Source organism: Dendrobates tinctorius, unplaced genomic scaffold (assembly GCF_039654945.1).
Source record: "Dendrobates tinctorius isolate UK_male_01 unplaced genomic scaffold, ASM3965494v1 ptg000273l, whole genome shotgun sequence".
In the NCBI taxonomy this organism is placed as follows: Eukaryota; Metazoa; Chordata; class Amphibia; order Anura; family Dendrobatidae; genus Dendrobates; species Dendrobates tinctorius.
This window is the reverse complement of record NW_027361940.1, coordinates 4,032,566-4,104,654: the sequence shown is the minus strand read 5'-3', so window position 1 is coordinate 4,104,654 and position 72,089 is coordinate 4,032,566. Positions and strand designations below refer to the sequence as shown.

At 46.3% G+C, this 72,089-nt stretch overlaps 1 protein-coding gene across 1 annotated transcript; it reads right to left on the bottom strand.

Annotated features, from left to right (window-relative positions):
• Positions 1–32,985: 32,985 nt before the first annotated feature.
• LOC141072489 (olfactory receptor 52Z1P-like) lies at positions 32,986–33,996 on the bottom strand. Its single transcript, XM_073559763.1, has one exon. It carries the CDS (start codon positions 33,994–33,996, stop codon positions 32,986–32,988), a length of 1,011 nt encoding a protein of 336 aa, XP_073415864.1.
• Between the last annotated feature and the right edge of the window lie 38,093 nt (positions 33,997–72,089).

Sequence of the window (72,089 nt, the reverse complement as noted above, 5' to 3'; positions counted from 1 at the left end):
CGTCACCCAGCTTTGCACATAGACTTGCCTCTGCACCTAGCATTCACATGGTATGTCCATCCACCCAGCTCTCCTGCTCTCCTGCTGTCTGTCTATGAAGGACACACAGTGCGTCACCCAGCTTTGCACATAGACTTGCCTCTGCACCTAGCATTCACATGGTATGTCCATCCACCCAGCTCTCCTGCTCTCCTGCTGTCTGTCTATGAAGGACACACAGTGCGTCACCCAGCTTTGCACATAGACTTGCCTCTGCACCTAGCATTCACATGGTATGTCCATCCACCCAGCTCTCCTGCTCTCCTGCTGTCTGTCTATGAAGGACACACAGTGCGTCACCCAGCTTTGCACATAGACTTGCCTCTGCACCTAGCATTCACATGGTATGCCTTTCAGCTAACCCCAGCTTACCCCAGTGTTATTTATGACCTTGTTTACTCTGGCTTGATCATATACATCTGGTCCACTCTTAATTGTCTGGCCAAGATGAGCAGAGACCACTCCTCTCTGCTTCACACCTGACTGCACTTAGTTGTACATATATTGCAGAGTACAAGTCTGCATAGACTTCAGTCTGCATTGTGATTGCTATAAGTGTGTGCTAGAAGTGTGAAGATTAATTTAAGAATTAAAACCAGAATTGAACCAGAAGGGAACTGAAGGTAACTGGACACAGTCACTGTAAACAATGTTTCTGTTTGTTTTCACTTTCACCCCAATAATCCTTCACTTTCTGCTAATTCCCCTAATCCCTACTCCTAGTAAGGAACTGTTCATCTCTTCTTCAATCCTCCCCATCCACCTCACCTCCGCCTCAAAACTGTTCCTTAACATACAATCCTCTGTCTCCAAACACAGACAGCCCCCTCATGCCCTCTCCTGCTCCCACCTGCTAACACTTTCTCTGCTCCTTCTCACTGCTGGTGATATCTCTCCAAATCCTGGTCCTCCTCACCACATTCCCACAGTCATTTCTACCTCCCATCCACGCTCTATCACAACCTTCCGTAACCTCTCCAACCTTATACCCATTCACCCAGCCCCCGCTTCCCCAGTCCCACTAACAGGAGCTCTGTGGAACGCTCGCTCTGTCTGCAACAAGCTTTCCTACATCCATGATCTTTTTGTCACTACCAAACTCTCCTTCCTCGCCATCACCGAAACCTGGCTCACCCCTTCTGACACAGCCTCTCCTGCTGCACTTTCGTATAGCGGCTTCCACCTTTCTCACACCCCCCGCCCCAGCAGCAAACATGGTGGAGGAGTTGGTTTTCTCCTGTCAGATACCTGCTCCTTCACCCCAATCCCACTGCCACCCTCTGTTACCCTCCCTTCCTTTGAGGTGCACTCTGTGCGCATCTACTCCCCCTCCAACCTCCAACTGGCTGTCATCTACCGCCCCCCAGGGCCAGCCACCACCTTCTTTGACCACTTCACCACCTGGTTACTTCATTTCCTTTCCGCGGACATCCCTACTATCATCATGGGCGACTTCAACATCCCCATTGACACTTCCCTCTCAGCTGCCACTAAACTTCTATCTCTCACTTCCTCCTTCGGCCTCACTCAATGGTCTTCTACAGCCACCCACAAAGATGGCCACACACTGGACCTCATCTTCACCTGCCTCTGCTCCCTATCTAACCTCTCTAACTCACCTCTTCCTCTCTCTGACCACAACCTGCTCACATTCTCTTCCCTCTTCACTCCATGTCTACAATCCCCACCCCACAAACTTTCACACCCTCGCAGGAATCTTAAACACCTTGACCTACACTCATTCTCCGAATCCCTCCTCCCTCTTACAGATATAAGTTCCTTACACAATGCGGATGACGCTGCCGCTCTATATAACACCACAATAGCTGTAGCTTTGGAATCCGCTGCCCCACTTACACATACCAAAACTCGCAAAATCAACAGACAGCCCTGGCACACCAGCCTGACCAAAGAGCTGAGGCGAGCTTCCAGGGCTGCTGAGCGCAGATGGAAAAGATCCCACTCCAACGAGCATTTCATCGCATTCAAACAGTCCCTCACTACTTTCAAGTCCACACTCGCCACAGCTAAACAAACCTACTTCTCATCTCTCATATCCTCCCTGTCTCACAACCCTAAACAGTTATTCAACACCTTCAATTCTCTCCTCCGCCCCCCAGCACCTCCTCCCTCCCCACTCATCTCAGCTGAAGACTTTGCCTCATTTTTCAAGCAGAAAATTGATAACATCAGGGACAGTTTTGGTCAACAACCCCCAGAGCCCTTCCTCCCGACTTCCCAGCCCTCCACCTTCAAAACCAACTTCTCCACCATTACAGAAGATCGACTCTCCACTCTACTCTCAAGATCACATCTCACCACCTGTGCACTCGACCCGATCCCATCCCACTTCATCCCAAACCTCACCACAGTCTTCATCCCAACCCTAACCCATCTCTTCAACCTATCACTAACAACTGGTGTTTTCCCCTCAAGCTTTAAACATGCCTCCATCACACCTATCCTCAAAAAGCCCTCTCTTGACCCATCCTCTGTATCTAGCTATCGCCCTATATCACTTCTCCCATACGCCTCCAAGCTACTGGAACAACACGTCTACCTTGAACTGTCCTCCCATCTCTCTTCTTGCTCCCTCTTCGACCGCTTACAATCTGGCTTCCGGTCACACCACTCCACTGAAACTGCCCTTACTAAGGTCACCAATGACCTCTTAACTGCCAAGAGCAAGCGACACTACTCTGTCCTCCTCCTCCTGGACCTGTCGGCTGCCTTTGACACAGTGGACCATTCCCTATTATTACAGACCCTCTCATCCCTCGGCATCACAGACTTGGCCCTCTCCTGGATCTCATCATACCTAACAGACCGGACATTCAGCGTCTCCCACTCACACACCACCTCCTCACCTCGCCCCCTATCTGTCGGAGTCCCACAAGGTTCAGTCCTAGGGCCCCTGCTGTTCTCTATTTACACCTTTGGCCTGGGACAGCTCATAGAATCTCATGGCTTTCAGTATCATCTTTATGCTGATGACACACAGATCTACATCTCTGGACCAGATATCACCTCCCTACTAACCAGAATCCCTCAATGTCTGTCCACTATTTCATCCTTCTTCTCCACTAGATATCTGAAACTCAACATGGACAAAACAGAATTCATCATCTTTCCCCCATCTCACGTGACCCCCCCTACGAACCTATCAATTACAGTAAATGACTGCCCACTCTCCCCAGTCCCACATGCTCGCTGCCTCGGAGTAATCCTTGATGCTGATCTCTCCTTCAAACCACATATCCAAACCCTTTCCACTTCCTGCCGACTTCAACTCAAAAATATTTCACGCATCCGTTCATTCCTTACCCAAGAATCTGCAAAAACCCTAGTCCATGCCCTCATCATCTCTCGCCTTGACTACTGCAACCTCATGCTCTGCGGCCTCCCCTCAAACACTCTCGCACCCCTCCAATCTATTCTAAACTCTGCTGCCCGACTAATCCACCTGTCCCCCCGCTATTCCCCAGCTTCTCCCCTCTGTCAATCCCTTCACTGCCTCCCAATTGCCCAGAGACTCCATTACAAAACCCTAACCATGACATACAAAGCCATCCACAACTTGTCTCCTCCATACATCTGTGACCTCGTCTCCCGGTACTTTCCTGCACGCAACCTCCGATCCTCACAAGATCTCCTTCTCTACTCCCCTTTTATCTCCTCTTCCCACAATCGCATACAAGATTTCTCTCGCGCATCACCCCTACTCTGGAACTCTCTACCACAACATATCAGACTCTCACCTACCATCGAAACCTTCAAAAAGAGCCTGAAGACCCACCTCTTCCGACAAGCCTATAACCTGCAGTAACCACCGATCGACCAAACCGCTGCACGACCAGCTCTACCCCCGCCTACTGTATTATCACCCATCCCTTGAAGATTGTGAGCCCTCGCGGGCAGGGTCCTCTCTCCTCCTGTACCAGTTATGACTTGTACTGTTTAAGATTATTGTACTTGTTTTTATGTATACCCCTCACATGTAAAGCGCCATGGAATAAATGGCGCTATAACAATAAATAATAATAATAATAATAATAACTGAAAAAAGGGATTGGAGTGATCCTTTCAGGAGACAGTAAAAAATCCAAATGTCCAAGGTGCCGACGTTTTCCTCCAAAGAGGAATTACAGAATACACGAGATAAAAATGGCAATGTTTTGGCCAGATATGACAATATCAAGCCGTAAATGATAAAAGGTGTGCCTTAAAGGACAGTAATGCGAGCGCTGTAAATGCTGGTGGCATTGTCCTAGTGCAGAAGGGGAGTTGTTTAGTGCTGTAAACGGTATCCGGTGCAGATCTAGCGACACCTCTTCTGACACTTCTGATTTATATGTATTTCTGGACTCATTCTTAGATGGTTTACACCAGACACATGATTACATAAGTCACAGCCGACTCCACTGTGTCTGCTCCCAACATGTACCGGCAGCGTTACCCATCCAGGGGCAGCTCCCCACTGACACGTCCCCCACCTTACTGCTCCGCAATACTCTGTAGCTCTGATTCAGACCCAGGCGTCCTTTTATCCTGCTTCGGGGACTCCCTGCTGACCTCCATTAATTAGCGCTAATGAGTAGTGCAGGGATAAATCCTTCCGATGAGTTATATGGCTTCTCAACCCCTGGGCTTTCTGGCTCTTTTGGGACATAAGGTTTAAGATTGTTAATTGCTGGAGAAAGAAGAATAGCCACCATTACTTCTCACCCAACTTTCCTGTTTTACTGAGTGGCAAGTGTGAATTTGCGAATTTGGTAAAATCCAAAAAATCACGATTATGTCATTAATGTTTGGGTTTAATTTTTACGTCGATCATTGTTCAGTAACTATGACCCGAGAACATGATGTGTCTCAAAAAAATACTGAACTTTGTAAAACTTTATATTAACCATTGCCCCTCTGGGAGATACCAGTCTGCATTCTGTGATTAACTGCTTCCCTGCTGGAAGATACCAGTTTCATATGCTGCTACTGCTCCTGTCTGTATCCACACATCTGGCTCTGCTTCATCAGTGCTACCTGCTCAGCTTGTTTGTCTGCCATTCAGCATACTCTGCTGTCCTCGTCCTCACTGATCCACATGTCATCCATCAAAACCCGCTCTGTTGCATCCAGGCTGAGATGCTCACCCAGACCTTTGGCTTAGAAGAACCCCCCTTACCAGGTGGGCCAGTAACGTCATCCATCCAGATAGTATTCTGGCACTATTCATAATTCACCTGAAGTTCCTCCAATAGGAGATATCGTTGCATCTCCTGGTCTCCACCTGCAGGTCCAGGCTTTTACTCTGGGTTAGGTGTACCCACTTCCATGGCCTGTGTGCTCCTTAGAGCATAACAACTTACTAAAGTCATAAGACTTCTCCTATGCTTCACTTGTATTCTGGAATACACTTACTCTTTTTTTCTTCCAAAACTCAGGATTTTCACTTTGTTGTTTCTTTGCTATACCTTGCACCTCTCTTCTGTTTCTCTTTAGTAAGTAGGCTGTATATTTGTGAAGAGTAATTGCTTTATTCTTTGGTATTTCATTAGTTTCTTTACTCACTCTGGATTCTTTCCTTTGTTTAGTGCACACTTCTCCTCTTGTTGGTAATTCACACTCTTCTTTGCCCTCCGTGTTCTTTAGGAGGAACATTGAGCAACTCATTGGCATTTTAGGCCAGAGCAGAGACTCTCTTAGACCAAACCACAGTCTATCTCTGCACCAGTATGTAATGCAGAGTCAGGATATCTAGTCAGTTCACGTACTGGTGGGGTTAGTTGCAGTTTTTACTGTATAACCTATTTTCTTGAGTGAGTTGCTACACAGGCATAGCTATGCTAGGAGCTGTTAGGAGCCTTCAGGGTGAGCCACTATCTATTAGGGGTGACATTGCGCACTCTTAGTGTGCCAACCTCCATGGTCAGGTAGGAACACACTAGGTCAGAGGAGGGCTTTTACCAGTCTGAACAGGGATCAGTCAGGTTTAGGTATTAGTCTCCCTGGGTAGTACGTTACTTGTGTGCACGTGCTTGTGCTCTCAGAACAATATTACAATAATGGGAGAGGTCATGTTGCCTTATGCTGAAGAAATGCTCTTGAAATGGGAACGTGGCCTAGAACACACCAGCAAGTGGGCGACATCTGTCTGCAGGGTCCGATGTTGGGTGACTCCATGCCGCATAGATGTAAAGCCGCTATCAGAAGTAAAGGGGATACAACAACATATCAGATCACAGATTTACAGAAAAGTCTGGACACAAATCTCAGTTTATCTTGTAAAGATTCACGTCTGTGAGTGACGATGCAGACATGGCCGTTATCTGAGCGGCCATTATTCCTGGCTCTTCATTTTCAGTTTCTAAATTAATATTTTGCTCCTGTTTTATTTAGTACTGAATGTACAGCTCCCAGCGCCTCTGTGTGTGGGGATAGATGTGATTATACTGTACTAGCTGAAGAGCCCAGCGTTGCCCGGGCATAGTAACGAACTGTGGCTAGTTATAACAAATTATAATGATTATCCTCCATCCCATAGTCCAGTGCCCATATACTCATCACAGATCCTCCATCTCATAGTCCAGTGCCCATATACCCATCATACATATCCTCCATCCCATAGTCCAGTGCCCATATACCCATCATACATATCCTCCATACCATAGTCCAGTGCCCATATACACATCACACATCTTCTCTCCAATAGTCCCGTGCCCATATACCCATCACACATCCTCTATCCCATAGTCCCGTGCCCATATACCCATCACACATCCTCCATCCCATAGTCCCGTGCCCATGTACCCATCATACATATCCTCCATCCCATAGTCCAGTGCCCATATACCCATCATACATATCCTCCATCCCATAGTCCCGTGCCCATATACCCATCACAGATCCTCCATCCCATAGTCCCATTCCCATATACTCATCATAGATCCTCCAACCCATAGTCCAGTGCCCATATACCCATCATACATATCCTCTATCCCATAGTCCCGTGCCCATATACCCATCACACATATCCTCCATCCCATAGTCCCGTGCCCATATACCCATCACACATCCTCCATCCCATAGTCCCATTCCCATATACTCATCATAGATCCTCCAACCCATAGTCCAGTGCCCATATACCCATCGTACATATCCTCCATCCCATAGTCCAGTGCCCATAAACCCATCACACATCCTCCATCCCATAGTCCAGTGCCCATATACCCATCACACATCCTCCAACCCATAGTCCTATGCCCATATGCCCATCATACACATCCTCCATCTCATAGTCCCGTGCCCATATACCCATCATACATATCCTCCATCCCATAGTCCCGTGCCCATATACCCATCATACATATCCTCCATCCCATAGTCCTATGCCCATATGCCCATCATACACATCCTCCATCCCATAGTCCCGTGCCCATATACCCATCATACATATCCTCCAACCCATAGTCCTATGCCCATATACCCATCATACATATTCTCCATCCCATATTCGCCATCCCATAGTCAGGTGCCCATATACCCATCACACATCCTCCATCCCATAGTCCCATGCCCATATACCTATCATACATATCCGCCATCCCATAGTCCTGTGCCCATATACCCATCACACATCCTTCATCTCATAGTCCAATGCCCATATACCCATCACACATCCTCTATCCCATAGTCCAGTGCCCATATACCCATCACACATTCTCCATCCCATAGTCAACCATTATGACATCATAATGAGCGGCGGGGCTTGCAACCTATGATGACATCAGAGTCGCCATGGCAACCATTATGACATCATTATGAGGGGCGGGGCTTGATAAGCACACACTTTTTCCCCATTATGTAGATAGGGGCAAAATTGTTTGGTGTTAATTTGGAACGCGCGGGGTTAAAATTTCGCCTTACAACATAGCCTAGGACGCTCTCGGGGTCCAGACGTGTGACTGTGCCAAATTTTGTAGCTGTAGCTGCGATGGTGCGGATGCCAATCCGGGACATACACACATACACACACACATTGAGCTTTATATATCAGATATGGGGAGAACTGCGACTATACTGTATATGGTGGGGGTAGTAAGTTGTGGAAGCAGCTCTAATCCCGGTGAGCCAGCAGAAGGGTGAGATTCTGTAATTTGCACCATCTTGGGTATTTGCTGGGACTGTTTTGTGCTATTGTGTGTTGTGGTTCAAAATCCCCTCTGCCTTCAAACATGCCGCCATCACACCCATCCTCAAAAAATCAAACCTTGACCCAACTGCTCTGCCCAGCTCTCGCCCCATATCACTGCTCCCGTTTGCTTCCAAACTCCTTGAAAAGCATGTCCATGCTCAACTTTCCTCCCACCTCTCATTTAACTCCCTCACTGACATCCTCCAATCTGGCTTCCGCCCCCACCACTCCACTGAAACTGCCCTGACCAAAATTACTAATGACTTAAGAGAGCTTTACACATAGCGATATCGCTAGCAATATTGCTAAAATGTCACAGATTTTGTGACGCAGCAGCGATATTGCTAGCGATATCGCTACAAGTGATACTTACCTCCGACCGGCTCCCCCCACTGGTTATCGCTGATCGCGCGAGGACGTCCTGGGCCGTTTCTCGTCGGCGCCTTCCTGCTGGGCTTCCTGCTGGTGCCGACGAGCGACGCGTGGAGGCGGGTGGAGGACGTCATCATCGCCGCGTCTGACAGGTAAGTAACGACCGCTGCTGCGTCGCTGCTGAGATCTGCCTGTTTGGCAGCTCACTAGCGACCATTTAGCGATGCACCAGCGATCCTGACCGGGTCGTATCTTGGTTGGGATCGCTGGTGCATCGCTAAATGTAACGGGGCCCTTACTCACAGCCCAAGCTAACAGACAGTTCTCCATCCTCCTCCTTCTCGACCTGTCCTCTTGCCTTTGACACAGTCGACCAATGCCTACTGCTACAGGTTCTTTCTTCTCTTGGCATCAAAGACCTTGCCCTGTCCTGGATCTCCTCATACCTTTCTGACCGCACATTCAGCGTTTCCCACTCCCACTACCTCCTCATCCCGCCCCCTCTCTGTTGGAGTCCCCCAAGGCTCTGTCCTGGGGCCCCTACTTTATTCCATCTATACTCTTGGCCTAGGACAACTCATAGAGTCCAATGGCTTCCAGTACCACCTGTATGCAGATGACACTCAGATCTACCTCTCTGGCCCAGAATCCCGGACTGTCTATCAGCCATATCCTCCTTTTTCACCTCTCGCTTCCTAAAACTCAACGTAGACAAAACTGAACTCATTATCTTTCCTCCATCTCACAGATCTTCCCTACCCGATCTATCTATTATGGTAAACGGCATCACGCCTCTCCTGCACCTGAAATCCGCTGCCCTGTCTTTCAAACCACACGTCCAAACTCTTTCCACCTCCTGTTGCCTCCAACTCAAAAATATTTCCAGAATCCGTCCCTTCCTCAGCCCTCAATCCACTAAAACTCTTGTACATGCCCTCATCTCCCGCCTTGACTACTGCAAAACTCTCCTCTGTGGCCTCCCTGATAACTCTCTTGCACCACTCCAGTCTATCCTCAACTCTGCTGCCCGACTAATCCACCTCTCTCCTCGCTACTTCCCTGTCTCTCCGCTCTGCAAATCCCCCCACTGGCTCCCAATTCACCAATGAATCCAGTTCAAACTAACACTAATTTCAAAAACTGACCGTCACATCCAAGCATAGTGTGTGAACAGGTGCTTAACCTAGAGTCACCAGCTCATATACATTCAAGCAAAAAAGGAAGCACACTGTAGCACCAAACCATGCAAATATGAAAAACGAATAATGAATTGCATTACTACACTAGAAACACGAAAAACTGAGAATGTTTAGCGCATAAAATGGCCAAGTCATGTGTACCTGGAAGCCACGCCAAGGCTCCGCCAGAAGGCAAATGAATACAAGAGTTGGTTAGGTAAAGCACCTGTTCACACTATGCTTCTGCTTGGATGTGACGGTCAATTTGTATTCATTTACCTTCTGACTGAGCACTCCACCTGTTAGCTGCAGGTGTTTTTAATCAAACCAGGGCCATTTCCCCTCCACAGAGATAAAGACTTCAGTCCTAACAGAGGATTTTTCATAGGTTCCCATTCAGATGGAGACTACAGTCTTAGTGAGGATTGGCATAGAATAGGGACTTGGAAAACGAGAAATGTCTTGGCGTGGCTTCCAGGTACACATGACTTGGCCATTTTATGCGCTAAACTTTCTCATTTTTTCGTGTTTCTAGTGTAGTAATACAATTCATTATTCGTTTTTCATGTTTGCATGGTTTGGCGCTACAGTGTGCTTCCTTTTTTGCTTCAAACTACTAACACTGACCTACAAAGCCATCCACAGCCTGTCCCCTGCCTATATCTCTGAACTAATCTCCCAATATCTTCTCTCACGTAATCTTCGATCCTCCCAGGACCTCCTACTCTCCACACTTATTCGTTCCTCACACAACCGCCTCCAAGATTTCTCCCGAATATCCCCTATCCTCTGGAATGCCATGCATCAACACGTCCGATTATTCACCACCCTCGGATCCTTCAGAAGAAACCTGAAAACCCATCTGTTCAGGAAAGCTTACAGCCTGCAATGACCATTCTGCCGCCTCACCATCGCCTGAGCTGCCGTGTCATCACCACCAGAGCTGCTGCACCCCCGACCTTCTGTCTCTTCCCCACTATCCCGCAGAATGTAAGTCCGCAAGGACAGGGTCCTCTCCCCTCTGTACCAGTGTCATTGTAAATTTGTCTACTGTTAACGATATCTATAACTTTGTATGTAACCCCCCTTCTCATGTACAGCACCATGATATTAATGGCGCTATATAAATAATAATAATAATAATAATAATAATAATAAATTATTGCCACACTGTCTTAACCCTCACCCTGTGTTGTCTTAGTAGTATTATGCCTACATGGAGAGAGAGCGGGTGTAGCGCCTCTGTCCCGGTCCCAGTACGCTCCTCAGCTCTCACCTGTTGCCTCGGGGCCACTGCCTCAGCACGGTGCCTGACGGGGTTGCTGGTCTCCTGGGGCTCCCATCATGTGTCCTGCGTGTCAGGGTCCTGACAGCGCCGGCGTACAGCCTCCGCTAAGCAGGGACTCACCCGCACCGTAGGGACCCCTGGGGACAAGAACAGCCAGAAAATAAAGATGCACAGGACCTGAATGTAGAAGTTTAGCAAGCCGGCATAGGACCTATGGTCATGTGAACGGTCATGTGACTGCAAGGGGGCGGGGCTTAGCGTCCTGCTTTCAAAGAAGGTAGAAAACTCAGAGTCAGGCAAAGCAGAGGTCAAGCACAATACAGGCAAGCGAGGTACAGGAGGGATAAACAGATGGAAGGTCAGAAAAAAGCCAAAGGTCATACACAAGATATCAGTACAGTACCAGGGAGGAGACAGAGCGGATAATCAGGGCCAAGCAGAGATCAAAAACCAAACGGACGTAGAAGGTACCAAGCAGAATCCAAAGCGATATCCAGAGAACAGGCCGAGTCATACACAGAGAATCAAGTAACCAGAACACAGCACAAACACACTTAGGGGTCACCACACAATGCCAAAGGCGAAAGTATAACTGACAGGGATGGGAGCGTCCTGAGGCTATAAGAAGCCTCCCCAGAACCAATGAGAGGCCACCATAATAGGTCCCAGGTGTGCAGGTGAGAGTCTGCACTGCGATCAGAACATTAACCCCAGAAGTGCCGGTCACCCAGCACTGGTATCATGACAGTACCCCCCTCTCAACGGGGGGCCTCTGCACCCCCAGGCTTGCCCGGGTACCTAGCATGGAAGGCCCGAACCAGACGATCCGCATGCATCAACCGGACCGGCACCCAGGACCTGTCCTCCGGCCCATACCCCTTCCAATGAACTAGGTACTGTACTGACCGCCGTATCAACCTAGAATCTACGATGTGACCAATCTCATATTCCACATGTCCCTCAACCGAAACTGGAGGAGCAGTGGACTCGGATTCTCCCCGGACTGCTTCAAACGGCTTCAGTAGAGATCTATGGAAGACGTTAGGGATCTTGAAAGAGGGTGGAAGGCACAGCCTGTACGCTACTGGGTTGATTTTTTCCACAATCTTGTACAAGCCAATGAATTTGGGGCCCAACTTGGCTGATGGAATCTTTAACTTAATGTTTCGCGTGGAGAGCCAAACTTTCTCTCCAACCTGAAACATGGGACCAGGTGTTTCCTGTCCGCAAAAAAACTTATACCTGCCTTGAGACCTAGATATACGCCGCTGGACTTCTGCCCATGTATCTTTTAACCGCTGAACAGAGTCCCCAGCCCCGGAACACCCCGAATCCAGATGAGAAAACTCACCAAAATGAGGACTGAACCCATAGTTGATCAAGAAAGGGAACATACCAGTGGATTGACTCACCCGACTATTGAAGGCAAATTCAGCCAACGGCAGTATATCACACCAGTCATTCTGTCTAGCAGAAGTCAGACATCTGAGGATCTGTTCCAGAGACTGATTAGTGCGTTCCGTCTGACCATTACTCTCAGGATGGTATGCAGACGAAAAGGACAGAGATATCCCTAATTTTTTGTAGAAAGCACACCAAAACTTAGCCACAAACTGCACACCACGATCAGACACCACATTCAGGGGTACCCCATGCAAGCGGACCACATGCTGCACAAACAATCTGGATAAGGTCTCAGCAGAAGGTAATGCGGACAGGGGTACAAAATGAGCCTGCTTTGAAAATCTGTCCACCACTACCCATACCACCGTATTACCCCTGGAAGAGGGAAGATTGGTAATAAAATCCATGGACAGATGGGTCCACGGTCTTTCGGGAACTTCCAAGGGCATCAGCTCCCCCGCCGGCCGGCTATGGGAGCTTTTAGAACGAGCGCAGACCCCACAACCAGAAATGAATTTCTTTATATCAGAACCCAGAGTAGGCCACCAGAAGATCCTAGCCACCGTCAGTCGCGTGGCTGAAATACCAGGGTGAGCACACAACTTGGATTCGTGGAACTCTTGCAAGAGTTTAACCCCTTCACCCCTAAGGGTGGTTTGCACGTTCATGACCGGGCCAATTTTTACAATTCTGACCACTGTACCTTTATGAGGTCATAACTCTGGAACGCTTCTATGGATCTCGGTGATTCTGACATTGTTTTCTCGTGACATATTGTACTTCATGTTAGTGGTAAAATTTCATTCAAATAACATGCGTTTATTTGTGAAAAAAACAGAAATTTGGCAAAAATTTTGGAAATTTCGCAATTTTCCAAATTTGAATTTTTATGCCCTTAAATCACAGAGATACGGCACACAAAAAACTTGATAACTAACATTTCCCACATGTTTACTTTACATCAGCACAATTTTGGAACCAAAATTTTTTTTTTTGTTAGGAAGTTATAAGGGTTAAAAGTTGACCAGCGATTTCTCATTTTTACAACACCATTTTATTTTTAGGACCACATCACATTTGAAGCCACTTTGAGGGGTCTATATGATAGAAAATACCCAAAAGTGACACCATTCTAAAAACTGCACCCCTTAAGGTGCTCAAAACCACATTCAAGAAGTTTATTAACCCTTTAGGTGCGTCACAGGAATTTTTTTGAATATTTAAAAAAAATGAACATCTAACTTTTTTTCACAAAAAAAATACTTCAGGTTCAATTTTTTTTATTTTACCAAGGGTAACAGGAGAAATTGGACTGCAAAAGTTATTGTGCAATTTGTCCTGAGTACGCTGATACCTGATTTGTGGGGGGGAACGACTGTTTCGGCGCATGGCAGAGCTCAGAATGGAAGGAGCCCCGTTTGACTTTTTCAATGCAAAATTGGCTCGAATTCAGATCGGACGCCATGTCACGTTTGGAGAGTCCCTGATGTACCTAAACAGTGGAAACCCCCTACAAGTGACCCCATTTTGGAATCTAGACCCCCCAAGGAACTTATCTAGATATGTGGTGAGAACTTTGAACCCACAAGGGCTTTACAGAAGTTTATAACGTACAGCGGTACAATTAAAAAATTATATTTTTTCCACAAAAATGATCTTTTCACCCCAATTTTTATTTTCACAAGGGTAACAGGACCCTAAAAGTTATTGTGCAATTTGTCCTGAGTATGCTGATACCCACATGTGGGGGTAAACCACTATTTGGGCGCATGGCAGAGCTCGGAAGGGAAGCAGCGCCATTTGACGTTTTTGGCTGGAATTGAGATCGGACATCATGTCGCGATTGGAAAACCCCTGATGTACCAAAACAGTGGAAACCCCCCACAAATGACACCATTTTGGAAACTAGACCCCCTAAGGAACTTATCTAGATGTGTGGTGAGAACTTTGAACCCCCAAGGGCTTCACAGAAGTTTATAACATAAAGCCGTACATTTAAAAAAAATCATATTTTTTCCACAAAAATGATCTTTTCACCCTTAATTCTTATTTTTCCAAGGGTAACAGCACCCTAAAAGTTATTGTGCAATTTGTCCTGAGTACGCTGATACCCCACATGTGGGGGTAAACCACTATTTGGGTGCATGGCAGAGCTCGGAAGGGAAGCAGCGCCATTTGACATTTTTTGGCTGGAATTGAGATCGGACACCATGTCGCGATTGGAAAACCCCTGATGTACCTAAACAGTGGAAACCCCCCATAAATGACACCATTTTGGAAACTAGACCCCCAAGGAACTTATCTAGATGTGTGGTGAGCACTTTGAACCCCCCAGTGCTTCACAGAAGTTTATAACGCCCGGGCGTGAAAATAAAAAATTCATATTTTTTCCACAAACATGATCTTTTAGTGACCATTTTTTTTTATTTTCCCAAGGGTAACAGGAGAAATTGAACCCCAAAAGTTGTTGTCCAATTTGTCCTGAGTAAGCTGACACCCCATATGTGGGAGAAAACTACTGTATGGACACACGTCAGGGCTCGGAAGGGAAGTAGTGATGTTTTGGAATGCAGACATTGATGGAATGGTCTGCGGGTGTCATGTTGCCTTTGGAGAGCCCCTAATGTACCTAAACAGTGGAAACCCCCCACAAATGACCCCATTTTGAAAACTAGACCCCCTAAGGAACTTATCTAGATGTGAGGTGAGCACTTTGAACCCCCAAGGGCTTCACAGAAGTTTATAATGCCAGGGCATGAAAATTAAAAAATCGTATTTTTTCCACAAACATGATCAATTAGTCCCCAATTTTTTTATTTTCCCAAGGGTAACAGGAGAAATTGAACCCCAAAAGTTGTTGTCCAATTTGTCCTGAGTACGCTGACACCCCATATGTGGGAGAAAACTACTATATGGACACACGTCAGGGCTCGGAAGGGAAGTAGTGACGTTTTGGAATGCAGACTTTGATGGAATGGTCTGCGGGTGTCATGTTGCCTTTGGAGAGCCCCTAATGTACCTAAACAGTGGAAACCCCCCACAAATGACCCCATTTTGAAAACTAGACCCCCTAAGGAACTTATCTAGATGTGAGGTGAGCACTTTGAACCCCCAAGGGCTTCACAGAAGTTTATAATGCCAGGGCATGAAAATAAAAAAAATCGTATTTTTTCCACAAACATGATCAATTAGTCCCCAATTTTTTCATTTTCCCAAGGGTAACAGGAGAAATTGGACCCCAAAAGTTGTTGTCCAATTTGTCCTGAGTACGCTGACACCCCATATGTGGGAGAAAACTACTGTATGGACACACGTCGGGGCTCGGAAAGGAAGCAGTGCCATTTTGGAATGCAGACTTTGATGGAATGGTCTGCGGGTGTCATGTGCGTTTGGAGAGCCCCTGATGTACCTAAACTATTGAAACTCCCAACAGGTGACCCCATTTTGGACACTAGACCCCCCCACGGAACTTATCTAGATGTGTGGTGAGCACTTTGAACCCCCAAGTGCTTCACAGAAGTTTATAACGCTCGGACGTGAAAATAAAAAAATCATTTTTTTCCACAAAAATGATATTTTTGCCCCCAATATTTAATTTTCCTAAGGGTAACAGGAGAAATTGGACCCCAAAAATTGTTTTGCAATTTGTCCTGAGTAGGCTGATACCCTACATGTGGGGGTAAAACACTGTTTGGGCGCATGGCAGAGCTTGGAAGGGAAGGAGCACCATATGACTTTTTCAACTCAGAATTGGCTGGAATTGAGATCAGGCGCAATGTTGCATTTGGAGAGCCCCTGATGTGCCCAAACAGTGGAAACTCCCAATTATAACTCCAACCCGAACCCCAACACACCCCTAACCCTAATCTCAGCCCTAACCCAAGCCCTAACCCTAGCCCTAACCCTAGCCCTAACCCTAGCCCTAATGGAAAAATGGAAATAAATACATTTTTTTAATTTTATTATTTTTCCCTAACTAAGGGGGTGATAACGGGGGGTTTGATTTACTATTTATGGCGGTTTTTATGTTTGGCAGCTGTCGCACGCTAAAAGACGCTTTTTATTGTAAAAATAGTTTTTGCATCACCACATATTGAGAGCTATAATTTTTCCGTATTTTAACCCACCGAGTCATGTGTGGTCTTATTTTTTGCGGGACGAGCTGTCGTTTTTATTGGTACCATTTTCGGGCACGTAACATTTTTTGATCGCTTTTTATTCCGATTTTTGGGACGCAGAATGAACAAAAACCAGCGTTTCATGAATTTCTTTTGGGGGAGTGCGTTTACACCGTTCCGCGTGCGGTAAAATTGATAAAGCAGTTTTATTCTACGGGTCAGTACGGTTACAGCGATACCTCATTTATGTCATTTTTTTATGTTTTGTCGGTTTTATGCAATGAAAACAATTTTATATAAAAAATAATTATTTTTGTATCGCTTTATTCTGCGAGCTATAACTTTTTTATTTTTTCGCTGATGATGCTGTGTGGCGGCTCGTTTTTTGCGGGACAAGATGACGTTTTCAGCGGTACCATGGATATTTATATGCGTCTTTTTGATCGCGCGTTATTGCACTTTTTGTTTGGCGGTATGATAATAAATCATTATTTTTTGCTTCGTTTTTTATTTTTATTTTTTAAGGGGTTCGCTAAAGGGGTTAACTAATGGGACAGTTTTATAGGGCGGGTCGTTACGGACGCGGCGATACCTAATATGTGTACTTTTATTGTTTTGTTTTGTTTTTATTTTCAAAAAATGAATTTATTGGGGAATATTTTTTTTTTTTTACTAATTTATTTGGCGATTTTTTTAAAATTATTTTTAAACTTTTTTTTAATTTTTTTTTTACTTTATTACATAGTCCCAGGTGGGACATCACTGTCCTGTGACAGATCGCTGATCTGTCACTTCACAGATCACTGTGACAGATCAGCAATCTGTCACAGGCAGTGCACAAGGCTTCCTCATGCCTGCGCTTTGCAGGCACTGAGGAAGCCAGCTTCCTCCAGGCCCCCAAAGGCCCCCGTCGCCATCTTGGATCCGGGGGCCTGGAGGAAAGGAGTCCCCCGCAGCAGCGCTGCACATTGCGCTGCCGTGGGGGGCTCAGGGAAGCACGGAGGGAGCCCCCTCCCTGCCGATGCTTCCCTTTAACTCCCGGTACACCACGATCATGTTTGATCGCGGTGTGCAAGGGGTTAACGTGTCGGGGGCGGTCCGTGACCGCCCCTGACACATAGTGCCGGGTGTCAGCTGTGATAATCAGCTGACACCCGGCCGCGATCAGCGGCGCTCACCACGTGGGCGCCGCTGATCGCGCTAGACGTACTATCCCGTCCATGGGCATAGGGGCCCGGCTCCCATGGACTCGATAGTACGTCTGATGTCAGGAAGGGGTTAAGGCGAAGTTGCTCTGGGACAAACAAACTGCCACCTGGCTTGGCCGCAGGAGCCAGCGACTGGGCCCCCTCAATTTCCCGTTCCAATTCAGACGAGATCCCTGCTAACACCACCCCAGGGTGCAGAATGGAGGACGGTGGCTCAGGGACTGACACAGGGTGAAAACTACGAGATAAGGCGTCAGCCTTGACATTCTTTGACCCTGGACGGAATGTAATAGCAAACTGGAAGCGAGAAAAAAAAAGTGACCAACGGGCCTTTCTGGGTGTTAATCGTTTAGCAGACTCGATGTAAGACAAATTTTTGTGATCAGTGATCACAGTAACCGGGTGACTGGCCCCCTCCAAAAAGTGCCTCCATTCCTCAAACGCCAACTTGACCACAAGAAGCTCTCTATTGCCTACATCATAATTTCTTTCAGCAGCAGAGATCTTCCTGGAAAAGAAGGCACATGGCCTGAGTTTGGTTAGAGTGGCAGGCCCTTGGGACAACACCGCCCCCACCCCCACCTCGGAGGTATCCACCTCCACCACAAATGGTTTGGAAGGATCTGGCTGTACCAAGACAGGAGCAGACATAAAACATTTTTTTCAGTGTCGCAAAGGCCTCTTTTGCGAGTGAGGACCAATTTCTCACATCCGCACCTTTGCATGTTAGATCCGTGAGAGGTTTGACCACTTGCGAAACCCCCCGGATAAATTTGTGGTAATTGGCGAACCCCAAGAAGCACTGAAGACCCTTAAGATCTCGGGGTTGCACCCAATCCGCAATGGCCTGCACCTTCTTGGGGTCCATGCGAAAACCCTCACCGGATACAATTAATCCCAAAAAAGACAACTCTTGTACACAGAATACACATTTCTCCAATTTGGCAAACAGATGATTTTCTCTCAGTCTTTGGAGAACAGTTCGTACATGTTCCAAATGAGAATGCTTGTCGGAGGAGTATATCAAAATATTATCTAAGTAGATAACGAAAAAACGACCAATGAGATCCGAGAATACCACGTTGATGAATTTCTGAAATATGGCGGGGGCGCTGGTAAGACCAAACGGCATGACTAAATTTTCAAATAATCCCTCGGTCGTGAGGAATGCGGTTTTCCATTCATCCCCCTCTCGGACCCTTATCAAATTATATGCCCCCCGAAGATCCAGTTTAGAGAACCATTTTGCCCCTGATAGTTGGTTACATAAATCGGGAATCAATGGAAGGGGGTACGTATTCAGTACAGTAATCTGATTAAGCTCCCGGAAGTCGAGACAGGGACGTAGCCCGCCATCTTTTTTCATTACAAAAAAGAAACCTGCCGCCACAGGTGAGACTGAAGGACGTATGTGTCCTTTGCGCAGACTTTCAGTAATGTACTCCTTCATAGCCAAGCACTCAGGACCGGACAAATTAAACAGACGGGCTTTAGGTAATTTAGCCCCCGGGACCAGCTCAATAGCGCAGTCAAAAGGTCTATGTGGCGGTAACGTCTCGGCCTCGCTTTCGGAGAATACATCTTCAAAGTCCTTCAGGCATTCCGGAATACCTTCCAGCTCGACAGATGATACAGACACACATTTAACAGGTTCAACCAGCAGTGCGGATTTATCACATAACTTAAAATCATTAAACCCCCATTGAACAATCTCCCCCGTTTTCCAGTTAATAACTGGGTTATGGCATTGTAACCAGGGCATGCCCAACACCAATCCTGCAGGTAGATAGTCCAGCACAAAACAACTTAGGTTTTCCACATGAGTAGCGCCCACTATGAGCGAAAACAAGTCAGACACAAAGAGAATTCCCTCCTTAGTGAGGGGAGAGGAGTCAATGGCCATCACCTTGATCGGAACCTTGAGTCTAACTGTCCCTATCTTGCAGTGTGTGACCAATTGGGAGTCAATGAGATTAATCGATGACCCGCAGTCCATGAAGGCTGTAGAGGAAAAAGAACTACCGTCCACAAACAGTTCCACAGCCAGTAACACTTTAGAAAATGAGGAAAAGGGTACCTGAGGGTCTGAGTAGTCTCCCCGTTGACTACCCAGACCTAGTCGTTTCCCGCCGACCGGGTTGAAGACGGGCAATCAGGACACTCCCTTTTCCAATGTCCCATTTTACCGCAGTAAAATCATAACTGATTGTCCTTCCGGCGTTTCCTCTATGTATCCTTCAGGGAGAGGGCGCCTACATCCATGAGCTCAGGGGCAGTCTCTTTTCCACTGGAGAATAATGGAGTCTCCACCTGCATCACCCCTCTGGCCCGCAGCCTGAGGTCCATCCGGACAGCCTGGGTCATGGCGTCCTCGAGAGAGTTAGGTGGGGGATGTAACGCCAAGGCATCCTGCAGCCGCTCGGACAAGCCTCTGCGAAAGAGTCCTCGGAGTGCGGCGTCGTTCGGCGGAATTCAGTACAAAACCACTCAGCTGAGTGTTTCCCCTGATAGACACTCATCACCATGTCCTCTGCCAATCGCACTCGGTCAGGCTCATCATAAATGTGCCCGAGGGCCTCAAAGAATGCATTCACAGACACTCTCACAGGGGCAGTGGGAGAAAGGGAGAAAGCCCAAGCTTGTGGGGACCCTCTTAACAGAGACATAATGACCCCAACCTTCTGACTTTCGTCCCCAAAGGAACGTGGTCTCAAACTAATAAAAAAGTTTGCACCCCTCCATGAAGACCCTCAACTCCTTTTTGTTTCCAGAAAAAATGTCAGGCAGTTTAACAGGTGGTTCTGGGGACACCAAAACAACATCACTCGCCCCAGCCCCCAGAGACCCAGCAGCTAAAGCCCCCCGCACTGTCTCAGAAACCTGCTGCTGAGAACGAGCCAGAGCTTGCTGCTCCAGAGATAAACCCTGAAACATCTGACTCAGACTTTTCATCCGGTCAGTCAGAGACTGTATGGGATCCATAACTCTCTGCATAAAAAACCCCCAAAAACTTAATGGTCAGTTATAATGTCAGGGTCCTGACAGCGCCGGCGTACAGCCTCCGCTAAGCAGGGACTCACCCGCACCATAGGGACCCCTGGGGACAAGAACAGCTGGAAAATAAAGATGCACAGGACCTGAATATAGAAGTTTAGCAAGCCGGCATAGGACCTACGGTCATGTGAATGGTCATGTGACTGCAAGGGGGCGGGGCTTAGCATCCTGCTTTCAGAGAAGGTAGAAAATTCAGAGTCGGGCAAAGCAGAGGTCATGCACAGTACAGGCAAGCAAGGTACAAAAGGGATAAACAGACGGGAGGTCAGACAAAGCCAAAGGTCATACACAAGATATCAGTAAAGTTCCAGGGATGAGACAGAATGGATAGTCAGGGCCAAGCAGAGATCAAAAACCAAACGGACATAGAAGGTACCAAGCAGAATCCAAAGCGATATCCAGAGAACAGACCAAGTCATACACAGGGAATCATGCAACCAGAACACAGCACTAACACACTCAGGGGTCACCACACAATGCCAAGGGTGAAAGTATAACTGACGGGGGATGGGAGCGTCCTGAGGCTATAAGAAGCTTTCCCAGAACCAATGAGAGGCCACCATAATAGGTCCCAGGTGTGCAGGTGAGAGTCTGCACTGAGATCAGAACATTCACCCCAGATATGCCGGTCACCCAGCACAGGTATCATGACACAGTGGTGCATTCTCCTGCTTCCTGGATGCTGCGTGCATCCTGCAGGTCTCCTGGCGCACCAATGAGGGCGCACACTCACGGTCTCTTAAAGAGACAGCGCACCATTTTCAAAATTAGGTTTCAGCCAATGGCTGATTGTTTCGTACTTTTTAAGGCAACTCTTCCCTTAGGGAGGTGCCTGAGCAACAAGTGTTTCCTGTTGCTAGTTCTTAGATTCCTGTACCTGCGTGTTAATGCTCTGCTGCATCTCGCTAATACTGCTTTGTCTCCACAGTGTGTCCTACGTGTCTTCCCACAGCTTCCGGGACTATGCCAGTGCCTCCTGCATCTCTCCATGCCAGCAGCTGCCTGCTACCTGTTTTTGCCCCTCATCTCCTGTCTGGTTCTTCACTACTTGCAGTACCTGCCTGCCCACCAGTCCGGTCGAGTCAGCTTCCATGTACCCAGGGTATAACTGGAGGTATCACCTTGCGTCTCCTGCACTTTCTATTCTGGCCTTGTCTGAGGGGTCTTACTACGGAGTTCTGGGACTTGCTTAGTCATGCCCCCTTTGGAACCCCCGGGCAGTGGTCCTGTGATTCCACAAAAATTTCAATAAACGAATGTGCGCTTCACCATATGTGCCTCTGTGGTGCCCCTGAGGGTTCAGTCGCTACAGAGGTACTGCACCGCAGCCAGAGATGTGGTATCCAACTTCTCAGGTAAGGTGGGGGCACCTGACAGCACTCTAACACCTGCACCCAACACACACCCTATAGCAGCAGAGCACCCTGGATGGACCCCAAGGGAGGAGGATCTCAACCCTGCCGGGTAGTAAAGGGTGTTGAGAGGTGGGTGGAGCTAGACGTTTCAGAGCGGGAGAATAGAGCAGGAGTTAAGTGAGTCTTCCCGCAGGGGAAGAATTGGAAGGACATGTGGAGACAGTCTTCCCATAGAGGAAGAAGGAACAGTCGTGTGTGGAGCAGCTCCTGGTCTGGAGGAGCTGCTGGAAGGGAAAGAGACAGAACAAAGCTCCCTGAAGTGGAAAAGGGTCCTAGAGGCACGGAGCAGCGACCATACTGCCCATGGGGCTCGTTTCACGCTGACAGACGTCAGGTGGAGGGATTAGATCGCAGAAGAGTGTCAGCCCCTAGCCTAGTGGAGTGAACAACGGACTCATCTAGAAGCCGAAGGTAGAGGTACCTTTAGGTACCTCAGCCACGAGCCACAGTTATCTTCTCCGGAAAGGCAGCCATAAGGGAGCAAGGAAACGCAGAGAGAACGTTATCCGACAAGGTCCGCGGCTGCTGGCCTGGGACACTGACTGTGAGGTGTTGGGAAGGAAGAGGAGTAGAAAAGCTAGCACAGTGAGATGGCCAGGAAAGGCACATACTGAAGGGAGTTCTGGAAAGATGTTCTCCATCTGCCTGGGAGTTGACTGAGCCCCTCACCTGAAGGATGCAGCACCAAGCAGGCATCTGTGTGCACCAGAACTGTGAGTAAAGCTTTGCAACTGCACCCAGCTGTGTCCTTTAAATTCTTTCTTCAACACTCACTCAGCACTGCTACATCTACCATCATCATCAACACTTCTTTATTTCAACTACTGCCCTGGGACAACAGCTCTGCCTGTGGAGGGCTATTCCAACTCTGCTGCATCACACCATCAGTCCCAGAGGATCTGCACAGGTGGCGTTACGAACACTTCATTATAAACTTTATCATCCCTTATAAATATTCCCCTTTAATTGGATGCCCAGGACCACGGACCGGGTCATTGCTGCCGTGACACATCCCCTTTAAGGAACGGCCTGATATCGAGTACTCCCCACTGCCCTGGCAGGCGCTCCACCTCCGTTTCCATTCGATACAGTGGGCATTCAGTGGTAAGAGACCCTGGTCCATGCAGTCTTTCTAAAGACAGATGGGCCAGTGGACGAGAAGACCCACTGATCATGTGTCTCTACAGCCTCCATACCATGAAATATAGGCGCCTCAATCCCATGTAATATAGGAGAGGCCTCAATCCCATGTAATATAGGAGAGGCCTCCATCCCGTGAAATATATGAGGTCTCCATCCCGTGTTATATAGGAGAGGCTTTCATCCTGTGCAATATAGGAGAGGTCTCCATCCTGCGTAATATAGGAGAGGTCTCCATCCCGTGTTATATAGGAGAGGCCTTCATCCTGTGTAATATAGAAGAGGCCTTCATCCCGTGTAATATAGGAGAGGTCTCCATCCCGTGTTATATAGGAGAGGCCTCCATCCTGTGTAATATAGGAGAGGCCTCCATCCCGTGAAATATATGAGGTCTCCATCCCGTGTTATATAGGAGAGGCCTTCATCCTGTGTAATATAGGAGGCCTTCATCCTGTGTAATATAGGAGAGGTCTTCATCCAGTGTAATATAGGAGGCCTTCATCCTGTGTAATATAGGAGAGGCCTCCATCCTGTGTAATAAGCATGGCATTGACAAAGGCAGACACAGTCTATATAAAGGAAACATGGGGCTTTATTTTCAGCCAAAATGCAGCAAACACTAAACCGAAAAACAACCAAGGCTTGCCGAGCTAGGCGCTAGCTAACATACCACACTTCTGACTCCCGCTTCTAGAGATGTGTGTGGCTCGGCTCTCCAACATCTCAGCGTTTAGCACATTTAACCACTGTGCATTCCCCCTCAGGAGCACATCATGTCAGTGTAAGAAGGTGAGACAAGACGGAGTCAGCAGTATGCGGTGCCCTTTAGGGCCGGAACTATCGGGGCTGTCACCACTGCTAGCGGGGGAGATTTCCTCTGAGAGGGAGAGAACATCCGGTCAGACAGCAGGGGGCGCGGGGTACTTAAGGGTGCCTGAGCGTGGGAACGGGTCAGACTTGGCAGGAAGGCGACAGGAGACGGTTGACTCCCTCTCCGCAGCTCCCACTGACAACTCCTCCGTTCCCAGACCTCCGCGTGCTGACTTTGAGATTACTTTTGACACTATTGAATTACCGTCTGAATCCGTACCGCTGAACACCCCTGTTTCATCCGAGATATTACAACAGCCTAGATGCTACTCCGAAAGACCGTGGATTGTTGCGGCTAGTGCACGTGCTTGCGGCCCGTGCCCGGCGCCATTTTTGGGACATTCATGCAAAGGACTCTTTCCACGTTCCAGCGTACCAAAGACAAAGAGGACTGAATCCTTCAGTACTGTCGGGCGGCAGTGTTACTTGTTTCTTTGGAGCAGAGCCAGAGACTTTGTGCACCGTTTGAGACGCCACCGGGAGATTGTCAGAACTTCAACCGATAAGTGCTCCGTTTATCTTGTATATTCTTTTGCCGTTGTCTTTACCTCCCTTATTACTGTTATCGATAATAATAATAATAATACATTTTATTTTTATAGCGCCGACATATTCCGCAGCACTTTACATTTCAGAGGGGATTTGTACAGACAATAGACATTACAGCATAACAATAATCACATACAGTAGATTATAACAAATACCAAGAGGAAAGAGGGCCCTGCTCACAAGCTTACAGTCTATGAGGAAAGAGGGAGACACGAAAGGTGGGTGGTAACAGTTACCCTGATTGTATGGACCAGTCATAATGTTAAGTGTGTAACAGTACAGACACAGAGGGCTAATGGAGGCATAAAGCATGTGGGAACATGATGCGGGGAACCTGGTTATGGTAAAACTTTTGGCTCTGCCACACAGGGATAGATTAGGTTAATGTGTTGGGGTGGTAGGCCAGTCTGAATAAATGCGTTTTCAGGACACGCTTAAAATTGTGGGGATTGGGGACTAATCGTATTGACCTGGGAAGTGCATTCCAAAGAATTGGCGCGGCACGTGTAAAGTCTTGGAGACGGGAGTGGGAGGTTCTGACTATTGAGGATGCTAACCTCAGGTCATCAGCAGAACGGAGGGCGCGGGTAGGGTGGTATACTGAAACAAGGGAGGAGATGTAGGGTGGTGCTGAGCCATGGAGGGCTTTGTGAGTGAGGGTAATAAGTTTATACTGAATTCTGGAGTGGATGGGTAGCCAGTGTAATGACTGGCACAAGGTAGAGGCATCGGTGTAACGATTGGTGAGGAATATGATCCTGGCTGCAGCATTCAAGACAGATTGGAGGGGGGAGAGTTTGGTAAGAGGGAGACCGATTAGAAGAGAGTTACAATAGTCGAGACGAGAATGAATAAGAGAAACAGTAAGAGTTTTTGCAGAGTCAAAGGTAAGAAAAGGTCGAATTCTAGAAATGTTTTTGAGGTTCAGATGACAAGAGCGAGCCAGTGATCGAATGTGGGGGGCAAAGGAAAGCTCGGAATCAAGTATGACCCCAAGACAGCGGGCCTGTTGCTGGGGAGTAATAATGGAACCACACACAGAAATGGCAATGTCGGGTATAGGTACATTAGTAGAGGGAGGAAACACCAGGAGTTCAGTCTTTGACAGGTTCAGTTTCAGATATAGTGAGGACATGATATTAGACACAGCGTTTAGACAATCGCCGGTGTTTTATAGAAAGGCTGGCGTGATGTCAGGAGAAGAAGCGTATAATTGGGTGTCATCAGCATAGAGATGGTACTGGAAACCAAATCTACTGATTGTTTGACCAATAGGGGCAGTGTACAAGGAGAAGAGGAGGGGACCTAGAACCGATCCTTGGGGGACCCCAACAGTAAGGGGAAGATGAGAGGAGGAGGAACTGGCAAAAGATACAGTAAAGGAGCGGTCGGAGAGATAGGAGGAGAACCAGGAGAGAACGGTATCCTTGAGGCCAATGGAACGGAGCATAGTGAGGAGGAGCTGATGATCCACAGTGTCGAATGCTGCAGAGAGATCCAAGAGAATTAGCATGGAGTAGTGACCATTTGATTTAGCTGTTAGCAGATCATTAGAGACTTTAGTGAGGGCAGTTTCAGTGGAGTGTAAAGAGCGGAAACCGGATTGGAGAGGGTCAAGAAGAGAGTTATCAGAGAGATAGCGGATCAGACGGGAGTGGACCAGGCGTTCCAGGAGTTTAGAGATGAAGGGAAGATTAGAGACAGGTCTATAGTTAGCCGCACAGTTTTGGTCGAGGGATGGTTTTTTAAGTAGTGGATGTATGATGGCATGCTTAAATGAGGAGGGAAAAATACCAGAAGAGAGAGAGAGGTTAAATATTTTAGTTAGGTGAGGGGTGACAGCAGGGGAAAGGGACTGAAGGAGCTGTGACGGAAATGGGTCACTGGTGCAAGTAGTTGGGCGAGAAGATGCAAGGAGCCTGCTTACTTCTTCTTCTGTGACTGGTTCAAAATCAGAGAGTGAGTTCGATGCAGTGGGGGAGGGAGGACAGTGCATGGTATGAGGTGATTGGGAGATAATTTCCTGTCGGATCTGGTCAATTTTTTCTTTGAAGTAATTGGCCAGATCGTCAGCTCGGAGCTCCGTGGTTGGGGCCTGTACTCTTGGATTGAGTAGAGAATGAAAAGTGTCAAAGAGACGTTTCGGGTTATTGGACAGTGAGGTGATGAGGGTGTTGAAATAGGTTTGTTTGGAGAGGTGAAGGGCAGTGTTGTATGTTCTAAGCATAAACTTAAAATGGATGAAATCTTCGTGTAGATTGGATTTTCTCCACAGACGTTCGGCGCACCTGGAGCACCGCTGCAGGAAACGTGTTTGCACCGTGTGCCAGGGTTGTCGCCGTCTGCATTGTGGTGTTCTATTTATAGGGGGTGCAAATTCATCCAGGGCACTTTGAAGTGTTTCATTGTAATGCTTCAATGCAGAATCAGGACATGAGAGGGAGGAGATAGGGGCCAATGAAGACTGCAAGTTCTTCAGAAGTTTCTGGGTGTTAATGGCCTGTATGTTTCTATAAGTCTGGACAGTGGGGGTGACCTGAGCAGCCTGGCAGTTCTTGATAGAGAATGAAAGAAGATTGTGGTCAGAGAGCGGGAGAGGGGAGTTTGCAAAATCATCCACTGCACAAAGCCGAGAGAAGACCAAGTCGAGGGAGTTTCCGTCTTCATGCGTTGGAGAATTAGTAAGCTGCGAAAGGCCAAATGAGGAGGTTAGAGATAAAAGGTGAGTAGCAGATGGGGAGAGGGGAAGAGCAATGGGGATGTTGAAATCACCCATGATGAGGGTAGGGATGTCACAGGAGAGAAAATGTAGAAGCCAAGTGGCAAAATGATCCAGGAACTGATGGGAGGGGCCGGGAGGACGATACACCACCGCCACTCGCATGGAGAAGGGGGTGTAGAGTCTGACGGCATGGACCTCAAAAGAAGGGAAGACAAGTGAGGGTACTTGAGGGATAACCTGAAAGGTACATTTTGGTGATAGGAGCAGACCAACGCCTCCACCAGCTCTATTGTCTGATCTTGGGGTATGAGAGAAGTGAAGCCCCCCGTATGAAAGAGCAGCAGCAGCGGTAGTGTCTGACTGCTGGATCCAGGTTTCAGTAAGAGCCAGGAGGTTAAGAGAATTAGAAAGGAAAAAGTCATGAATAAAGGAGAGTTTGTTACACACTGAGCGAGAATTCCAAAGTGCACAATTAAGAGAGACAGATGGCATGCAGGGAATATTAATAAGATTAGAGGGGTTTCTGAGTGTAGCAGTGGGGGGGTTTGACTTTCTATAACATGGGGGACCAGGGTTGGGAGCAATGTCTCCTGCGACTAGGAGAAGGAGGATAGAAAGAGTGAGCAGATGGTTAAGTGATTTGTGAGAGCGTCTCTGGTGTTGAATGGTGGGACTGCCTGGATCTGTGCAATTTAACAACGTGAAAAGAGCGTGAGTGCTATACATAGGAGAGGAAAGGAGCGAGGGGCCAATATGGATGGAGTGTGGAGAGTTAATGCCAGGGCGGTGGATGTGTGTGAATGCAGCGGCCAGGATTAAAATTGCACAAATGCATATGGTATATATTTGTTGTACTCCAAATGTACAGGGAGTAGATGGATATAAATGTCTATCGATGGCTTAGTAAATACTTGTTAACCCCTTCTCTGTCTCTGGTTAGTCACTGCATCAAACGAACGGTTTCTCCCTTTACATCAGTCCGGAGGCTGTGTCTCTCTTAAGCTTTTCCTTCAGTCTTTTCAGTGTCAGTAATGAGATGTCCTCTCCCAGCAGGAGAAATTTAAATTTGGCAGCGAGAGAAGCCACCTTGTCACCCTGGCATTTCTTACCTTATTGTGTTTCATCCACATCAGTGGATCTGACAGAATCTTAAATCTCCTACCCAAGAGCTAATACATCAAGGATTCTAGTGCCCACTTTACAGCTAAGCATTCGCTCTACGATTGCGAGCTCCTGCGGTCAGGGATGATGGGAGTGATCCCTTGTGTGTGAGTCTACCTGCAGCTGTGTGTCATCCCATGGATCACTCACCTGGGAGGATTCTGGGATCTTTGGTGAAGTTTAGGAAGTTTCTTACATGACTCTCTTTACTCTGGTGTACATCGCTGCAGATTATGTTGGTGCTATATAAACCGCTGGAAATAAATCCTAATCCATGCATTGATCAGAGACTACACATTGTATGGCAGACGCAATATGATTTCATACATTACACACAGGACGCAATATTTATGTGCCGCCCCCCTACTATTTATATACTGCTCACGCAGCTGAGGGTTCGTTACAATGCTCCAGGGCAGGCAAAACCCTGTGAGCGAAACACAAATCTTCCTTTTCTATGGTGACTCCAGGCTGATTGCTCTTATCTGCACTGATTCATTGTAACAAACCCACCAGCACTGAAAGCAAATGTTGTTCCTATCTTCAAAAAGGGGAAGAAGGTGGACCCAGGTAACTATAGGCCGGTGAGTCTGACTTCTATACCAGGAAAGATCTTTGAACAAATTATTAAACAACATGTATGTCAGTACCTGGATAAGAATGAAGTGATTAAACAGAGTCAGCATGGGTTTGTAACTAATAAGTCATGTCAGACTAACTTAATTTCCTTCTATGACGGAATCACTGATTGGGTGGATCAAGGAAATGCTGTAGATATAGTATATCTTGACTTCAGCAAAGCATTTGACAAAGTCTCTCATACAATCCTTATTGAAAAAATGACTAAGTATGGAATAGACAAGGCAACTGTTAGGTGGATTCATAACTGGCTTAGTGATCGGACCCAAAGAGTGGTCGTAAATGGCTGCACATCCAGTTGGAAGAATGTCTCAAGTGGGGTACCACAGGGCTCTGTACTGGGCCCTGTATTGTTCAACATCTTTATCAACGATTTAGATGAAGGAATTGAGGGTAAACTGATTAAATTTGCTGATGACACAAAGCTAGGAGGGATAGCTAATACTAGAGAAGAGAGAGAGAGGATTCAAAAAGATATAAATAAACTGGAGAAGTGGGCAGCAACTAACAGAATGGTTTTTAACAGGGAAAAATGCAAAGTACTACATCTGGGCAATAAAAATGAAAAAAGCATATACAGAATGGGAGGAATAGGGCTAAGCAACAGCACATGTGAAAAAGACTTGGGTATACTAATAGATCACAGACTGAATGAGTCAACAGTGTGATGCAGCAGCAAAAAAGGCAAATGCAATTCTAGGATGTATTAACAGAAGCATACAGTCTAGATCACGTGAAGTCATTATTTCCCTCTACTCCTCTTTGGTCAGACCTCATCTGGAATATTGTGTCCAGTTTTGGGCACCACATTTTAAAAAAGACATCAACAAACTGGAGCAAGTTCAGAAAAGAACGACCAGAATGGTGACCGGTCTGCAAACCCTGTCTTATGAGGAAAGGTTGCAGGATTTGGGAATGTTTAGTTTGCAAAAGAGAAGACTGAGAGGAGACTTAATAGCTGTCTACAAATATCTAAAAGGATGTCACATTGTAGAAGGATCATCTTTATTCTCATTTGCACAAAGAAAGACTAGAAGCAATGGGATGAAACTGAATGGGAGGAGACACAGATTAGATATTAGAAAAAACTTTTTGACAGTTAGAGTGATCAATGAGTGGAACAGGCTGCCACGAGAAGTGGTGAGTTCTCCTTCAATGGAAGTCTTCAAACAGAGGCTGGACAGACATCTGACTGGGATGATTTAGTGAATCCTGCTTTGAGCAGGGGGTTGGACCAGATGGCCCAGGAGGTCCCTTCCAACTCTACGATTCTATGATTCTATGAAAGGCCAGGATGGGTGTCAGCAAAAAGATCTTGAAACGGTCATTATTGGAAACTTGGTGGAAAAGCTTAGAAAAGTCGCAAAACTATTGCACAAACAGGTCGCAGTTTTTTGTGTTTTCATGGCACTTTGTATCAGCGCTGCTGAAATGCGTGGATGCAGCCTCCTTCCTCCACTGGACCGATGCACGGCGTGGAGGTGTGGGGCACGAGGTGTCTCATCAGCCTCACCACAGTCAGTGGTCGGCAGCGCTCTGGACGCAGCACATGTCCGCTGCCAGCTACTGAATGCAGGTGACTCCTCTGTGGTCACTGAACCGTGCGGAATCACCAAGTCCAGTACATTGTATGGGGGACATTTATATTGGGGAGGCTCCTATCTCTGCAAGAGAAATAGACATGCTGCGGTCTGGAGAGACGCACCACATGTCCGTCCGTGATCCGCGGGCGTCTGTGCACACATAGTGGGCATGGGACGTCCATTAAGCCTTAACATCTGGATGCTGCGGGATGGACACTGCAGAAGTACACGGCATCCAAGCACAGCGATTACTGATCGTCTGCACATACCCTCACAGCATGTATACCTCACCTTCCAAAATAATTACCCATCTCTCCTCCAACACCCGGAGATGTGGATTATATGTGGAGAATCATAGAATGGTAGAGTTGGAAGGGACCTCCTGGGCCATCTGGTCCAACCCCCTGCTCAAAGCAGGATTCGCTAAATCATCCCAGTCAGATGTCTGTCCAGCCTCTGTGTGAAGACTTCTATTGAAGGAGAACTCACCACTTCTCGTGGCAGCCTGTTCCACTCATTGATCACTCTAACTGTCAAAAAGTTTTTTCTAATATCTAATCTGTCTCCTCCCATTCAGTTTCATCCCATTGCTTCTAGTCTTTCCTTGTGCAAATGAGAATAAAGTTGATCCTTCTACAATGTGACAGCCCTTGAGATATTTGTAGACAGCTATTAAGTCTCCTCTCAGTCTTCTCTTTTGCAAACTAAACATTCCCAAATCCTGCAACCTTTCCTCATAAGACAGGGTTTGCAGACCGGTCACCATTCTGGTCGCTCTTTTCTGAACTTGCTCCAGTTTGTTGATGTCTTTTGTAAAATGTGGCGCCCAAAACTGGACACAATATTCCAGATGAGGTCTGACCAAAGAGGAGTAGAGGGAAATAATGACTTCACGTGATCTAGACTGTATGCTTCTGTTAATACATCCTAGAATTGCATTTGCCTTTTTTTGCTGCTGCATCACACTGTTTGACTCATGTGCAGTCTGTCATCTATTAGTATACCCAAGTCTTTTTCACATGTGCTGTTGCTTAGTCCTATTCCTCCCATTCTATATATGTATTTTTTGTTTTTCTTGCTCAGATGTAGAATCTTGCATTTCTCCCTGTTAAATACCATTCTATTAGTCGCTGCCCATTGTTCAGGCCTATCTAGATCCTTCTGAATCCTTTGTCTTCTCTAGTGTTAGCTATCCCTCCCAGAAGACTGGAAGATTGTGGGCACATCATCTCTATAACTATGCTAAGTTGGCACAGTGGACTACATAGTGGCATGGCAGCACTGTATCCTCTAAGCCAATCAGATATTTCTTCCTTAATACTGCTCCCCTCTTACAAAATACAGACTCACAGACACAGGGTGAGAAACTTTAGCTGCACTCTCCTCTGCTGACACAGCAGACTATCTCATAAAGAGCGAGAGACGCTGCAGCTGCATCCCCCTCCTCCTCTCAAACAGTGTAATGTCTCACAATGTGATAGCGAACATTTTAGTCCAATGGATCTTTGACCATAAGACCACACTTCATGGAACATAACTGAAACAGACTTGGATAGGAAACCCAGAGTCAAGAAGTGTATATAAGCCACATAATTACAAAATATGCTTTATTAATTCATCAAGTAGAACAAGTTAAAAAAAGATTCCTCTTGTCAAAGAAGATGACGCTGCAGGAAATAATTCATAAAATAGAAAATTCAAAGATATTCAAATAGATGGTATAGCTGTACGGAGAGTGGACCTGATGTGATACATAACAGTCACTTTAGAGTCGAGCATCCACACCACAGGTGGCAGATGGCAATGTGGCGGCACAAGTTCTGCTGTATGCACAGCTCTGTCCTCCAGAGACATCCAAAGCTACAGTCACAATTCTGCTGACTTGCTGTTAGCTCTCAGGATTGAGAACCTCACGTTTTTGATGGCCCCGGCTGATATAGTGTTCTGACCACATGAGGCTGTGATGCTTTGTGTTTACATCTCAACCCTATACTTTAGGATTGTATCACCACAGGTTCGGATGTACACAGCCAAGCCACCCCCTCCCTAGGACAGACCTATTCTGTAGTTTCTATGCAGTTTACTCTCTTGCCTTTTGCAAGTTTCTTGCTATCTAATCTCTTCCTCCTGTAAATCTTCACAAGGCAGGTCCTAATCTCCTTCACTCTGAGGCCATAGATTATTGGGTTGACCATGGCAGGGAAAAGGAAGTATATGGCGCTGATGAGGTTCTGCATATTAACCGGTATGGCATCACCGATCCTGTAGGCGATGGAGGATAAGAAGCCACTAGTGTAGATGAGCATGGCCACGATTAGGTGAGTGCTGCAGGTGTGCAGGGCCTTGTTAAGGGCCGGACCTCTGATGATCCTCATGGCAGTGTGGAGGATGTTCAGATAAGAAATCAGGATGAGGATTCCATCAAACCCTGAGACATAAATCCTGACAGCTAGCCCAGTGATGTGCACCTTGGAGACATCTCCACAGCCAAGGTTGAGGAGCACCATGTTCTCACAGGCAAAGCTACGAATAATGTTCGAGCCACAGAACTGGACCTTGGAAACAGATATAACAATGGGGCAAACGAGGAGGGCGCTGCGAAGAAGACCGATTGCCAAAAGTTGTAGCAGGAACCGAGTGGTCATGATATTGTGGTAACGCAACGGCTTACAGATTGCAACGTATCTGTCCAGAGCCATCAAAACAACCACCGCCGACTCAAGAATGACGGTCAAGTAGATGAAGAACATCTGCGCGAGACAACCGCCCAAAGAGATCTGGAAGACACTAAAGGCCAAACTCAGCAGGAATGGCGGCATGATGGCGGTGGTGCAAGAGACATTGACTGCGAAGAGCACAGAGATGAGTGTGTACATGGGAGACTGGAGGGTCTTCTCCACCCAGATCCTAAACAGGATCAGGCAATTCCCTGTTAGAATCACCATGTAGACTAACAGAAAGGGGACAATGAGGAGGCTCCTGTGCTCTGAGAGGTCGGAGAACCCAAGAATGAAAAACTCTGTGTAAGAGAAGAAACTTCTGCTCTGGTTCTGGTGATGGACATCCATCGTCAAAGACTTTTCAGTAGCGACCCCTGGGAGAAGATGGAGAAAATTTACAGGTATGGACATTCTGTGTAACGGAGACGTAAGACCCCAAAATAAGTGTAAAAAAGCATCGTCCATCAAGTCAGTGATCCCATTAAAGAAGTTAAGGGGGAGTCACTCACAAAGGACCCATCTCTAGTGGCCAAGCAAAAAAGTGAGCAGATCCGAGGCTTTTCCTTATCTTCCCCTTTCTTCATCACTCGTCCTCTTCTTTTTCCCTTCCTCACCCTTCTCTTCCCCATGTCTTCTCTACTCTTTGACACTTAGGCTAAGTTCACACGTAGCGGAACTCTTGCGGAAATTACCGCGAGAGTTCCGGAATTCCATTCCGCGGGAAAATCGCATTTTAAATTCCCGCGATTTTCCCGTGGAAAAACTAGCATTTTGCAAGCGTAACCAGCTTGCAAAATGCTAGCGTTTTCCAAGCGATCTGTAGCATCGCTTGGAGAACTGATTGACAGGTTGGTCACACTCGTCAAACACAGTGTTTGACAAGTGTGACCAACTTTTTACTACTGAGGTGGCCCATGCAGCATTAGTAGTAAAAGATAAAATGTAAAAAATAATAAAAAAATAAAAAATGGTGTTATTCTTAGCTTCCGACGTCCCGCGCAGCCTTCCCGCCTCTCTCCATGCTCCCGGTCCCAGTAATCCTTTGCGAAAATGCCCGCGATGACATCCGTTCTCGCGGGATCGCGACGTCTCGCGGTAATTCGCAATGACGTTGCGCGAATGACCGTAAGACTTCGCGATCCTGCGAGAACGGACGTCATCGCGGGCATTTTCGCAAAGGATTACTGGGAACGGGAGCGTGGAGAGAGCGGGAAGGCTGCGCGGGACATCGGAAGGTGAGAATAACACCATTTTTTATTTTAAATTCTATTTTTTACAGGGATATGGTACCCAAAGCCTGGAGGACAGTCTCCTCCCCTCCGGACCGTGGGTACCATCCGCAATTGTTCTGCTTACTTTTCGCATGGTGGGCACAGCCACATGCGGGAAGTAAGCAGAACAATGCATTCCTATGGGTGCGGGATCGCCGCGATTCCGCAAAATTAATGAGCATGCTGCGTTTTTTACCGCGAAGCGATTCCGCCGAGGTAAAAACCGCAGCATTAGCACAGCATTGCGGAATCCCATAGGAATGCATGGGATGCTTATTTTTCGCGGCAAAATCGAGCAGTTAAAACCGCCGCGGAAACGCGAAAAAAACCCTACGTGTGAACTCAGCCTTACTCTTTCCATATCAGAAGATATCAGATCTGTCAGTTTAGAAAAAAAGCATTGAGGGGGGGCACTTACTTTCCAACATGATTGTACTTACATTACAGATCTCTTGTACTCACACAGTCTTGGTGTGGAGGATCACATTGTGTCTCGGAAAGTCACATCCTCCCCACCGCCGATACCACAGCGTCATCAGGAGAACTGCACGGTCCCTGCGAATAAGGAGAAATTCAGGTTACTGCTCTCTGGTGTCAGCCACTCAGGGCCATAAAACCAACACCCCAGCTGCAGGCAATCTGACATAATCAGCTGTACGTAGTCTTACATAGGACTGCATGTAAATGTGGTGTTACATACGACTGCAGGTGACATCTACTACATTATATTCAGAGAGTTATCACTGTGATATATGTGGTGTTACATAGGACTGCAAGTGACATCTACATTATCTGTACTCAGAGAGATATCACTGTGTTATCTGTGGTGTTACTTAGGACTGCAGGTGACATCTACTACATTATCTGTACTCAGAGAGTTATCACTGTGTGATCTGTGGTGTTACATAGGACTGCAGGTGACATCTCCTACATTATCTGTACTTAGAGAGTTATCACTGTGTTATCTGTGGTGTTACATAGGACTGCGGGTGACATCTACATTATCTGTACTCAGAGAGCTATCACTGTGTTATCTGTGGTGTTACATAGGACTGCAGGTGACATCTACTACATTATCTGTACCCAGAGAGTTATCACTGTGTTATCTGTGGTGTTACATAGGACTGCAGGTGACATCTACTACATTATCTGTACTCAGAGAGTTATCACTGTGTTATCTGTGGTGTTACATAGGACTGCAGGTGACATCTACTACATTATCTGTACTCAGAGAGTTATCACTGTGTGATCTGTGGTGTTACATAGGACTGCAGGTCACATTTTATCTGACGTTGTACTGATGTATTAGGCCACACGTTCAGTATTTTACATCAGTACATGGATACACCAGGAGGGTGATAATACAGAAGTGGTGACGAGTTTCTATTATGCTTTTCCTCTGATTGCTCCTCTCCTGGTTTTGGCTACAAACACTGATGCGACATACTGACCGTGTGAACATGGCCTTAGGTGCATGGTCGTGTCGCAGCAGACCTCCGCAGTCCCTGGTCTCTCTGTCGGGGTCTTGTCCGCTGGCTGCACTGTGCAGATATTGAGGGTTGTCCATACCTGTGTGCACAGCTGCGTGTTCCTGGGATCCGGTGATCTCGCTCTCTGATCTGTTCTCTGACCGGCTCCTTCCCTTTTTTATCTTCCTCGTTAGGCCCCTGGTGGCCGGAGACTTGTTATCCTTGAGACTCATTAGCAGGAACTCTCATCTAACAGCAATGTACAATAATAGAAGATTCTTCCAGTGATCGCCCGTCACCGCGACGTCCCTCATTGTGCTGCCGCCAATCACTGTAGGAAGACGGTCATTATCATTATCACAGCCTGGCTCCTGTATGGTCCTGACTTGGTCTGGGGAAGGACACAACAGGGGTACTTACTTACAACATATCCAATGTCCATGTTCTCCTCCACCAATCAGAGTGACATTGTAGTGTATTCCATGTTCTGATTGGCTGAATCTGCCGGTGCCTGGGGTGACACAGGTCATTCTCACAATATATGAGAAAGTCCTGGAGATTCCAGTGTTTCTCATACATTCCCCAGTATTCTCATCCTGTTCTCCGTGTTGGATTATTCCTGGATCTGGGAATGTCGCCACCAGGGGCGTAACTTTACTTCATCTAGGGTTGTAGTCACACCCAGGTCCTACAGCCAAAGTGGCCCACACAGTCCTTTTGGCGCATTTGAGAAGATCAATACTATTACAGACCCATAATAGGTGGGGGATCTGTGGAGGCTTTGCATTGGTGGCCAAGAACTTCATGTTTCGCCACTGGCCACCTCACTACCCATTGTTCTCACACCCTTAGTATTTTCTCACAATGCTCTTCATTGGACCCTCTCACTGGTTAGATAAGTCTCAGTACCAGTGATGTAATCTCTCATGGATTCTCATTGGTCCCTGCCACTTTAATAAAAAAAAATGTTTGGTTATTGTACAGAACAGTACCCAAATTCAGTGAGGTCGAATGAGTTTAACTCTCATTGTCTGAGTATTTAATCAATTTGCATATTTTTTCCTCCTCTGTTCTGCAGGTCAACAAACCACAGGACCCACACAATGGTCAATAAACATATTAAGCAAATCCATTGCTCAATTTCCTGCCTTGCGAAGATAGCAGACAATAAGTCACAATAAACATCAACTGAAAAGTCAACATAAAGATAATAGTCTATGTCTCTGGACCTCTTGAAATGATGTCTGGCATATTTAAGAAGAAATGCTGTGTCGTCACAGTTGAAAAGTGGGGTAATAGCTGTGGAGTTGATGTCAGCTGTTTTATGGCTGCTGACATCAAGCCCAGGGGCTAGTAATGAAGACACGTCTATCAGACACCCCATTCCTAACCCCGTAGTCAAATTTAATAAAGACACACACGAGTAAAGTCCTTTAATGAAAATAAACACATTCCCACACTCTTTTACCCATTTATTAACCAAAATATAACAAATTAAAGGTATATGGGTCGCCCTCACACCGAGGGCAGTGGGGTACTCGGTACCGGGCCCGATGATCCTCAGTGGGAGATGTCACGGTAGCTGGGACCCGGCCTGTGGCCCTGGGCGCCCATTGTAAATGTTCAGTGTCAAGGTGTAAGTCGTGACGCCTCCTGTGGTGTTCGGCAATGAAGATGTAAGCCGACGCTGCAGACAGATCCTCTGGGACAGATGGTGTGGTGCAGCAATGATGTTATAGCCGTCCACAGGCAGGGCTGTAGTCCCAGGGCAGAGTAGGTGAAGTGACACGTAGATGGTATAGTGTCAGGCGCAAGGGATGTAGCAGTGCTGGGCAGGTTGGTGCAGGAATAAGTTGAGGACACCAGGGCATGTAGTTCCAAAGCTTTACTCACAGTCTGTTGTACAAACAGGTGCCTACCTCTGTGCCGTGTCCTCTGGGTCAGGGACTCAGTCAACCTCCAGGCCAGATGGAATACTCCTTTCCAACACTCTGCCAACATATGTGCCTTTTCTGAACGTCTCCTCTTATAGCGCCTTTGAGTGAATTACTCCTAGTACTGAGTTACACTGGAGTTCCTCCTGACAGATGTTCTTATGAACCTTACTTGTACGGCAGACAGCTGTAGCCTGCTTCGGGGACTCCTTGCTACTAAGTCCTGGCTCACTATCCAGTTGCTGTTGTGCCTCCAATTCTTGTGTGGGAATAAAGTGGTCACTACTTCTATTCCTCCGGTGTCTGCTGCAGGACCATTAGTATCCATACAACCTCGGGGACCGGGCCCCAGCCTTGTGTTTGGAACTTCTAGGAAGGGTTCTCTTCTAACCCATGTCCTCTGTTCCCTCTTACTCCTCACGTTCCGTACTAGTCTGTCTTTCTTATAGAGAATCATTCTTTCAGTCTATGTGCTTTCTCTCTTCCTTTCCCTTGCCAGCAGACCCAGGTCACTGGGATCTGCTGCAGCACTTCCATCCTTCCATCCCTCCGGGGATCTTCTCTCTAGCTCTCTAATCAACTGACTACTCACTCTGACTGTTGTCCTAAACTCTTCCCGCTCTTTGTAATGTAATTTAACTCCACCCACCTCCCAGCACATTTCGTGTTCCAAGCAGGGAGCCACCAATGGGTGCTTTGCTATACTCCAAGCAGGGAGCCGCCAAAGGTGCTTTGCTACACTACTTTGTGGTGTGGGGTGCAGGTGTTGAAGCGTGGTCTGGAGTCTCTACCTTACCTGGATGGAGGTGCAGTACCTCTGTGGCAACTGAGCCTCAGGGGCACCACATACCCCCCCGTTAAACACAGCACGTCCGCGGGCTGCAAAAGAAGCAAAGATGGACAAATACAGGAACATACAAAATTTTTGTAATGCTATTAAACAGTTCTTATCTAATCTTCTCAATATGTGAGGCAATCATTCTTGAACGTTGCAAACAATTCCTAATTAACTAAAGTCCTAATTCAAAAAGTGCTTTTGGCAATAACTCACTACCACTTCAAATATTCTGCATATCTTCTACTTTCCATCATTAACCTTAAGTGATAACCGCTGATGCCTGGTCCATCACCTACATCTTTCAAATCTTTATTCTCATTTCTCATTTCTTTTTTAAAACATTCCTATAGAAGTTACTGTGACTAACTACATTCTTCATAAAAGCTGTTTTCTATCTATTAATACTTTCTTAAGAATCATAGAATCATAGAATCGTAGAGTTGGAAGGGACCTCCTGGGCCATCTGGTCCAACCCCTGCTCAAAGCAGGATTCGCTAAATCATCCCAGTCAGATGTCTGTCCAGCCTCTGTTGGAAGACTTCCATTGAAGGAGAACTCACCACTTCTCGGGGCAGCCTGTTCCACTCATTGATCACTCTAACTGTCAAAAAGTTTTTTCTAATATCTAATCTGTGTCTCCTCCCATTCAGTTTCATCCCATTGCTTCTAGTCTTTCCTTGTGCAAAAGAGAATAAAGTTGATCCTTCTACAATGTGGCAGCCATTGAGATATTTGTAGACAGCTATTAAGTCTCCTCTCAGTTTTCTCTTTTGCAAACTAAACATTCCCAAATCCTGCAACCTTTCCTCATAAGACAGGGTTTGCAGACCGGTCTCCATTCTGGTCACTCTTTTCTGAACTTGCTCTAGTTTATTGATGTCTTTTTTAAAATGTGGTCCCCTAAACTGGACACAATATTCCAGATGAGGTCTGACCAAAGAGGAGTAGAGGGAAATAATGACTTCACGTGATCTAGACTGTATGCTTCTGTTAATACATCCTAGAATTGCATTTGCCTTTTTTGCTGCTGCATCACACTGTTGACTCATATTCAGTCTGTGATCTATTAGTATACCCAAGTCTTTTTCACATGTGCTGTTGCTTAGCCCTATTCCTCCCATTCTGTATATGCTTTTTTCATTTTTATTGCCCAGATGCAGTACTTTGCATTTTTCCCTGTTAAAAACCATTCTGTTAGTTGCTGCCCACTTCTCCAGTTTATTTATATCTTTTTGAATCCTCTCTCTCTCTTCTCTAGTATTAGCTATCCCTCCTAGCTTTGTGTCATCAGCAAATATAATCAGTTTACCCTCAATTCCTTCATCTAAATCGTTGATAAAGATGTTGAACAATACAGGGCCCAGGACAGAGCCCTGTGGTACCCCACTTGAGACATTCTTCCAACTGGATGTGCAGCCATTTACGACCACTCTTTGGGTCCGATCACTAAACCAGTTATGAATCCACCTAACAGTTGCCTTGTCCATTCCATACTTAGTCATTTTTTCAATAAGGATTGTATGAGAGACTTTGTCAAATGCTTTGCTGAAGTCAAGATATACTATATCTACAGCATTTCCTTGATCCACCCAATCAGTGATTCCGTCATAGAAGGAAATTAAGTTAGTCTGACATGACTTATTAGTTATAAACCCATGCTGACTCTGTTTAATCACTTCATTCGTATCCAGGTACTGACATACATGTTGTTTAATAATTTGTTCAAAGATCTTTCCTGGTATAGAAGTCAGACTCACCGGCCTATAGTTGCCTGGGTCCACCTTCTTCCCCTTTTTCAAGATAGGAACAACATTTGCTCTTCTCCAGTCTTCTGGGACTTCTCCTGTTCTCCAAGAATTTTGAAAGATTATGGAGAGGGGTTCAAAAATTTCTTCTGCTATCTCCTTCAGTACTCTAGGGTGTAATTCATCTGGACCTGGAGACTTGAATTCATTTAGGTTAGCTAAGTGTTTCCTCACTATCTTTCTGTTTATAGATATCCTGGATTCTTCTATTCCCTTAATAGGACAGTGAAGAACAGTTGATGTTACATTTCCTTTCTGAGAGAAAACAGATGCAAAATAGGACACATTATCAAATACTTCACATCAAAAACTTCAATAATTCTTGTAAGTGGTGGACACCGCTCCCAGCCGGGATCTCTTGCAGTGTCCTTTGATTGGAGCTATGCTCCAGGTGAGGTAGTCTTTATCTTCAAAAGGTCTATGTAAAACCAAGAAAGGGCACCTAAAGAGGTGCAAACTATTTACAAACACAGTCCGGATCACTCATTGTCCATGATCTCTGCAGTTCAGTAAAAATGCTGCCAACGCAACTAGGCAAAACTTGAATCAAAAAGAAAAACATAATAAATGAGAAGGCACAACTGTTAGGGTCGGCGGAACGCACCAGATATAAATAATAGGAGGTGCGTTTGCCACCCGGGGTCCACCATGCGGTAGATAGTAAGACCGCTGCTGGACAATGGCAGGTGCACCAGAAGGTAAAGTACTGCGCTCAGGTTAACCTCACCCGAACGCTAAGAGCGGCTCTGTTCAGACACAGAGTCGCTTGGCAGAAATAAATATAAAGCCGCTGGCCCTGTTAGCTTCACAGGAAGCTCAGCGGGTGGCGTTGCAGCCGCAACCACCAATAGACGCTGCTACCGCAGCGCGGCAATAACTAAAGCAGCAGGCGTCAGTACCGGAGAACCGGGCACCGACGGACGCTAGTGTAGGTGCGGAAAGCACAGTGACGTGTAGCTTGCCACAACCTGGAGTTGACTAACCCAACACACAGTTACCAATTGTATTATCCAAGGGAAGGGGTTTCATAATAAGTCAGTCACCAGTCCATGCATCCATCACCATACACACACAGCATAATCATAGAATCATAGAATCGTAGAGTTGGAAGGGACCTCCTGGGCCTTCTGGTCCAACCCCCTGCTCAAAGCAGGATTCGCTAAATCATCCCAGTTAGATGTCTGTCCAGCCTCTGTTTGAAGACTTCCATTGAAGGAGAACTCACCACTTCTCGTGGCAGCCTGTTCTACTCATTGATCACTCTAACTGTCAAAAAGTTTTTTCTAATATCTAATCTGTGTCTCCTCCCATTCAGCTTCATCCCATTGCTTCTAGTCTTTCCTTGTGCAAATGAGAATAAAGTTGATCCTTCTACAATGTGACAGCCCTTTAGATATTTGTAGACAGCTATTAAGTCTCCTCTCAGTCTTCTCTTTTGCAAACTAAACATTCCCAAATCCTGCAACCTTTCCTCATAAGACAGGGTTTGCAGACCGGTCACCATTCTGGTCGCTCTTTTCTGAACTTGCTCCAGTTTGTTGATGTCTTTTTTAAAATGTGGTGCCCAAAATTGGACACAATATTCCAGATGAGGTCTGACCAAAGAGGAGTAGAGGGAAATAATTACTTCACGTGATCTAGACTGTATGCTTCTGTTAATACATCCTAGAATTGCATTTGCCTTTTTTGCTGCTGCATCACACTGTTGACTCATATTCAGTCTGTGATCTATTAGTATACCCAAGTCTTTTTCACATGTGCTGTCACTTAGCCCTATTCCTCCCATTCTATATATGCTTTTTTCATTTTTATTGCCCAGATGTAGTACTTTGCATTTCTCCCTGTTAAAAACCATTCTGTTAGTTGCTGCCCACTTCTCCAGTTTATTTAAATCTTTTTGAATCCTCTCTCTCTCTTCTCTAGTATTAGCTATCCCTCCTAGCTTTGTGTCATGAGCAAATTTAATCAGTTTACCCTCAATTCCTTCATCTAAATCGTTGATAAAGATGTTGAACAATACAGGGCCCAGGACAGAGCCCTGTGGTACCCCACTTGAGACATTCTTCCAACTGGATGTGCAGCCATTTACGACCACTCTTTGGGTCCGATCACTAAGCCAGTTATGAATCCACCTAACAGTTGCCTTGTCCATTCCATACTTAGTCATTTTTTCAATAAGGATTGTATGAGAGACTTTGTCAAATGCTTTGCTGAAGTCAAGATATACTATATCTACAGCATTTCCTTGATCCACCCAATCAGTAATACCATCATAGAAGGAAATTAAATTAGTCTGACATGACTTATTAGTTACAAACCCATGCTGACTCTGTTTAATCACTTCATTCTTATCCAGGTATTGACATACATGTTGTTTAATAATTTGTTCAAAGATCTTTCCTGGTATAGAAGTCAGACTCACCGGCCTATAGTTGCCTGGGTCCACCTTCTTCCCCTTTTTGAAGATAGGAACAACATTTGCTCTTCTCCAGTCTTCTGGCACTTCTCCTGTTCTCCAAGAATTTTCAAAGATTATGGAGAGGGGTTCAAAAATTTCTTCTGCTATCTCCTTCAGTACTCTGGGGTGTAATTCATCTGGACCTGGAGACTTGAATACATTTAGGTTAGCTAAGTGTTTCCTCACTATCTTTCTGTTTATAGATATCCTGGATTCTTCTATTCCCTTAATAGGACAGTGAATAACAGTTGATGTTACATTTCCTTTCTGAGAGAAAACAGATGCAAAATAGGAATTTAAAAGTTCAGCCTTCTCAACATCCTGTCTTACCATTTCATCATTTTCATCCTGTAAAAATCCTATAGCATCTTTGACTTTTCTTTTACTTTTGACATATCCCCAAAATCCTTTATTATTGCTTTTGACATCTCTTGCAAGCCTCAATTCATTTTCAGCTTTAGCTAATCTGATTTGTGCCTTGCAGGTTCTGCAGACAGCATTATATTCTTCTTTAGATATGCCTCCTTCTTTCCATTTTATAAACATTTTTTGCTTCCTTTTTAGCATGTGCTTAAGTTCTGTGTTCATCCATCCTGGTTTCCTTAAATGCTTCCTATTCTTCCCTCTTTTCGGAATTGTTAACAACTGTGCTTTGAGAATTTCATTTTTCAAGATTTCCCATCCTTCCTGGACATTTTTGTCTTTAAGGATATCCAGCCATTGGATCCCTCCAATTCTCTTTCTGAATCCCTTAAAATCTGCCTTTCTGAAATCTAACCTTGACGTCTGAGTCTTCACAGGTCTTCCGCCTCTAGTTATCCAAAATTCTAAAATAGCATGGTCGCTACCTCCTAGGGTCCCAGCCACTTTTACCTCCTCAACCATTTCCTCCCTGTTTATAAGGATTAGATCCAAGGTAGCAGTTCCCCTTGTTTTCTCCTTTACCTTTTGGAAGATAAAGTTGTCAGCAAGAGAGGATAAGAATTTCCTTGACCTGTTAGTTTTGCCTGAGAGAGATTCCCAACAAATGTCTGGATAGTTGAAATCTCCCATGACAACTATGTCATATTTTTTGGAGAACTTGGCCATTTGATGCATAAAGAGTTCATCCATATCTTCAGCTTGCACAGGCGGCCTGTAGTAAATGCCTACAATGGTGTCCTTTCCATTGTTCTGTCCTTGTATTCTTACCCAAACAGTTTCCACAGAACTCCCAGTCTCTGAAGCTTCAATCTCTGTGCAGAGATAATATGCTACAATAGCGCATGGCCGAGCCACCATGCGGGCTTTTTATAGCCATGCGCTTCCGGGACCTTCCAGTACCCTGGAAAGGACCAATCAGATCCGACGCAGGACCTGAGCATGTGACCCCTGCTCTCCAGTGAGAGGTCACCTTGCGGGCATGCCCAGTAGCACGGCACGAGGACTTAGCCTCTGGAGCGGTTCCCTGTGGAACAGGTTGCGCTACCATTGCTGCACCAGAGGTGGCAGCAACATCCAGGCTGTCAGAGCAAGTCTGAGCAGCACGCCTGGCTTGCTGTGATTGCTGAGCAGCACCTGGAGCGGTCAGAGGAGAATGGGAGACTGCTGGATGTCTGGCTCTGGATTCCTGTTGTGCAGTGTCAGCAATCTGATGCCTAACAACATTGGTGCTAATACCCTCCTGGGTAACAGTTAATGATTTGGGGAATATTATTTATTGGGGTTCCCCTCCTGGGGTACTGGATGCTGGTTTTCTTGACTGCTGCTTCCACGGAAGAATTTCTTGATATCTTCTTCCTGCTGTTTACCCACAAATTGCATATACTCTTTCTCCCAAGGAGTTAAATTGGTATCTGCTTGTGAAGGTAGCCTTTCCGCTGCCGCTGGTGGTATTTCTGCTACCAGGGATTCTGCAGGAGTTGCAATGGGTACCAATGAATGTGGTTCCTCAATTTCAGGTGGTACCACAGTCTTGATTTTTGGCCTGACATCTGGTGGTAGCTGTGTCTGTGGGTTCTTGTAGGGGTTGAGGCGGGGGTCCGGAATTTGTGGCAAAGGAAACCCATGATGTACACACCCCTCAGCTGCTCAGCCTCTTCTGCTGAGATCAGAAGATGTTGAATGGGACGCGCTTGTTCCAGCCTCACTCTTTTCAGCAGGGACTTCTTCCATTTCCCTATCGCAGTCAGCTTGGTACTTTTGAATTGGGAGCACAGCTCTTCCATTGGTCCCGTGCGGAGTACTGGCCCGTTGCACGCGGTGTACAGGAACTCAAGGGGCAACCCGGTTGCAGGGGCGGCGGTCATACCTGATGTCTCCCGGTGGTGTCGCAGCTCCGGTGCAGACCCGGTGCGGCTCCCAGTAGCAGCGGTGGTGGAGGAGGTCGTCCAGGTAGATATCGGAGACGGTGGTGGTGGCGGTGGAGCAGATGGCGGCTCCGGGTCCGCGGGGGTCTCCGATGGGACCTGCGCGGCCGCGCTAGGTCCAGACGGGAGCCTCTCCTCCTCCGCTTCAGCTCCCAAAGCTCCACACAGCAGCGGTGGCAACGGAGAGATGACACTAGACAATGCCGGTGACATTGCAGCAGTCTTAGGCACTACAGGGTCTTCCTGGAGGGAATCCGGTGTAGCGGTGACGGGTACCGGTGATACGGGTACCGAGTCCGGGGGCGCCGGTGGTGTAGGCCCCTCCTGGGCGTGCTGCCCGCTCAACTTCCATAAGGCCTCCTGCCTCAGCCGCAGATGGGTTGTCAGCTGGGCTATTTCCTCCTCCAGCTGCCGGCGGTTCATGGTGGAAGCTAGATCGGAGCCTTCAGTTGCTGCGCCTGGGAGATTCAGCTCAACCTCCCTTCACTCTTCAGGCCTCCTTTCTCCTTCCATCATGGCATTCTGGTGTTCTTCCCGCCTCTGCTCTTTCCCGCCACTGGCTTCCGCTCCGCTCCTCCTTCTGGGGGCGGCGTCTTCTTCCAACTCCTCCATACCAAGCCAGTATACGAACCCCTCGGGGGGGTGGGCCATGTTGCTGTCGCATAGAAGTTCAGACAGGGGAGGCCCAGGACAGTTCGCGGTCTTTTCTTAGGACCACCCATATTGTCACGCCCTTCTTCACTGCATCGGCGGCCATTTTTAACATTCATTTCACAGTCTATTAAATTGGGTTTTCTGCACATTTTCAAAAGTTTTAAGTCTTAGGCACACAGAACCCGATGGCATCGGGTCTTGTCATCCTGTTCGTGACACCAAAAATGGGTCGCCCTCACACCCAGGGCAGTGGGGTACTCGGTACCGGGCCCAATGATCCTCAATGGGAGATGTCACGGTAGCTGGGACCCGGCCCATGGCCCTGGGTGCCCATTGTAAATGTTCATTGTCAAGGTGTAAGTCGTGACATCACCTGTGGTGTTCGGCAATGAAGATGTAAGCCGACGCTGCAGACAGATGCTCTGGGACAGATGGTGTGGTGCAGCAGTGATGTTATAGCCGTCCACAGGCAGGGCTGTAGTCCCAGGGCAGAATAGGTGAAGTGACACGTAGATAGTATAGTGTCAGGCGCAAGGGATGTAGCAGTGCTGGGCAGGTTGGCCCAGGAATAAGTTGAGGACATCAGGGCATGTAGTTCCAAAGGTTTACTCACAGTCTGTTGTACAAACAGGTGCCTGCCTCCGTGCCGTGTCCTCCGGGTCAGGGACTCAGTCAACCTCCAGGCCAGATGGAATACTCCTTTCCAACACTCCGCCAACATATGTGCCTTTTCTGAACGTCTCCTCTTATAGCGCCTTTGAGTGAAGTACTCCTAGTACTGAGTTACACTGGAGTTCCTCCTGTCCGATGTTCTTATGAACCCTACTTGTATGGCAGACAGCTGTAGCCTGCTTCAGGGATTTCTTGCTACTAAGTCCTGGCTCACTATCCAGTTGCTATTGTGCCCCTAAGTCTTGTGTGGGAATAAAGTGGTCACTACTTCTATTCCTCCGGTGTCTGCTGCAGGACCATTAGTATCCATACAACCTCGGGGACCGGGCCCCGGCCTTGCACTTGGAACTTCTAGGAAGGGCTCTCTTCTAACCCACGTCCTCTGTTCCCTTTTACTCCTCTTGTTCCGTACTGATCTTTCCTTCTATGGAGAATCAGGCTTTCAGTCTATGTTGATCTCTCTCTCTTCCTTTCCCGTGCCAGCAGACCCAGGTCACTGGGATCTGCTGCAGCACTTCCATCCATCTATCCCTCTCTCCAGGGATCTTCTCTCCAACTCTCTCACCAACTGAACTGTTGTCCTAAACTCTTCCCGCTCCTTGTAATGTAATCTAACTCCACCCACCTCCCAGCATGTTCCAAGCAGGGAGCCACCAAGGGGTGCTATGCTATACTCCAAGCAGGGAGCCGCCAAAGGTGCTTTGCTACACTACTTTGTGGTGTGGGGTGCAGGTGTTGGAGCGTGGTCATGAGTCTCCACCTTACCTGGATGGTGGGATACCACACCTCAGAAGGAGGTGCAGTACCTCTGTGGCAACAGAGCCTCAGGGGCGCCACATATACGTACCTCTCCACCGATAATCCATAATGCTGATATTACACAACAATGCCAAACTAATCAGCGACAAACGTTACTGCTCAGCAACCAGCTCACATGGAGGTCAGTGTGGAGACACAGCATTGTATCTTAATTAACCAGGCGACTATTACAAACCAAGAAGAATAGACTGTTATCTGTATGTTGATGTTTGAATTTAAGTGTTGAATTCTTACTGTTTGATATAACATAGTGTGCTCTTATCCTTGATAACTAGTGATATGCTAATTATGCATTGAGAAGCCCAGATAGATTGTTGAACAGAGGAGGAAAATCTATGCAACTAGATTACATACTCAAACAAGGCAACTTGGTCATCACTAGTGATGAGTGAATTTGTTCAGAAAACGATCACCAAACATAAATTCGGCATAAATATGGCACATTCGGATTTGTGATTGGAAACCACGAGCAAAATTTTAAAAAATCGGAAAAAAATCGGTAATATTCGGTAAAAACGCGGGAAAATATTTGCATTGCCACAAAAGTATTTTCAGCACTTTGGCTACGATAATGGTGGTGTATCATGAGCGTTTGACACGTGTATGATGGGGGGGTTTGGAGAGATCAGAGGCGCCGCGTTCTTGTAAACAGTCTTCTTTTTGCCTAGCTTTATGTGTGCACATTGCAGCTAGCCAATCAGGGCACAGGAAACATCCACAATGTCCTGACACAACGGCTTGTGTCATTGGCTGCTGAAATCACATGTTCCTCTCCATATAAATAGCGGACATCTTGTTTTAGTGCCATTTTGACACTGTAACAGGGCAGAGAGGCTTCTCCTGATGATGGCACTGTTAGCAGCAAGATGTTAGCTAGTTAGCTAGGCGGTTGTATATCAGTCGGATAGTGGAGCTAGCTAGTGTCTAGTATGGCTGTGAAATTTACCTTCCAGCACTCTTTTAAAAAAATTTTTTGGCCATTACTGAGGTCCACAGACAAAGCCAGCAGGCACATGTCCTACAAGTTTGTTGTGCACTGCTTCTATTGTGCTCCATGCACAAGTATAGCATTCTAAATAATATTTATTCACTAGCTAAATGTGAGACAGCCTTCTGTATACCATCTTGTCATTTTATTGGGTTGAAATTAAACTGTAGAGGCCTGATCCATAGGCCACAAAGAAATTCTTCTGTTCCTAGTGTCATACAGTAGGGAAGCTAACTTTCAAATTGTTTGTAGCATATCTTCTTTGTCATACAGGCCTCATCCACACTCAAACAATTCTTTTTTCTGTGACTAACAAGATACAGCACACTATATTTCAAAATGGAATTTACTGCTGCTTAAATTCAGCTGTTTACAGAGGTGGTGCAGAGCTTAAAATCTAATTTTTTGTTGCTAATACTGTGCTCCTACCACACTATCTGAGCAACATGCCTGGGAACAAGTGAGGTCGTGGTGGAAGGGGGATTAGGCTTGGTGTTCAGGGTGTTTGTGGGGTAGGTGGTAATGTTTGTGAAAGCACTAGTGAACCAATGTCACGTCCTATGCAAAGACAACAGACAACTTCTGTTACTGAACAGGCTACTCCACTACCTTTCTTTGGCAGACGCACATCGGTACAGCTTGTCGATGATGCCAAGAAAGAGCATGTGCTCGAGTGGATGGAAAGCACAGCTTCAAGTGGCCTCTCCTCCTCTTACTCCACCTCAACATCACACCCAGTACAGTCCACAGAGATGGCACCCAAATTCCCCTTGCTTCCTCCCTCGTCCCAACTCTCCAACCAAACAACTGACTGTACAGAACAACAGATTGGGGGGGTCTGAAGAGCTGTTCACATATTCTATGCCATGGTCATCAGAAGTGTACTCCAAATCTTCACAGAGTCAAGAGGAAGAAATCTGCACCAATGCCCAAAATTTTTTTCTAGCTTGGATTCGGGGCAGGATGACGTAGGGTCCAAACAGCATCCTGACCCTCTTTATCAGACATTAACACCTGGAGGAGAGGTGATCCTGATGAGACTCAGATATCTGAGGCTCACGCGGACTGTACTGTTCTGTCAGGGCAGGAAGAGGAGGGTGACTCCAAGGGCTAGGAATGTGATATCACAGTCGATGATGATGAGGTGTTAGATCTAAGTTGGCATGAACATAGAGGCACACAGCTGAGTAGGTCATCTAAGGAGGAAGATGAGGAGGTTACATTGCACTGTACATCGCAGACACTGCAGCTCGCAGAGGTGGCAAGGGTTGCTTAGCCTGGGCCTTTTTTTGACACTGTAAAGGATGAGTCAACTCATGTAATCTGCCAACTTTGCAAAAAAAAAACTGAGTTGAGGTAAAAAAGTGCAATAATTTGACTACTACATGTATGAAACTTCACATGTGCAATCAACACACTTTACTGTGGGAATCCCACTGCACAAAAATGCGCAGCGGACCTCAACAACCATCAGCCGTCCCAACAATCGCATCTGCTGCTTCATCCTCCTCCTCTGTTACCATGTCAAATATTGAGATGCAGGTCTTCATCCACAGAAACTCGGGTTCTGTACTGGCTCCAGTCACACTGACTGAGAGCCCTTCATCATCTGTAGTGAAAACGGACATGCCTGCTCTTTTTGACCGATCTCAGAGAACGAGCACACGACAAGTTTCTTAATCCACCGTCACATCTCCATCTGCACCTCTCTCACGGTCCAGCAGTTTGTCCGGTTTACCGTATTCCACCCTCTCTCAGCACTGCAGCTAGCCCACGGTTCCGCCGTTGTGGTCACGTGAAAGATTGTTTCCTCCTACGCATGACAAAGCTAGGAAGTTGAACTCCACCATCTCCAATCTGTTGGCCACGGAAATGCTGCCTTTATGGCTGGTAGATACAGATGGTTTCTGAAAGCTGATAGCCATCGCAGTCCCCCAGTACCAATTGCCCAGTCGCCATTACTTTTCTAAGAAAACTGTACTTACGATACTCCAGCATGTTGCAGACAACATCTCCCGTTCCTTGACTAAATCTCTGTCTGCCAGGGTGCATTTCACCACAGACACTTGGACAAGTAAACATGGCCAAGGGTGTTACATCTCGCTGACTGGGCACTGGGTGACTCTGGTGGCTGTGGAGACAGGTGCTGCGCCACAAGTCTTGGAATCCCCAAGGCTTGCAGGACAAACCCCTACATTTAACACTTCCTCCACTGCTTCTGCCTCCTCCTCTATCTCGTCTAGGGCCTCCACCTGTGCCCTCATCCTCTGCCTTAACGAGACTCTCATTCCCACAATGCAGAGTGAATCTCCACCACCTATGTACTGCGCTGCCAGGACTCACTGCAATCAGGCAGTGTTAAAATTGATATTCCTTGGAGATTTGCAGTCTTACAGCTAAAGAGTTGTGGATGTGGACAGCTCTCCAGGCTGAGTGTTATCAATGGCTGTCTCTGCTGAACCTACATCCAGGGAAGGCCATGTCCCAGTGCGAACCTGGTGGCGACCCTACAGCGAGGCAAGCTCACACATGCTCCTTGCTCACGTCCTCAACCTGGTGGTACAGCGTTTTCTCTGCCACTATCCTCGCGTAAGTGAGCTGCTCCTGAAAGCACGTAAGCTGTGTGCTCATTTCTGCCGTTTGCACCCCTCTGCTCATCGACTTTCATCGATACAGAGGTCTTTGTCTATGCCAGTTTTAACAGGTTGATATGCGATGTCCCGACATAGTGTGATTCCACTCTGCACACGTTGCAGTGATTGTGGCAGCAGCAATGAGCCTTGACGCAGTATGTCATGTCATATAGCCTCAGCCAACACAGTATGGGCATGGCGCATATCACGTTTACAGAGTGGGCACAGATTAAGGACCTCTGCACTCTTCTGCACAGTTTCAAGATGGCTACTAAGATAGTTAGCGCTGACAACACCGTCATCAGCATCACTATTCCGGTCATCTATATGCTGGAGCAGACTTTGAATAGCCTGGGGGAGGAGATGGTGGAAGGATCGTGGAGGATGCAGAAAGGATAACATTGTCTCTGAGTTCTAGACTGTTGTCACACAGGTGAGTGCCAAGGGAGGGTGTATTACTGCGATCTAGGGGGGCTGGTGATAACAGACAAACATTTATCAAAGGTGCAAGATCTGAGGAACAAATGGAGGAGTAAGAGGTGATGGACAAGCAATTGTCGGATGAAGAGGATAATCTTCCCCTCTCTGTTGTTCGTGGTTGGTGGGAGGGGATGGAGGAAACAAGAATGAGTGTTACCCCGCCACCAACACAGCATGGGCTTGGTCCTCATGGTAGAGCCCGACATATGAGTGCCTTCTTTCTGCACTATCTGCAACATGATCCCCGTATTCTTATGATTAGGAATACAGCTGACTACTGGGTTGCCACTTAGATCCACGTTATAAAACCAAATATTGTCAGATGCTTTCCGCCCTGGAAAGGGACCTGCGAATGCTGGCGTTTCAAAACACGGATTTACACAGCCTTAAAAGAGCTTTTCCCCAAGACAGCAGTGAAGCACATAGTTCGCATCGCAGGTCTAAAGTTTCAACGCAAAAACATTAGCAGCAGCGGTGTAAGTGGAAGAAGCAATTTCTGTGAGTCCTTTGACAATTTTTTTAGAACCAACTCGTGCACCAGCACAAAAGAGTCCAAGTCTTACACGTGGTGAACGAACAGAGAGGATGGTGCAGGAGTATCTAGCACTGAATATCAATACCATCAGGGAGAGTTTGGACCCTTTCACATTTTGGTCTTCCAAAATGGATGAGCGCCCTGAGCTTGCCTCACACGTCTTGGAGGTTTTATCATGCCCGACAGCCAGCGTTCTCTCAGAACGTGTCTTCAGCGCTGCTGGTGGTGTCCTGACGGATAAGCGCATCTGGCTGTCCCCTGAAAATGTAGACCGCCTAACTTTCTTCAAGATGAACAAATCATGGATCTCCAAGGACGTTTGCACTCCAATCGCAGATTGTACAGACTAGGTGATATTGCATTTTTTGGAGTGTTGCAGTTATGTCACATAACTGCACTCTGTGATATCTTTAGTGTGACTTCTATGCCTGCTGCTGCTGCTACTGATGTTAACACAAATTTGTGGAAATGTGAGCAGTCGTGGTTGGTCTATATCTGCTGGGTTAACTGTAGTGTCGGTCCCAATTATACTATTTCTATTCTCGTGACATTTATTCCACTTTGGTGGTGTCAGACCATCATTTTTTAAAATGTGAACACTCCTGGTTGGGTGTCCATCTGCTGTATTGGGTGTAGTAGAAGACCTGTCGGTCCACATTATACTATTTCTACTCTCATGAAATTGATGCCACTTCTGTGATGTAAGGCCCTCATTTGTTTAAATGTGAACACTCCTGGTTGAGTGTCCATCTGCTGGATTGGGTTTAGTGGAATAGGTATTGGCCCATTTTATACTATTTCCACTGTGGTGAAATTGATGCCACTTTGGTGATGTCTGCAAATAATTTTTGCTAATGTGAACACTCCTGGTTGGGTGTCTCCATCTGCTGGATTGGGTGTAGTGAAAGACCTGTCGGTCTCTATTTATACTATTCTACTGTGGTGACATGGATGCCACTTCTGTGGTGTAAGGCCCTCATTTGTTTAAATTTGAACACTCCTGGTTGGGTCTGCATCTACTGGATTGGGCATAGTGGAAGACCTGTCGGTCCATATTATGCTATCTATACTGTGGTGAAATTGAAGTCACTTTGGTGGTGTCTGCCAATAATTTTTGAAAATGTGAACACTCCTGGTTGGGTGTCCATCTGCTAGACTGTGCATAGTGGAAGAACTGTTGGTCCCTATTATACTATTTCTACTGTGGTGAATTTGATGCCACTTTGGTAGTGTCTGCCACAAATTTTTCAAAATGGTTGGGTCTTCTTCATGCGTGTTGACTGTAGCAGTAGACCTCTGAGACCGTCAGGCCTCCACCTACTTGGACTCAACTACCCATGTTACTATCAAATTTTTCTGACAATGGTAGTCTACAAAACTGATATTTGTGCCACCTGAGTGTGGCAATCTTACTGTGATGTTCAATTGAAAGCTGTAAATGCTGTCCCATACCCGGATACCTCATGCCTGGCTGATTGCTGCAGTGTCATGCTCAAATTTGTACTGTGGGTGAATTGAGGCCACTTTCCTGGTGTCTGTCCCTCATTTGATGTGTTTTGGCAGCATTTGGCGCCGTTATAAGGTGTTGTGCATGCGTTTGTTTTTGCCTTCCATTGAGATGAATGGCATTCGGCTATGTTCGGCGAATATTCGACAAATTAATTGGCGAATATTGCAAATTTGGCAATCGTAATCCCTACCGAACATTGAAATATTCGCTCATCTCTAGTCATCACCATTCTTCCACTTATCTGTGCTAGTGGACTGAAGGACACTTGTTAAATTTAAAAATAGGTTACATGCCTCTGTAGAGAGAGCCAGAGAGACTGAATGAGAGCAAGAGATTCTGCTAAGACATCCAAATATCAAGGGGACCCTACAAGACTGCAGCCAATACATCATGGCCACATCACGAGAAACACGGATCTATCATTCTTATGGAAACAACCTAGGGGTCAGAACCATGGATACATTTGGAGAAAGCCACGATTGTGACCCACCGGTTGCTTGGCTCCATGGAGATGTCCGGAGAAGAAAAGTTGTGACCCTCAGGTCAATTGGCCTTTTACCTCTGCAGACTGTCATCTTTCTAAGCTTGTCGTTACCCCCTCTCTCTGTGTGTGCGACAAGTGGGATAGATGACCAAGGGAGCTCTGACATAACAGCTGCCTTTATCCCGGCGAGTCAACGGAAGGGTGAGACTCTGTAATGTGCACCATCTTGCGGACTGTCCTACGTGTTATCTGCCTGCTTTGTGGTTCGATAAAGCATTGCCATAATGTTTTACCCTCACCCTGTGTTGTCTGAGTAGCGTTATGCACACGTTAAAAGGAGAGTGGGCATTCGGTGGGACCATCCCTTGCCCATGTGGTTTCGGCTAGCGGACCGGGGATCCCGCTAACCACCGTTTTTCCACAGTGAGCGCGGCTGTGTATGACCAGCAGAGATGTCATTTAGGTTAACAGGGAGAAATGCAAAGTACTACATCTGGGCAATAAAAATGAAAAAAACATATACAGAATGGGAGGAATAGGGCTAAGTGACAGCACATGTGAAAAAGACTTGGGTATACTAATAGATCACAGACTGAATATGAGTCAACAGTGTGATGCAGCAGCAAAAAAGGCAAATGCAATTCTAGGATGTATTAACAGAAGCATACAGTCTAGATCACGTGAAGTCATTATTTCCCTCTACTCCTCTTTGGTCAGACTTCATCTGGAATATTGTGTCCAGTTTTGGGCACCACATTTTAAAAAAGACAACAACAAACTGGAGCAAGTTCAGAAAAGAGCGACCAGAATGGTGACCGGTCTGCAAACCCTGTCTTATGAGGAAAGGTTGCAGGATTTGGGAGTGTTTAGTTTGCAAAAGAGAAGACTGAGAGGAGACTTAATAGCTGTCTACAAATATCTAAAGGGCTGTCACATTGTAGAAGGATCAACTTTATTCTCATTTGCACAAGGAAAGACTAGAAGCAATGGGATGAAACTGAATGGGAGGAGACACAGATTAGATATTAGAAAAAACTTTTTGACAGAGTGATCAATGAGTGGAACAGGCTGCAACGAGAAGTGGCGAGTTCTCCTTCAATGGAAGTCTTCAAACAGAGGCTGGACAGACATCTGACTGGGATGATTTAGCAAATCCTGCTTTGAGCAGGGGGTTGGATCAGATGGCCCAGGAGGTCCCTTCCAACTCTACGATTCTATGATTCTACCGCCGGTTACACACAGCCATGTTCTCACGCTCATTGTGTCCTGAATGCTGGGCTATGCTAGTTATGTCACCACTCAGCAATGCATCCAAATGTAGCAGAGTTGCAGCTCGTCGTGGGACATTTGGATTATCAGCTGACAGGCGAGCATAACTTTAATTTTTTATATTAATAAATGAGTAACAGAGAGTCGAGGAGTGTTTATTTAAAAAAAAAATAACTCTCTGTGTGTCTTTAACAAATTTGACAACTAGGTTTGTAATGGGGGTGTCTGATAGACACATCTCCATTAGTAACTCCTGGGCTTGGTGTCAGTGGACACAAAACAGCTGACATCAACCCCAAAAATATTACCCCACTTGCCACTGTATCAGGGCAAGTTGGGAAGAGTCGGGTAAAACACCAGAATTGGCATATCTAATGAATGCACCTTTTCTAGGGTGGCTGCGGGCTGTTGTTTTTAGACATATGATGGCCAAATATCCCTGGCCCCTTCCCAGTCTGAGAATACAAGCCTCCAGCTGTCTGCTTTAGCTTGGCTGGTTCTAAAAACTGAGGGTGATCCCACACCACATTTTCTAAAATTATTTAAAAAACTGGGGTGTGGACCCCTCTATTTTCGATAACCAGCTACAATAAAGCTAACGGCTGAGGGCTGCGGCTTTCCGCTGTCAGCTTTTCCTGTTCTGGTTATCAAGAATAGAGGAGATCCAACATCTTTTTATTTATTTAGTCATTTTTTAACATTACTCGCTGGCCAGCCACAGCCTTTCCAATACTTGGTATAGCTGTGATTGAGCCAAAAGTGCCCACACAAGAAAGACTTGTTGATAGGCTGCAGTGCAGCCAATCAACAAACTTTGTTATGCTGCTGAACCCAAGCAGTGACACAGACTTCCAGAAGAAGTCTGTGTTTGGGGTCAGTGCACAGACCCTGAACTTTACTGCTTGGGTTGGCCATCACTACTCATTGGACCCTCTCTCTAGTTTGATGAGTCTCAGTACTAGCGATGTCATGTCACATGCTTCTTCATTGGACCCTCACTCTGGTTTGATGAGTCTCGGTACTGGAGATGTCAGTGTAAAAGGTAACAAGCAGGGACGTGGGATGCAGTGACAGTACGCAGGCAACAGAGCAAGGGTTAACAGGATTTATTTACAGGGGAAATGCTCCACTCCTGCTGTGAACTCAATGGTGTCAGCAATGGCCGACGCAGTGTCCTCATTAATGGGTCAAGCAGACCACAATACCCCCGTCTTCTGGTGACAGTTGTCGTTCTCCGGTACCTTCCACTGCCCTTAGTCCATATTCTGTAGTGGCCAAGCAACGGTAAGGGCCACAGCACGCTCTAAGCTCGACGAGACTCCTACACCACTCTCCTCACAGTGTCAGTCAAGCGAACACAAAGTGGCTGATGGAAAAAGGGGTCACAATCTGATATGGGCCCCACGTGGCTCAGATTCTGTTTAACGGCACAGTCAGGGTACAAAGGTCTGCCCTGTATTCGGTCACTAGTATGGGGCACATGTGTAGTACTCATGGACAGGGATTGCAACGCGTCTCGATTACTGGAAGTCACCGGCACACACTGTTCATCCCTCTTGCTCTCTGTCCCTGGCTGCTGGTGGCGGGAAATGACGGTCACTGGTCTGTGGGGCACTGGTACAACATAGACAAAGCACTTCTCTCTCTCTGGCTGCAGCACGACCGGCTTTGCTCTGTCCTGCAGCGGCTCTGCACTGTTCTGCACCCAGCTTCTCTCCTGGCAGCGGTCCTGCTCTAAATGGTTGAACCCTGCCGAAATGCCGGTATCCATTGGGGAAAGGGGCAGCCGAGCGCGCCGCTCGCCGAGCTCCTGCACACTGCTCTGCTCTGGTGCCAAACTCCCTTGTTTTGCGCGCTTCGCCCTCTTATCTGCCGGCTGCTGGGCTACCTTTTCCTCAGTCTCCTCCCACCTCCCTCGGCCAACAGGAAGACATCTCCCCCCGGGCCTCCCCCAGGCCGCAGGGGAAGGTCCACCTCCTCAAGGCTGTCCCCCGGGAACAGAGGATGCAGCCTCTTCAGTTCCGGACCCGGCATGCAGGTACCCGCGGTCCGGTCCATCCCCTTACATCATGTCATATGGTTCCTCATTGGTCCCTCTCACTGGTGAAATAAATCTTAGCACAGGTAATGTCATGTCACATGGTTCCTCATTGGACCCTCTATCTGGTTTTATGAGTCTCAGTACTGGTTATGTCATTTCACATGGTTCCTCATTGGTCCCTCTCACTGGTCAGATAAGTCTCAGTATTGGTCCTTCACCTGTATGTGTAATGGGTCAGATGAGGCACAATATTCCCCTCTTTAGTTGTACTCCCCGACCAACTGCCTTTGCATTTTCAACTCTTCTTGCAAACAGTCAACCCCAAACATCTGTTACCTGATTTCTATTAAGCGAATTACAGCACTGAACAAAATTGTGTATACCCCTGTTCATGCAATGGTTTTTCTTGTTCTTATTGGGTTATGAATGTAAAGGGTTAAAACTAAAATCAAAGTTAAAGTTTCATTTCTCCATTCTCTGAAGGTTTCATTTCTCCATTTTTGTTGCTTTAAGATAAATTTTTGTAATTGGGATAAAAGTTCAGGCTGTTGTGAAACCAGACTGTTCCTCACCAGGTGCAAGATAAGGGACCCTGGGGTGTATTATATTGTAGAACTCTGAAGAATATGACATTATATTACTTTCTATGCTATGTAGATACGGACATATATGTAGTTTCCGGTTTTCTTGCAATATTATTGGCTTATAAAGTGAAGTATTACAATGATGCTATTGGTAGTTGAGAACTTTGCACAATTAAGCAAAATATTATAAAAGTGACTAAAATAAACGGGATTAGCGATCTCCTTGGATCGTCCCATACAGAGACACGTCTCCGTCTGGTCATTTGAGTTGCTAGCAATAATTTGGAAATAACTGGATCAACCGTGAAGGGTTAATTTAATCCTCCCCCTATCAGCTGGCTGCCCAATGTGGGGGCCCCCGAATAGGGACGCCTCTGCCCCCAGAGGACAACAAGACAAAGGACCCTCGGACCGGACACAGGTGCTGGAAAATTGGGACTGATCATCCCCCATAACAACCATGGGAAGTTGTCAATTATACTGTTCAGACTGGCCGTTTTGGTGTGGTTTTCCTGTGCTTGTTTCTGCAAGGAGGATCTGAGGTTTGTCCCCGATGGTGGGGTGATTCTTGGGTGGAATCATATAGAGGTGCAGTCCCGTTGGGGGTCCAGTGTTCGAACCGTTCCTCATAAGGGACGGACACCCCGGATTGACCATTGATTGTGACTCTCTTTATAGTCAAAATATCCTGAAATCCTGATCACTGTTACTATTGGGCGTGGTGAAGAGATCGAAGATTGGGTAGGATACGTAACTCAGGTAGATATATGTGTATATATATACACACACACACACACACATTATATATATATAACCAGAGGTGTCCGGAGTGATAGTCTGAGACGCCCTCCTCCTTTCACTGAGTACCGCGTTGAATTTTGGGCTTCCCAGAGGGGAATTGACCCTGTGGAACAGACTGAACGGCCGCTCCAGATCTGTGCACAACTGAAGTAAGGATATTTAGCTCTAAAGGAGAGAATTATGTTTCCGTGGAAGAAAAAGAAAAGTTTGGAATTGTGTGAAGGATCGGATACTGTTAGTCTTATGATTCAAAGACGAGGAAAGAAATCTGTCAGGATTGCAGAAAAAATATTTTCGATTCTGGGATTTCCTAAGGGCGGGAGGCTACAGCCTACGCTATGGGACAAAAGTGTTAAGAAGAACAAAGGGAGGTTAACTGATGATGGTTTGCTTAAAGACGCTGAAGAATTCCGTGGCTTGGCACAGGAATTGTATAATGAAGGTTATGTGGAAATTGAAGAGAGAGTGAATTCTGATTGTTTTTATTGCTATGTTGAATAAAGAAAATTGTCTACCACTGTGAAAAAGACTGAAGTTTTGTGGTACAAGATGGAATTGAGAATGTGATTAAAGAAGAAACTGAGATCGAGACTAATGTGTCAGGCAGACAAACAGTTAAAAGTAATGATTTGAAACAAGAGGTCTCCCTGCTAGATGATAAGGTCCCTCCCCAGGAAATCAAGCCTCTCCTCCTGACTGTAAGCTCTGTGCCCCTTAACCCCAAGGCACCAATATACCCTGGACTACCAAAGCAACCCCCACCCTATGATCCTGCCGGGTGGATTTGTGCCGTATGCAGCGTTACTAATCCTCAGTGGAGAGAGGTCTGTTAAAATTGTACAAGGAGACCAGGAGTAGCAGCCCCCACCTTTCCTTTGCTAAACGCTGACGGTACCTATTATCATCCGCCGCCAGCCTCAGTCCCCGTTATGCCTAATATTCCTATTGGTTATGAATATCCATCCCCTCCTACTTTAGTTACTCGGTCAGAGACAGGATACTCAGAGGAGATAGAAGATTTCCAGGAAATGTATTCCAATATTATTCCTAGACCCCACTGTTATGATGTGCTTTTTAGGATAGGGACAGGGGATCTCACGAAGCAGCATGTTGGGGCCATAGTAAATGCCGCGAATAATCAACTTCGCCATGCTGGAGGACTGGCCGCAAAAATTTCACAGAAAGGCGTACCCTTGATACAGGAAGAATCTGATTTGTATACAGTGGGGAAAAAAAGTATTTAGTCAGTCAGCAATAGTGCAAGTTCCACCACTTAAAAAGATGAGAGGCGTCTGTAATTTACATCATAGGTAGACCTCAACTATGGGAGACAAACTGAGAAAAAAAATCCAGAAAATCACATTGTCTGTTTTTTTTTTCATTTTATTTGCATATTATGGTGGAAAATAAGTATTTGGTCAGAAACAAAATTTCATCTCAATACTTTGTGATATATCCTTTGTTGGCAATGACAGAGGTCAAACGTTTCCTGTAAGTCTTCACAAGGTTGCCACACACTGTTGTTGGTATGTTGGCCCATTCCTCCATGCAGATCTTCTCTAGAGCAGTGATGTTTTTGGCTTTTCGCTTGGTAACACGGACTTTCAACTCCCTCCAAAGGTTTTCTATAGGGTTGAGATCTGGAGACTGGCTAGGCCACTCCAGGACCTTGAAATGCTTCTTACGAAGCCACTCCTTCGTTGCCCTGGCAGTGTGCTTTGGATCATTGTCATGTTGAAAGACCCAGCCACGTTTCATCTTCAATGCCCTTGCTGATGGAAGGAGGTTTGCACTCAAAATCTCACGATACATGGCCCCATTCATTCTTTCATGTACCCGGATCAGTCGTCCTGGCCCCTTTGCAGAGAAACAGCCCCAAAGCATGATGTTTCCACCACCATGCTTTACAGTAGGTATGGTGTTTGATGGATGCAACTCAGTATTCTTTTTCCTCCAAACACGACAAGTTGTGTTTCTACCAAACAGTTCCAGTTTGGTTTCATCAGACCATAGGACATTCTCCCAAAACTCCTCTGGATCATCCAAATTCTCTCTAGCAAACTTCAGACGGGCCCGGACATGTACAGGCTTAAGCAGTGGGACACGTCTGGCACTGCAGGATCTGAGTCCATGGTGGCGTAGTGTGTTACTTATGGTAGGCCTTGGTACATTGGTCCCAGCTCTCTGCACTTCATTCACTAGGTCCCCCCGCGTGGTTCTGGGATTTTTGCTCACCGTTCTTGTGATCATTCTGACCCCACGGGGTGGGATTTTGCGTGGAGCACCAGATCGAGGGAGATTATCAGTGGTCTTGTATGTCTTCTATTTTCTAATTATTGCTCCCACAGTTGATTTCTTCACTCCAAGCTGGTTGGCTATTGCAGATTCAGTCTTCCCAGCCTGGTGCAGGGCTACAATTTTGTTTCTGGTGTCCTTTGACAGCTCTTTGGTCTTCACCATAGTGGAGTTTGGAGTCAGACTGTTTGAGGGTGTGCACAGGTGTCTTTTTATACTGATAACAAGTTTAAACAGGTGCCATTACTACAGGTAATGAGTGGAGGAAAGAGGAGACTCTTAAAGAAGAAGTTACAGGTCTGTGAGAGCCAGAAATCTTGATTGCTTGTTTCTGACCAAATACGTATTTTCCACCATAATATGCAAATAAAATGAAAAAAAAACAGACAATGTGATTTTCTGGATTTTTTTTTCTCAGTTTGTCTCCCATAGTTGAGGTCTACCTATGATGTAAATTACAGACGCCTCTCATCTTTTTAAGTGGTGGAACTTGCACTATTGCTGACTGACTAAATACTTTTTTCCCCACTGTATACCAATGTATGGCCAGGTAGAAACAGGACAGGTCGCAGCAACCAGAGCAGGACAGCTGCCATGTCAATATGTAATACATGCAGTGGGACCACGATATGATCCTATCAATATTCCTAGGTCCCAACAATTGCTTACTTAGGCTGTTCAGAATGCAATCCTGTATGCCTCCTCTGTCCCCCCGGTACGATGCCTCAACATACAGTGGCTATAACATTAATCTCTGCCAGTATTTTTCAATATGCCAGGAAGGATGCCGCCATGGTTATAATATCAGCAATAGAGCGGTGTATACATGAAAACCCCATAAAATTGGAAGAGGTCCGATTTGTCCTCGACAGCCACCTAACGGCCCATCAGGCAATGCAATCTCTAACTGTAACAGAGTCTCCTGCCCCGCTCCCACAGCAGATGCCTTAACTGATGATGGTTTGCTTAAAGACGCTGAAGAATTCCGTGGCTTGGCACAGGAATTGTATAATGAAGGTTATGTGGAAATTGAAGAGAGAGTGAATTCTGATTGTTTTTATTGCTATGTTGAATAAAGAAAATTGTCTACCACTGTGAAAAAGACTGAAGTTTTGTGGTACAAGATGGAATTGAGAATGTGATTAAAGAAGAAACTGAGATCGAGACTAATGTGTCAGGCAGACAAACAGTTAAAAGTAATGATTTGAAACAAGAGGTCTCCCTGCTAGATGATAAGGTCCCTCCCCAGGAAATCAAGCCTCTCCTCCTGACTGTAAGCTCTGTGCCCCTTAACCCCAAGGCACCAATATACCCTGGACTACCAAAGCAACCCCCACCCTATGATCCTGCCGGGTGGATTTGTGCCGTATGCAGCGTTACTAATCCTCAGTGGAGAGAGGTCTGTTAAAATTGTACAAGGAGACCAGGAGTAGCAGCCCCCACCTTTCCTTTGCTAAACGCTGACGGTACCTATTATCATCCGCCGCCAGCCTCAGTCCCCGTTATGCCTAATATTCCTATTGGTTATGAATATCCATCCCCTCCTACTTTAGTTACTCGGTCAGAGACAGGATACTCAGAGGAGATAGAAGATTTCCAGGAAATGTATTCCAATATTATTCCTAGACCCCACTGTTATGATGTGCTTTTTAGGATAGGGACAGGGGATCTCACGAAGCAGCATGTTGGGGCCATAGTAAATGCCGCGAATAATCAACTTCGCCATGCTGGAGGACTGGCCGCAAAAATTTCACAGAAAGGCGTACCCTTGATACAGGAAGAATCTGATTTGTATACAGTGGGGAAAAAAAGTATTTAGTCAGTCAGCAATAGTGCAAGTTCCACCACTTAAAAAGATGAGAGGCGTCTGTAATTTACATCATAGGTAGACCTCAACTATGGGAGACAAACTGAGAAAAAAAATCCAGAAAATCACATTGTCTGTTTTTTTTTTCATTTTATTTGCATATTATGGTGGAAAATAAGTATTTGGTCAGAAACAAAATTTCATCTCAATACTTTGTGATATATCCTTTGTTGGCAATGACAGAGGTCAAACGTTTCCTGTAAGTCTTCACAAGGTTGCCACACACTGTTGTTGGTATGTTGGCCCATTCCTCCATGCAGATCTTCTCTAGAGCAGTGATGTTTTTGGCTTTTCGCTTGGTAACACGGACTTTCAACTCCCTCCAAAGGTTTTCTATAGGGTTGAGATCTGGAGACTGGCTAGGCCACTCCAGGACCTTGAAATGCTTCTTACGAAGCCACTCCTTCGTTGCCCTGGCAGTGTGCTTTGGATCATTGTCATGTTGAAAGACCCAGCCACGTTTCATCTTCAATGCCCTTGCTGATGGAAGGAGGTTTGCACTCAAAATCTCACGATACATGGCCCCATTCATTCTTTCATGTACCCGGATCAGTCGTCCTGGCCCCTTTGCAGAGAAACAGCCCCAAAGCATGATGTTTCCACCACCATGCTTTACAGTAGGTATGGTGTTTGATGGATGCAACTCAGTATTCTTTTTCCTCCAAACACGACAAGTTGTGTTTCTACCAAACAGTTCCAGTTTGGTTTCATCAGACCATAGGACATTCTCCCAAAACTCCTCTGGATCATCCAAATTCTCTCTAGCAAACTTCAGACGGGCCCGGACATGTACAGGCTTAAGCAGTGGGACACGTCTGGCACTGCAGGATCTGAGTCCATGGTGGCGTAGTGTGTTACTTATGGTAGGCCTTGGTACATTGGTCCCAGCTCTCTGCACTTCATTCACTAGGTCCCCCCGCGTGGTTCTGGGATTTTTGCTCACCGTTCTTGTGATCATTCTGACCCCACGGGGTGGGATTTTGCGTGGAGCACCAGATCGAGGGAGATTATCAGTGGTCTTGTATGTCTTCTATTTTCTAATTATTGCTCCCACAGTTGATTTCTTCACTCCAAGCTGGTTGGCTATTGCAGATTCAGTCTTCCCAGCCTGGTGCAGGGCTACAATTTTGTTTCTGGTGTCCTTTGACAGCTCTTTGGTCTTCACCATAGTGGAGTTTGGAGTCAGACTGTTTGAGGGTGTGCACAGGTGTCTTTTTATACTGATAACAAGTTTAAACAGGTGCCATTACTACAGGTAATGAGTGGAGGAAAGAGGAGACTCTTAAAGAAGAAGTTACAGGTCTGTGAGAGCCAGAAATCTTGATTGCTTGTTTCTGACCAAATACGTATTTTCCACCATAATATGCAAATAAAATGAAAAAAAAACAGACAATGTGATTTTCTGGATTTTTTTTTCTCAGTTTGTCTCCCATAGTTGAGGTCTACCTATGATGTAAATTACAGACGCCTCTCATCTTTTTAAGTGGTGGAACTTGCACTATTGCTGACTGACTAAATACTTTTTTCCCCACTGTATACCAATGTATGGCCAGGTAGAAACAGGACAGGTCGCAGCAACCAGAGCAGGACAGCTGCCATGTCAATATGTAATACATGCAGTGGGACCACGATATGATCCTATCAATATTCCTAGGTCCCAACAATTGCTTACTTAGGCTGTTCAGAATGCAATCCTGTATGCCTCCTCTGTCCCCCCGGTACGATGCCTCAACATACAGTGGCTATAACATTAATCTCTGCCAGTATTTTTCAATATGCCAGGAAGGATGCCGCCATGGTTATAATATCAGCAATAGAGCGGTGTATACATGAAAACCCCATAAAATTGGAAGAGGTCCGATTTGTCCTCGACAGCCACCTAACGGCCCATCAGGCAATGCAATCTCTAACTGTAACAGAGTCTCCTGCCCCGCTCCCACAGCAGATGCCTTAACTGATGATGGTTTGCTTAAAGACGCTGAAGAATTCCGTGGCTTGGCACAGGAATTGTATAATGAAGGTTATGTGGAAATTGAAGAGAGAGTGAATTCTGATTGTTTTTATTGCTATGTTGAATAAAGAAAATTGTCTACCACTGTGAAAAAGACTGAAGTTTTGTGGTACAAGATGGAATTGAGAATGTGATTAAAGAAGAAACTGAGATCGAGACTAATGTGTCAGGCAGACAAACAGTTAAAAGTAATGATTTGAAACAAGAGGTCTCCCTGCTAGATGATAAGGTCCCTCCCCAGGAAATCAAGCCTCTCCTCCTGACTGTAAGCTCTGTGCCCCTTAACCCCAAGGCACCAATATACCCTGGACTACCAAAGCAACCCCCACCCTATGATCCTGCCGGGTGGATTTGTGCCGTATGCAGCGTTACTAATCCTCAGTGGAGAGAGGTCTGTTAAAATTGTACAAGGAGACCAGGAGTAGCAGCCCCCACCTTTCCTTTGCTAAACGCTGACGGTACCTATTATCATCCGCCGCCAGCCTCAGTCCCCGTTATGCCTAATATTCCTATTGGTTATGAATATCCATCCCCTCCTACTTTAGTTACTCGGTCAGAGACAGGATACTCAGAGGAGATAGAAGATTTCCAGGAAATGTATTCCAATATTATTCCTAGACCCCACTGTTATGATGTGCTTTTTAGGATAGGGACAGGGGATCTCACGAAGCAGCATGTTGGGGCCATAGTAAATGCCGCGAATAATCAACTTCGCCATGCTGGAGGACTGGCCGCAAAAATTTCACAGAAAGGCGTACCCTTGATACAGGAAGAATCTGATTTGTATACAGTGGGGAAAAAAAGTATTTAGTCAGTCAGCAATAGTGCAAGTTCCACCACTTAAAAAGATGAGAGGCGTCTGTAATTTACATCATAGGTAGACCTCAACTATGGGAGACAAACTGAGAAAAAAAATCCAGAAAATCACATTGTCTGTTTTTTTTTTCATTTTATTTGCATATTATGGTGGAAAATAAGTATTTGGTCAGAAACAAAATTTCATCTCAATACTTTGTGATATATCCTTTGTTGGCAATGACAGAGGTCAAACGTTTCCTGTAAGTCTTCACAAGGTTGCCACACACTGTTGTTGGTATGTTGGCCCATTCCTCCATGCAGATCTTCTCTAGAGCAGTGATGTTTTTGGCTTTTCGCTTGGTAACACGGACTTTCAACTCCCTCCAAAGGTTTTCTATAGGGTTGAGATCTGGAGACTGGCTAGGCCACTCCAGGACCTTGAAATGCTTCTTACGAAGCCACTCCTTCGTTGCCCTGGCAGTGTGCTTTGGATCATTGTCATGTTGAAAGACCCAGCCACGTTTCATCTTCAATGCCCTTGCTGATGGAAGGAGGTTTGCACTCAAAATCTCACGATACATGGCCCCATTCATTCTTTCATGTACCCGGATCAGTCGTCCTGGCCCCTTTGCAGAGAAACAGCCCCAAAGCATGATGTTTCCACCACCATGCTTTACAGTAGGTATGGTGTTTGATGGATGCAACTCAGTATTCTTTTTCCTCCAAACACGACAAGTTGTGTTTCTACCAAACAGTTCCAGTTTGGTTTCATCAGACCATAGGACATTCTCCCAAAACTCCTCTGGATCATCCAAATTCTCTCTAGCAAACTTCAGACGGGCCCGGACATGTACAGGCTTAAGCAGTGGGACACGTCTGGCACTGCAGGATCTGAGTCCATGGTGGCGTAGTGTGTTACTTATGGTAGGCCTTGGTACATTGGTCCCAGCTCTCTGCACTTCATTCACTAGGTCCCCCCGCGTGGTTCTGGGATTTTTGCTCACCGTTCTTGTGATCATTCTGACCCCACGGGGTGGGATTTTGCGTGGAGCACCAGATCGAGGGAGATTATCAGTGGTCTTGTATGTCTTCTATTTTCTAATTATTGCTCCCACAGTTGATTTCTTCACTCCAAGCTGGTTGGCTATTGCAGATTCAGTCTTCCCAGCCTGGTGCAGGGCTACAATTTTGTTTCTGGTGTCCTTTGACAGCTCTTTGGTCTTCACCATAGTGGAGTTTGGAGTCAGACTGTTTGAGGGTGTGCACAGGTGTCTTTTTATACTGATAACAAGTTTAAACAGGTGCCATTACTACAGGTAATGAGTGGAGGAAAGAGGAGACTCTTAAAGAAGAAGTTACAGGTCTGTGAGAGCCAGAAATCTTGATTGCTTGTTTCTGACCAAATACGTATTTTCCACCATAATATGCAAACAAAATAAAAAAAAAACAGACAATGTGATTTTCTGGATTTTTTTTTCTCAGTTTGTCTCCCATAGTTGAGGTCTACCTATGATGTAAATTACAGACGCCTCTCATCTTTTTAAGTGGTGGAACTTGCACTATTGCTGACTGACTAAATACTTTTTTCCCCACTGTATACCAATGTATGGCCAGGTAGAAACAGGACAGGTCGCAGCAACCAGAGCAGGACAGCTGCCATGTCAATATGTAATACATGCAGTGGGACCACGATATGATCCTATCAATATTCCTAGGTCCCAACAATTGCTTACTTAGGCTGTTCAGAATGCAATCCTGTATGCCTCCTCTGTCCCCCCGGTACGATGCCTCAACATACAGTGGCTATAACATTAATCTCTGCCAGTATTTTTCAATATGCCAGGAAGGATGCCGCCATGGTTATAATATCAGCAATAGAGCGGTGTATACATGAAAACCCCATAAAATTGGAAGAGGTCCGATTTGTCCTCGACAGCCACCTAACGGCCCATCAGGCAATGCAATCTCTAACTGTAACAGAGTCTCCTGCCCCGCTCCCACAGCAGATGCCTCTTGTGCCCGTACTACCGCCACCTCCTCCTCCTCCTGCCCCGAGTCAGTAATATCCGAATTTGAAGAAGATAATGTGGAAACCACTCCTGACAGGTCAAAGTATACCCTGTTATGAATGGGTCACCAAGGAGAAAAATGCAAAACAAGCTAAGTCACAGAAAACCAGAGAGGTTGGTAACTATGTGGATTGCAGATCCCTGATGCTAACACACAACTAGCAGCAGCCGTGGAGCATACCTACGATGTTCCTAGATGCTTCGTCACAGCCAGAGGACTAAATAAGCCTGAAGCATGAAAAGGGGAAAACTAAATGACCCAGAGCAGACCCCAAAGGAATAGATAGCCCCCACACATGTATTGACGGTGAAACAAGATGAAGGCACAAACACAGGCAGGAAAATAGACTGAGCAAACGATGGGGCCCAAACTAACTAGAGAGGAAAGGAAAGGAAAGACACTGTCTGCAACCTGCAAAAAACCCTACAAAAATAATGTCCAACACTTCTGATAGCAAAATTAACCCTGAAGTCACTAGACTTCTCAAACTATATCAGCACTCTGAAATATTCTGAGACAGAGCAAAATGAGACCAAACTAGTAAGGGACAAAAAGCAAATTGGCAAAATACTGATAAATAAGAGTGGAAATTCAGCATAGCCCCCAGCCGGGGCTGGCTGACCACACCAAAAAACTGAATAGACCAACAAAATCAAGTGTGAACATTAGCAGAAAAACTTAGCTTTAGATGACTGGAACAGAGCTGAAAACCAAGAGCTGACAAGCAGAAGGACTCACCAGCAACTGAATAGGGCATCGGCTGTCTTAAATCCAATCTGAGACTCCTGAGGTCCAATCGTCATCCTCATTCTCAGGTGGCAGATCTCCACCGATCAAATCAGCCTCACTACCTCCTGTTACCACCAGAGGGAGTCTGGAAGGAGAACTCACAACTGGTGAACCAGAGAATGAACTCACAACAATACCGCCTTTACCCCATCCCAAATAGACTCTCTTTGCAATCAATTACCCGATCCAGAGACTTCCCCCATGGCTTTCTACAGGCAAATGGCAGCAAATCGAGAGATTTATTCCACTCCCTGAAGAGATCTATTACACATACTTCGAGCAAAAGCTGGGGAGAGGTATTTTCCAATTATTGAGGGTAGCATAATGTATAATGTGAACCTGGATGGGGGAACCTATGAGAGTGGTGTTGACTTCTGCAATGCTTTAAAGGTTTGGGCACAAGATAGACTGGCCGACCAAGCTACCTCTCTCACAGATGTCATACAGGACAAGGGGGAGACTGCCGAGAAGTTCTATGGGCGTCTTATGGTAGTATTTAGAGATCTGGGATTCTCACTGTATAATAAAGCCCATACACATATTTTTGTGGCAGCTTTGATGTCCGGCCTTAAACCCGAATTGCAAGAGGCGATAATGTCTGTTAGACCTGATGTCGAGAATTCCACTCCGGATGATGCATTAAAAGTAGTAAAAAGTTTTCAGAAGAATTTAACCCGCTCTGCAGCAGCAGGGAAACAGAAAACAAACCAACAGCTGCAGCTGTTACAGCTCCTGCTCTAACAGCAGCCCCCACCATCGCGCCCAGCGCAACTGCGAGTACACAGCTCGTTCCTTATCAGTGGAGCACACAGAAAACCCCAGCCCCCTCAGACTTCAGCTCCCTACTCCAATATCTCTCCTAATCCTATGACTGGGAACCTTATTCCCCAGATCCGCTGTGCCAATTCTCGTCTGCAATGCTGGCGCTGTGGCCGACTCGGTCACTTTCAGAGAGACTGTCACACTCCCGCTGATAGATGCTACACTCAAGTTCCCTCTTCCAATGGTAATCTAAATACTGGGAACCCTAGAGGATACCCCGGTTACGGACAGCCCCAAAATCCTGATAATTGTCCATACTGAAGGGGTGGCCAACCAGGGTCTGCCATCACAATGTCCTCCACCAAACCTGGGGCATGCTCATCCGTCACGCCCCCTGTAGGGGACACCCTTGTTAAGTTCATGGTAGACACTGGGGCGGCCAATTCTATAATCAAATCATCAAATGTACCTACGGATATCCCTATTCAATTCTCAGATCAAGAGCTTGTTTCAATTGGAATAGATGGCAAACCCAATAAACATACTCTTACAAAACCCATCCCTGTGGGACCCTTCCCCGAGGTTACTGCTCAATTCATAATCTCTCCCACATGTTCAGTAAATTTACTGGGGGCAGATTTATTATCACAGTTCTGCTCCAGAATACAATTCCAAGATGATGGTCAGATGGTTCTTACGTTACATAACCCCTATGCAGATGAAGACAGTGAGGACAGTTATGATGGCCCTGATAGGCCCAGATCCACCCCCAATATTGCCTGAGGATCAACGACTCACCCCATACCTGTCAGAGATACCATCTAAACTTTGGTCAAAAGGGTCAAATTATATAGGGAAAATGCCTGTAGAACCAGTAAAAGTGTTTCTCAAACCTGGTGCCCCTTTTCCCAAAGTCCATCAATATCCTTTGAAACATGATCAGGAGCGGGGCCTTTAGGAAAAAAGACAAACGTTACTTGATAACGGTGCTCTGGTACCCTGTGTTTCTCCATGTAATACGCCCTTGTTTCCCGTTACCGTTAAGAAAAAGACCCCACCTGGCCAGCCCCCTGTGTACCGGCTGGTACAAGATCTACGGGCGGTTAATGCAGCTACTGTTCTGGAAACTCCAGTGGTGCCTAATCCACATACTCTTTTGTCCCAAATACCCCAGGATGCTGCTTGGTTTACAGTCATCGACCTTACCAATACCTTCTTTAGCATTCCGTTACACCCAGATTACCAGTTTCTGTTTGCATTCACTTATCAGAGACGACAGTTAACATGGACAGTTATGCCATAAGGGGCCCAAAACAGTCCCAACCAGTTTGCAAAAAATATGAGCGAGTGTTTCTTGCCCTGGCAGTTAGATCACCCCCAGATCACGCTGCTTCAGTATGTAGATGATCTTTTATTGTGTGCACGGACGGAGCAGGAAGCTATTGCTGCCACTGTTAGCCTCCTCAAGCATCTGGCAGCACTAAACTGTCGGGATTCTGCCTCGAAACTTCAGTTCTGCCTTGGTCAAGTGATATTCTTGGGTCACTGTCTCCTTCAGGGTGTCAGACACCTCACAGAATAAAGTAAAATAGCTGTCAGCTCCCTTCCTTTCCCAAAAGATGAAACTGAACTCCAGCGTTTTCTTGGACTATGCACTTATTGTCGTCAGTGGATACCGGATGCATCTCGCATAATGCAACCCCTTTACAACGCCTTGAAAGACGGTATAATGAGCTACAGGGAAAGCTCACCGGTTTGCATGGAAAGCCTTTATCATGCCTTCTCTGAGTTAAAGCGGCTTATTGCTTCCGCCCCTGAGTTGGGCATCCCAGACTATACTCGACAGTTCCATTTGTATGTGTCTGAGAATGAAGGACATGCAGCAGGGGTACTTACACAATCACATGGCAATAGGCAACGACCAGTGGGCTATTATTCGGCCTGCCTCGACCCAGTTGCCCGAGCATCACCAAGTTGCATGAGGGCAGTTGACGCCACTCACTCGTTGCTTGACAAGACTGCAGACATAATACTTGGACATGAAACGCACATTTTTGCCCCGCATGATATTGCAGCAATACTGACACTGCAGCAACCAAGACATTTGACTGTGCAACGACACTTACGGCTGCAGTGTTCACTCCTTTTGCCTGACTATGTCAAGTTGCATCGCTGTACTACAATCAACCCCGCTACTTTACTGCTGGTCCCAAAGAAAGATGGCAGTGATGAGGATTACCTCCAACATGGAAAGAA

What these genes read in the sequence shown, in the direction of transcription:
- LOC141072489 (XM_073559763.1), bottom strand. Translation starts at nt 33,996, where the DNA reads ATGGATGTCCATCACCAGAACCAGAGCAGAAGTTTCTTCTCTTACACA.